A 72,089-nucleotide genomic window follows, 5' to 3' on the forward strand; every position below is an offset into this window, starting at 1 on the left:
TCCATGGTCTTGGCACCCTTGTCAAAAATTACTTGACCATATATGTGAGGGTTTGTTTCTGGGCTCGCTATTCTATGCCATTGGTCTCTATGTCTGTCTTTATGACAATACCATACTATTGATTACTGTGGCTTTGTAGTAAGTTTTGAAATCAGAAAGTGTGAGTCCTCCAGTTTTGTTCTTCTTTTGCAAGATTCTTTTGGCTATTCTGAGTCCCTTGAGATTCCATGTGAATTTTAGGACGGGTTTTTCTATTTCTGCAAAAAACATCCTTAGGATTTGACTAGGGAATACATTGAATCTATAGATTGTTTTGGGTAATACTGACTCTTTAACAATAGTAAGCCTTCCAATCCATGAACATGGGATGTGTGTCCATTTATGAATGTCTTCTTTAATTTCTTTCTGAAATGTTTTGTAGTTTTTATGGTGTAAGCCTTTCATCTCCTTGGTTAAGTTAATTCCTAAGCCTGTTATTCTTTCTGATACTATTATAAATGAATTGTTTTTGTAATTTCCTTTCCAGAGAACTCATGGTTCGTGTCTAGAAATGCTGCTGATTTTTGTGTGTTGATTTTGTATCCTGCTACTTTTCTGAATTCATTTGTTAGATCAAACGGCTTTTTTGTGGAGTCTTTTGGATTTTCTACATACGACATGATATCATCTTCAAACAGAGACCATTTTACTTATTTCTTTCCAATTTAGATGCCTTTTATTTATTTATTTTTATTGCCTCATGGGTCTGGCTTGAACTTTCAATACTGTGTTGAATAGAAGTGGTGAAAGTGGGCATCCTTGCCTTGTTCCTGGTCTTAGAGGAAAAGCTTTCAGTCTTCCATCATTGAGTATTATGTTTGCTGTGTGTTTTTCATATATGGATTTTGTTATGTTGAGGCACTCTCCTTCTATTCCTAGTTTGTTGAGTTTTTTATCATGAAAGGGCATTGAATTTTGTCAAATGGTTTTCTGCATCAATTGAGTTGGTCATTTTTTCCCCTTCATTTTCTTGATGTGGCTTATTACATTGATCAATTTTTGTATATCGAACTCCCCTTGTATACCAGGAATAAATTTCACTTGGTGGTAGAGTATAATTCTTTTAACATGCTGTTGAATTCAGTTTGCTAGTATTTTGTTGAGGATTTTTGCATCCATGTTCATCAGGGATAATGGTCTGTAATTTTATTTTCTTTTAGTGTCCTTGTCTAGTGTTGGTATCAGGGTAATGCTGGCCTCGTAAAGTGAGCTTGGAAGTGTTCCCTCTTTTTCAATATTTGACAGAGTGTAAGAAGTCTTGTTTTTAATACTTATTTATATGTTTGGTAGAATTCACCAGTGCAGTCATCTGGTCCTGGGTTTTACTTTGTTGAGAGATTTTTTTTTTTAGATTTCTTTAAATATTGGTGACATATAACATAGGTAAGTTTTAGGTGTTCAAGATGATGATTTGTGAAAGGATTACCACAATACGGTGAGTTAACACCTCCATTCCCTCACATAATTAACTTGGTTTTTCTAGTGATCACTTTCAAGATCTACTCTCTTAACAACTTTCAAGTCTATAAGAATATAATATTGTTAATTATGGTCACCATGCTGTACATTAGATCCCCAAAACTTGTTCATTTTACAGCTAGAAATTTGTGCAATTTGACTCACATCTCCCCATTTCCCCCAACCCCGCGACCCTGGGAAACCCATTTTTGTCTCTATTCCTTTGAGTTGGGCTTTTTTAGATTTCACATATGAGTGAGAATATATAGTATTTGTCTTTCTCCGTCTGACTTATATCATTTAGCGCAATGCCTCAAGGTCCATCCATGTTGTCGCAAAATGCAGGATTTCATTCTCCTGCATGGCTGAATAATATTCCATTATATATTACATGTATACATATATCTCACATTTTCTTTATCTATTTATCCATTGATGGACACCTGGATTGTGTCCATGTTCTCTGTGAATAATGTTGAAATGAACATGGGGGTGCAGATATCTCTTCAGAATAGTGACTTCAATTCCTTTGGGTATACAGCCAGAAGTGGAATTGCTCATTTATATATATTTCTATTTTTATTTTTTTGAGAAAATTCCATATTTTTTCCATAGTGACTGTAGCAATTTACATTCATACCATCGGTGCACAGGGTTCTCTTTTCTACACAGCCTCGCCAACACTTGTTGTCTGTTGTCTCTTTGAGAATAACCATTCTAGCAGGTGTGAGGTGATATCTCATTGTAGTTTTGATTTCATTTCCCTGATGGTGAGTGATTACGAGCATCTTCTCAGGTACCTGTTGACCATTTTTATGTCTTCTTTGAAAAAGTATCTATTCAGGTCCTTTGACCATTTTCATATTGTTTTGTTGGTTTCTTTGCTGTTGAGTTGTAACAGTTTCTTATATACTGTGGATATTAGCCCCTTTAGTTTGCCAATTGTTTCATTTGCTATGCAGAAGCTTTTTAGATTGAAGTCATCACACTTGTTAAGTTTTGCATTTGTTGCTTGCACTTTTGATATTATATCCAAAAAAATCTTTGTCAAGACCAGTTTCATGGGGCTTTTTTCTCTATATTTTCTTCTAGTTGTTTTATATTTGGTGTCTTACATTTAAGTCTTTAATTCAATTTGGGATCATTTATAGAGTGGTGTAAAATAGGAGTCCAATTTCAGTTTTCTGCATGTGGTTATCCAGTTTTCCCAGCACCATTTGTTGTAGAAACTATCCATTCCCCATGGAGTCTTCTTAGCTGACTTGTCAACTGTTAGCAAACTGTATGTGTGTGGTTTTATTTCTGGATCCTTGATTCTGTTCCATTGGTCTAGGTGTCTCTTTTTATACCTGTATCATACTGTTTTTATTACTATAGATTTGTAATAAAGTTTGAAATCAGAAATTGTGATGCCTTCAGCTTTTTCTTTCTCGGGGTTCCTTTGGTTATTGGAGGTCTTTTGTGGATCCACATGAGTATTAGGATTATTTGTCCTATTTCTCTGAAAAATGCCATGGGAATTTTAATAGGAATTGCATTGAATCTTGAGATGGCATTGAGTAGCATGAACATTTTCAAAATATTAATTCTTCTGATCCATGATCATAAGATATCTTTTCATTTCTTTGTGTCTTTAAGTTCTTTCATCTGTGTCTTATAGTTGTCAGTTTCTAGATCTTTCACCTTCTTGGTTAAATTTATTCATGAGTATTTTACTGTTTTTGATGGTATTGTAACTAGGATTTTTTTCTTTATATCATTTTTAGATAGTTCATTGTTAGTGTAGAGAAAGGCAACCGATGTCTATATGTTGATTTTGTCTCCTGCAGCTTGAGTGAATTTGTTTATTAGTCCTAACAGTTTGGGGAGGAGTCTTTAGGTATTTCTCTACATAAAATCATATCTGCAAACAGAGACCACTTTGTTCCTTCATTTCCAATTTAGATGCTTTATATTTCTTTCTCTGGCCAAATGTCTCTGGGTGAGACTTACAGCAGTGTGTTGAAGAGTGGTGTTGAGACTGGGCACCCTTGTCTTGTTCTTTGTCTTAGCAAGAAAGCTTTCAACCTTTCACTGTTCAATATGATGTTAGCTGTGGGTTTGTTATGTAAACCTTTTATTATGTTCAGGTATGTTCCTTCTGTAACCCTTTCTTGAGAGTTTTTATCATGAGGTGGCGTTGAATTTTGTCAAACTGCTTTTTCTGCATTGAAAGATTATTTTAGGATTTTTATCTTTCCTTCTATCAATGCGGTGTATCACATTCATTGATTTGCATCATGTTGAACTTGATCATGTTGTTTGATCCTTTTTTTTGAGTTTAGATAGTTTTGTTCTAATGTGTCTTGGAGAAGAAAGTTTTAGTTTGAAATTTTAGGGTGACCAATCGGCATCAGGACCTTGGATGTCTACATCTCTCCCCAGATTTGGGAAGGTGTCAGCTGCTACTTTTTTAAGTCAACTTTCTTTTCCTTTCTCCCTGTCTTCTCCTCTGGTACTTTAATAATGCTTATCTATTTCTTTTCAAGGTATCCCATAATTCACACTACCTTTCCCCAATCCTATCCGTTCCTTTTTTTCTTTTTGCTCCTTTGACTGGATGATTTCAAATGACACATCTTCTAGTGCACTAATTATTTCTTGTACATGGTTGAATCTGATTTAGAAGGTCTCTATTGAATTCTTCAGTTCAGTCATTGTGTTCTTCAACTCTAGGATTTCTGTTTGTTTTTCCTTAATGCTTTCTGTTTCTATGTTGAACTTCTCACTTGTTCATGCACTATTTCCTTATTTCATTTAGTAGTCTGTCTGTGTTTCCTTAGAGTTTTATGAATTTCTCAAAGAGCATTGTTCTGAAGTCTTTGTCACATAGTTCCTATATCTCCATTTCTTGGTCGGTCATTGGAGTTTTATTCTTTTTCTTTGGTGGTGTCATGGATCTTTGATTATTCATGATCCTTGTGGCCTTCCGTTGGTGTCTGCAAATTTGAGGAAGTAGACACCTCTTCCACTCATTACAGACTGGCTTTAGTAAACCAAAGCCTTCACATTCAGCCCATCTAGGGGTCCTGGGTGGGCCATCTGGTGGTGTCCAGGGGCAGGCTTGCTGCTGGAGCCCTTGAGCAACCTGGTACTGGGGTGAGTGGAAAGCTTGCGTCCACAGTATTGTGTCTGGCCCTGGGCAAAACTGGGACCCTGAGATCATGAGTAGCCCCACTGGAGCCTGTTTTGGCAGGTCCTCATTGAGATCCTGTGACCACAGTAGTCATCCAGGGCCATGAGAGTTGGCCAGTGCTGGGATGATCTGAGAGTCTTGGCTCACGGGAGCCTGCCAGGAGCCTGTGCCATGAAAGACAGTTTGTGCTGGTGTAGGCCAGAAGTCTAGATTCCTGGGAACCTGGGGCCACAGGAGCTACCTGAGATTGCAGGAGCCAGCAGGCGCTGGGTCAAGATGGAAGCCTGGGTTCATGGGAACCTGCCGGTGCCTGGTGCCATGGGAGCTGCCTGGGGCCGCCTGAGTCAGCAAGCACCTGGGTGGGCTGGGGGTTTGGTTCTGTAGAAGCCTGTCGGAAGCCTGGTTCCATGAGAGCTGTCTACGGCTGCTGGAACTGGCAGGTGGTGTGGTGAGCCATGGGCCTGTGTTCCTAGTAGCCCCCGGGGAGCATGGAGCCATGGAATCTACCTGGGGTTGTTGGAGCCAGTAAATGCTAGAGTGACCTGGGGTCCTGGGTTTGTGAGAGCCCAATGGGTGCCCTGTTATGGAAGCAGCCTGTGGCTGTGGGTGCTGCCTGTGGCTGCCTGGAGTAGGCAGAAACTTGGGGAAGCCAGGGTCTGAATTCATCAGAGTCCACCAGGAGCCTGGTGCCAATGACACCACTTGTGGTCACAGGAGCCACCTTGGGCTGCTGAAGATCGCAGCCCCTAGGCTGATATGGGGGCCTGGGTTTCCAGGAGCCTGATGGGAACCTGGTGTCAAGGATGCTGCTTGGGGCCGCCAGAGCTGGCATGCTCCAGGGTGAGCCAGGGGCCCGGATTTGCAGAAGCCTGCAGGGAGCCAGCTAGGTCCACAGGAGTCAGCCTGGGGCTGGGGCAGGCTGGCTCAAGGATCTGTGGTGAAGTCGAGCATTCACTTTACTCTCCTTTCGTTGGGAGGTTTTTGATTACTGATTCAGTCTGCTTGTTTGTTACTGGTCTGTTCAAGATTTCTGTTTCTTCATGATTCAGCCTTCATAGGTTGTTTCTAGGAATTTATCTATTTTGTCTAGGTTACCCAATTTGTGAATGTACAGTAGTTCAGAATAGTCTCTTCTGGTCTTTTTCTTTCTGAAGCATCAGTTGTAATGCCTCCTCTTTCATTTCTGATTTACTTTATTTGAGTCATCTCTCTTTTTTTCCCTAGATATTGTATCTAAGGGTTTGTCAATTTTATTTTTTCAAAAAATCAACTCTTACTTTTATTGATATTTCATACTGTCTTTCATTTTTTCCCACTCTCCTCTTGGTGACTTCCATCCTTCTGCTAACTTTGTGTTTCATTTTTTCTTTTTCTAATGCTGTGTGTTGTAAATCAGGTTGTTTCTTTGACATCCTTCTTCTCTTATAATGTACAAGTTTATCACTACAAAGTTTCCTCTTAGTACTACTTTTGCTGCATCCTATAAGATTTGGTGTTTTTATTTTTTCTTTTTGTATGTCTTGAGCTATTTTCTAATTTCCCTTTTGATTTCTTCTTTGATCTAGTGGCTGTTTAAGAGTTTGTTGTTGAACTTCCATGTATTATGAATATCCCAGTTTTCCATCTGTTATTGACTTTTGGTTTCATGCCATTGTCTTTGGAAAAGATACTTGGTATGATTTCAGTCTTCTTAATTTACTTAAGACTTGTTTTGTGACCTAACACATGATCTGTTCTGGAAAATAATGTGTGCCCTTGAGAAAAGACTGCATTTTGTTGCTGTTCAGTAAAATGTTCTGTGTATGTCTGATAAGTCCATTAATGTTTTCATGTCTGCTGTTTCCTAATTTTCTATCTGGATATTCTATCCATTGTTAAAAGTGGGGTACAGAAGTCCCCTACTATTTGCAAGTTATATAACTGAGAATGCTCTAATATTGAGACTATATAAAGATCTCTTAGAACTCAATTATAAAAAACAAAGAAGTTTGAAATGAAACTTCATTCAAAGAAGTTTGAAATGAAACCATTTTCATTGGTTACCCAATGAAAATGGGTAACTAGCTGCAATGGACATGTCTCCAGGAGAAACATAGATGGCCAATAAGCACTAGATAGATGTTCAGTATCATAAATTATTAGGAAAATGTAAATTCAAAGCATAGTGTAATACTATTTCACACTCAAAATGAAGGCTATACTCAACATAATGGAAAGTAACAAGTGTTAGTAAAGATATGGAGAATGGGAAACCCACATACATTACTGGTGGGAAAGTAAAATGATGCAGCCACTGCAGAAAACAGTTTGCCATTTTTAAAAATCTTAAACCTAGAATTCCCATGGACCAGGAGAGTCACAAGGTAGGTATGTCCAAAAGACCATTGGAAACATATGTTCAAAGAAAAACTTTTCCATGGATATTCAAAGCAACATTATTCACAATGGTCCAAAAGTGGAACAAACCCAAATTTCTATCCAGTTATGACTGCATAAACCAAATGTGCTCTATTCATAATACAGGACATTATAGAGCCATAAAAAGGAATAAGCTACTGCTACATGCTCGGCCATGGATGAACCTTGAAACATGTGTGCTCACTGAAGTCGCCCACAAAGGCCACAGATAGCATGATGCCATTTGAATGAACTGTCCAGAATAGGCAAATCAATAGGGAGAGAAAACAGATGAGTTGTTTTCATGGGCTTGGGTTAGGAGAAAATAGTGTGAATGAGTATGGGTTTGTTTGGGGGTGTTGAAAATGTTCTGGAATTAGATAGTGGTGATAACCACACGACATAATCATTGTACTAAATGGCACTGAACTGTATACTTTAAATGCTTACAACAGTGTATTCTGTGTTAAGCAGATTCTCCATAAAATTTTTGAATTTTTTAAATTAATCAGGGTAATGATTAATTTTAATTTAGTTAATTTAAAGTTGGTTGGGATAGTTAATAAGGGTAATTAATAGAGTTATTAGGGGTAGGGCACATTGTAGCCAAGAGAGTAAATATCCGATGATGGCTATAGTAACAGATCCTATAATTGTACAAGCAACAGTCTAAAATCCAGTCTGTTTCCATTGTCCCCAACTTGGAGAGACCAGCCATGAAAATATGTCAGTGATCTCGTGGGCCTTGGGTATCTTTTAAAAGATTTAGGTAACATTACGCAATATTTTAACCTCTTGGGCCATCTGGTGGAGGTAGGTTTGAACTTGTGAGTTGATGTACATTCAGCAAGTGGTTCTAAGAAAGGCAAAAACCCCTCCTTCGTTGGTTGGTATAGACAGTCTAGGGACAGGCCATTCTCTAAAACCATTTAGGCAAGAGACTCATGAGACTGTTCCACAAGGGCTAGGATAGGGTCTTATGGAGTTGTTGTCGATGTTGGGTTAAGGTTTTCGATACTTCTTGGTTGCCTCAGTTACCTGATTTTGTGTGGGTAGGGCCACCGCACCTGTGCCCAGTCCAGTCAGTCAGTCCTAGTAGAAATCAACACCCAGTCCTATAGGACTGACAGTGTCTCTATGGGTTGGTGGTAGCCAGTCAGGGCAGGAACCTCGGGGGACCCGCAACCTGAGGGAAGCAGGCTGAGATAGACACAATGATGCATTGCAGAATATAGCCTGGAGAAATCTGCTCAGAGGGCTGGGGAAGAGAGAGCCTCACTGGGTGAGAACCTTGTGATATCAGCCTACAGTAAAACCCAAAAGTGGATGCTCCTGGTGTGAAATATTCATTAGGGCCCTTGGAAGTAAAACCAGTAATTTGCACCCATTCACTAGTTACCTATGCTATATGATTTCAGGGGGTATGGTTAAAGTGTTTGTTGGCCAAGAGCTGTTTGGGCCTGGGCACAAAATCACCAAGGTGGCCTCGAAGGCTACCCCAAAATGACCCCTCCAGGAGCAGTTGGGGCAGAAAGTGGGGGGAGCATTTTGAAGGAAGCCTGGGGCAAAGATGTTGTGCGATTGAGTTGGGTACAACTGAGTGTCTCCGCAGGGTAAGCCCTTCAGCTGGGGTACAATAGATGATTGGAGGCCAAATGACAGACCCTGTGACTCCTGATTCCCAGTGCACGGGCAGGCCTCTCAGCCCATTGGACATAAATGGTGGTGGTGTTGTGAAGCATCTTGATGGCAGTGTGGAAAGTATAGGGGACATGTGGTGGGAGACGTCATGATAGTGTCGGGAGGAGCTGTATGTGAGATTACGGTGTTGAAGGGAAAGGACTGGAAGCAGGTGCAGTGGGTGTGTGACCAACAATGGTCAGTGAAGGGACAGCCGGGGTGTAACTGGGGAAAGCAGGGACCAGCAGAAGTCATGTGTTTAAAACAAGACACCAGGCCCAAATGGAGCCGCTTAGGCTATGCCTCACATAAACAAGTCGAGACTTAATTAGACTTTTGGCCCTCCCAGGAATAGAATCTTAAAGCAGTCAATCAGGAATCACCTGATGCGCAGCAGGTAGCTCATCTTCCTGATAGAGCCCTGCCATCCTCTAAGGAAGGTAACCTTGCAGTAACCAACCCGCTTTTTTATCTAGTGTAACTTCCTTGTTCTTGCTCCCTTCTGCCTATAAAATCCTTCATTTTGTAGAACTCCTTGGAGTGCCTTTCTCTCTGCTAGACTGGATGCTGCCTGATTCATGAACTGTTGAATAAAGCCAATAAGATGTTTAAAATTTGCTCAATTTTATTTTGTTTTGTACCAGTTTGGTGGCAGCAGTGGGATCCAAAGGAGACACCTGATGGCTTCGAGGATGAGAAACACAGTCATTGGTACCCTCAAAACCTTTGAGTTCTCCATCTTTTTCACTGTTTCTGAGGGCTGTGGGTAAGTTCCTCTTGGATATGAGATCCACTCTGTTTGCCGTGAGCTCCTGATCTAACTGGCTTTCCAGTCCAGGGTGAGTGGGTCAGTCTAGACTGACAGGATGCTCTAAGAGAGCATCAGTCTTAGCATTTGGTTAGTCAGCAGTGCCAGGCAAAGGCTTAGCGGTTCAGCTTGAGCTGCCAGATGGTTCTGCCAGGAACCCGAGTCCCTGGCCCTTAATTAGTCCACAGTCCCCATTTGTTGGGGTCTGCTGGTTGAGTCTGCAGTCTCCATGTGTTAGGGTCTGCTGCTTCAGTCTGTGGTTCTTGCTAATGGAGAGGAGTGGAAGAAATGTGTGCTCCATGCACACCCAGTCTTTGAAAACTTCCCACGTGCATTTTACATGCATTTTACCCTCTGTTGACTGTAGATGCGTTCTAAGGAAATGGTGAAGGCACAGTGAGGAGGAACTGTGGGTTTCTGCAAGACTACCTCGAGGAGTGCCGCCCCCTCAACCTGAACAGCCACCTGGCACTAGTAGAAATGAAAGACATCCCATCACCGTGGATAGGAAGACTCCTTATTGTGCCGGTGTCAACATTATCCAAAGAGATCAACAAATGCAGTGTAGTCCTTATCAAAATTCCAAGGGCGTTTTGTGCTGAAATAGAAAAAAACCTAACCTAAGATTCTTATGGAGTCTCAAATAAGCCCAGATACCAAAAATAATCTTGAAAGGAGATACTAAGTTGGAGGACTGATTCTTCCTGATTGAAAACTTACTATAAATCTACAGTATCAAAACAGCATTGTCATGGCATAAAGACAGACATATTGACCAATGGAAACAGAATTGAGAGCCCGGAAATTAACCCTCACCCATGTGATCAAATGATGTTTGACAAGGGTGCCAAGATTATTCAATGGGGAAAAGTCTTTTCAACAAGTTGTGCTGGAAAAAGTGGATATCTACATGCAAAAGAATCAACTTGGACATTTACCTAACACTGTACGCAAAACTTGATTCCCAGTGAATCAAATACCTAAGTGTAAGAGCTAATGCTATAATACCCTTAGAAGAAAACATAAGGCAAAACTTGACAAGATAGGATTTGGTAATGATTTCATGGTTCTGACACCCAAGAGCAGCCAATAAAATAGGAAAATACATATGCTGGACTTCATGGATATTAAAAAGTTTTGTGCCTCAAAAGTCATTATCAACAGAGTAAAAGCACAGCCCACAGGATGGGCGACCATATTTGCAAACCATGTATCTGACAAAGGCTTAATATCCAGAATAGATAGAGAACTCCTAAATTCGACAACAAAAAACAAACAACTCAAATCAAAATTGAACAAAGTATATGAGTAGACATTTGCTCAAAGAAGATCTGCAAATAACCAATAAGCATATGAAAAGATGCTCATCATCAGTAATCATTAGGGAAATGCAAATCAGAAACACAGTGAGAGACCACCTCACATTCATTAGGATGGCATCTATCAAAAAAAAAAAAAAAAAGAAGAAGAAAAAGAATAGAATCACTGTTGGCCAAGATGTGGAGAAGTTGGAACCCTTGTGTACTGTGGTGGGAATATATAGTTGCTGTAGAAACCAGTATAACAATTCCTAAAAAAAAATAAAAATATAATTATATAGGACCCAGCAATTCCTCTTCTGGGTGTATACCCCACCAAGGAGTTGAAAGCATGTTCTCAAAGACACATTGCAACACCCATGTTCATGGCATCATTATTCATAATAGCTAAAACATGGAAGCCACCCAAGTATTGTAATCGAGGAAGGGCTCACAGCCCAATGCACCCCTTAGCCAAACGGGATACCCACTCTTGTAGAAGGGAAAAAAGCTTTATTATGAGGTTGGCCAGCAAGGAGACAAAGGTTAAATCTTTCTCCCCAATGGGCTGTTGAAAAGGGCTTTTCAAGGGCAAAGGAGTGGGTGCAGTAAGTTTGGGAGCAGTCCTAGGTATTTTGTGCAAGCACAGATTTTCATGTTCTGTCACACATCCCACGTTCAAAAGGCAGTGTCCTTAACATGATTGGCTGGGGAGTTCTTGGTCCCCCAGTTCATCCTCCAGTCACTTATGCAGTTGCAGTTTGAGTCTTGCAAGCCATCTTGTTGTCTCATTGGCTCAAAGTAGTTGAAACTTGCTTAAGGAAGAGAAATGGAGTTTCTGAAAAGCAACTCACGGCCCAAGGTTAGATCCTTAGTAAATATCATATGGGATATGGCTTAAGAAAGTAGTCTGCAAGGTACTGTTGAGAAAAATCTGGCTGGAGCCCCATTTTATTTTGGGCTTGGTTGTGGGCCTTGCTATGGTATCTGTCCAGGGATGTATGGATGAGCAAAATGTGCTATATACATACAATGGCATATTATTCATCCTTGAAAAATGAAGGAAAGTCTAAGATACGGCACACCATGGATGAAACTTCAAGATATTACTCTAAATGAAATAAGCTAGTCACAAAAATACAACCCTGTGTGATTTCCCTTCTATGAGGTTCCTGAAATCACCAGATTCAGAGAGACAGAAAGTAGAATGGTGTTTGCCAGTGGCTGGGAGGAGGGGGAATGGGGAGTAATTCATGAATGGGTATAGAGTTTCAGTTTTGCAAGATGAGAAGTGTGAAGATGGATCGTGGTGATGATTGCACAGCAATATTAATGTCTTCAATACACTTAAAACATACTTAATGTATCTATGGGGCCTGATGACTTGTCCTGGCTGAGCACATGCTTGTGCTGTTGCACATCTTACCCCTCACTGTACATTTGGGAAACTGGCCTAGAAAGAAGCAGATACCGTCCCAGACCACAGGAGGTCGTCAGAGTCCTGAAGACTAGAGAGAGCTCCAGCTTACTTGGCCGAGGCTCCACCCCTTCCCTCAGGTTTCCTTTGGTAATGAGAGGCGTTAAGATCCTAGAGGATTGCTGCCCACCCCTTTCCATATGGGGTCATTTTCCTCTCCTCATCATCACATGTGCACAGGCACACTCACTCACACTTGAATTCTCATATGGAGAACTCGGAGGTGCAGTCAAAAAAGAGCCAACACTGGGCAAGTGACAAGAGGCATGAGGGAGAAAGGTTGGAGGCAGCTCTCCCACGGGGCAGTAGCATCCATTCTCCTCGATTCGTGCGCAGGGGCCCAGAGATGGGAAGAGGAATCCCTAAGGTTCCTAGGTGTCTACCTATTCCAGATCCATCCCTGGCCCAGCCTGGGGATCACAGGACTGGGATCCTGCAGTCCACCTCTGTGGGCACTCAGAACTGTCATGAGCCCATCCTCCCCTTGTGTAGGCATTGGGAACAGGAGAGAATACTTCAGTGAGGGTCCTCCTGTATAAAGTGGAGTGCATCCAGCGAGTGACTCCAAGTGTTCCATGCACTCACAACATGTCTGTTGGACTAGGTTCTCTGTTGATGACCTACTGTGCTCTGAAACCCTGAGAAAATGATTTCCAGCCCCTGGAGATCCTTTAGAACTGAGGATGCTAGGGGGCTTGGGTGGATGAGAACTGAGGATAAGGAAGAAGATGCCAGAGCACTGGACACCAAGTCTAGAGTCCAGGGAGAAGACTAATCCTTGTTGGACCCTTGCGGTCCTCATCTGGAGGTAAGGGGAACCATTGTCATGGCAGCAGTTAGGATGCGTTAGGAGTGAAGAGGACACCTGGTGGGGAACAGCAAGAGGGGGGCACGGTAGGCTCCCAAGACTCCTCCCACTCCCTCGAAGCTGACAGGTCCTGCTGCTTTACCCCTGGGATCCTGGAGAGCCTCTGCCTTGAGGACACCTGAAGAAAGGTTGCTTTCTGTTTGGAGTTCCTGCCTGGGCAACAGTGCTAGTGCTGGCCACGAGGGGGCGGGCAGCCTCTTGTGTCAGTGGTGGCCAGTGAGTTTTTGTTTTTATTTTTTTTCAGTTGTATTGAGATATACTTGATATACAACACTAAGTTAACATTGCTGTGTGGTATATTTGAAACTTGCTAAGAGATAGATCCTAAAACTTCTCATCATCAGGAAACAATCTTTTATTTCTGTTTGGTGATTGATGTTAACTAAACTTATTTTGGTAACCATTACATAATATATATATATCAAGTCATTCTGCTGTAAACCTGGAATTTACTCGGTGTCCACTGAACTTTTCTTGAGCTCCTGGAGCAGCGAAGAGTCAACCAGAGGTCTTTCTGGCTGTCCCCCTGCCTCAGAAACAACTTGTACCTCCTATTAATAGTGTTCATCTCCAAAATGAAAGTTGGTCAAAAGCAGGGGGCGAGGTGCAAGATCTACCCATGTACTCATTCAGCAGCTGTGCCCTGAGCGCTCATCCTGTGCCAGGTGCCCTGGTGGGCTGAAGTGAAGGATGAAAATGACCAAGTGGTCCCTGCCTGCTGGGAGCTCACAGTCTAGATGGGAAATGGACAAAAGCAAAGACATGAGAAAGAAAAGAGCAAATGCTGTAGAGAAACACATCAGGGGGCTGTGAGGGAGGGCTGGGCATCACTGGGTAGGAGGGTCTGAAAGACCTCACTAGGGTGACTATTTCTGGTACCAGAATGAAAAGAAGGAGCCTGCCCTGCACAAGTCTGGGAGCAGTGTGTCAGGGAAATGGCACCTGAGCTCACAGGCAGAAGTGAGTTTGGCCAGAGGAGGTTAGAAAGGTGGCCAGTGCAGCTGGAGGGAGGCTGGGAGGAGAGAACAGGAGCTGGGGTGGAAGGTAGGGCCAGGGCCTGGTAGGCTGTGTTCGTTACTTTTCCCTCTCTGACTTCATTGCCCCTAACCTTGCATTTCAAAACATCAAATGTTGACAATCTCACAATTTTTGTGGATCAGCAATCAGGCATGTTTTAGCTGGGTGCCTCTGTCTCAGTGAGTTGAACAGATTGGGGCTGTGGCCTCAACTGAGGCTCGACTGGGGGAGGACTGGCCCACAAGGTCACTCTCAGCCTTCAGGATTCATTTTGGATTGAGAGCCTGAGTTCCTTTCTGTCTGTTGGCTCAGGCACTCCCTTGCTTCTCTCCTCAATGTGCCTCACACATTGGGCAGCCCCAATACACCGGTATTTGATTCCTCACTTCCAGGGATTTGACAGAATGAGAGAGAGAGAGATGGCACATGAGAGAGGGAGCAAGAGGAAGTGAGAGACATTTTTAGTTAAAATTTAGACAAGACATCCCATCACTTTGGCTCTTATTATGTTCAGAAGCCAGTTACTAACCACTTTGTGGTTCCACGGGGATGTGTATAATATGGGTGGGGCTTACTGAGTACCACTGTGTAGGCTGCCCACCTCATAGACCAAGATGAGACACTTGGGTCTCATTCTCCATAAAACAGGAAACAATCGAATGGTTTTATGTCACACGATGGCAATATCTGAATTTCCATTAGTTGCAACCCCCTCATGGTGCTGACCTGAAAATGAGGCCAAGTTGGAAATGACTGTCCCAATATCACATTCTTGGAGCCCAGGCCTGTTTTGAGTGGTGTTCTGTACTACATCCCACCCCTCCTTGTTATTCTTCCATCTCTAAGTTTGTGCCTTAGGTACATGTGACACCAGCCCACAGGGGTAATAGATATTATCTCATATACACCGGGTGATGTCCCTAGGAAGTAGATTCTAGGCTGATCCCCATGGTGCAGGTTTAGAGACTGGGGAGGACCTGAGAGGCACAGGGACTATCCCAGGATGAAGAACTAGTAAGGAAAAGGAGGTCTGCATTCATCTCTGTCTCCTTAAAGCTAGGTCCCTAGTTAGGTTTCCAGGGAGCTGTGGGTAGGGCTGTGTAGGCTCATTGTGTACAGTTCAGGAGATGACGTGGGGTCATAGACCTCAACAGATCTTAGAACTCAGGTAACCACGCACCCACAGCACCCCATCCAGCTCACTTGATTGGAGACAGTCAGCAGGCAAAGATGTTTTGTTGTTGTTTCCCAAATTTGGAGGATCTGGGCTCAAAAAATCCCAGAAAGAGAATCTTTTTGGTAGTTGGCAATGTTGGCTCAGCCCTCATTCTTGACGCCTCTGGGTGTCTGGCAGGAGGCAGTGAAAGGTAACACGCGACAGCCCAGGAAAGGCTAGTGCAGGCCAGGACACAGCTGTGATCCCACCTGATCAGCCCCACACCCCTTGCCCCTCTTTGTGTGTGTGTGTGTGTCTGCATGTGTCTGTGAGGAGGGGAGAAGTCAGGACATAAGGGTCGGGTCATTCCTGAGCAGGAGCTGGTTGTTAGGTGTCGGAAACCTGGTGAGTCTGTCATGTTCATACCCCAGGCCATGCCTGGCAGCATGAGAAGGTGAGCTCCTCTAATCATGATACCGAGCATTAGAGGATTCATCTCCTTCCCTCCCTGACCACAGTTCTTTGCAGGGATGCCCCTCTGTGCGTGAACTGAGCAGCAGACTTTCTCTTGGGGGTCGGCCCCAGTGGCAGTGTGCATGCAGCCCCTGATTCCTTCTGGCCCAGCTCCCAGGCAGTCTTTGCAGAACTCCACTCAAGAGGTTGTCGAGTAGTTGCCCAGTGGTTTCAACTCCACCTACTCACTAGACAAGGGGCAGGTACATGAGGCCACCCACACTTTCCAGTGTTGCTCTGAGATGAGAGCAGGAGCAGAGGGTCTCCACACTCAGAAGCTTGAGATGACGGGGTTGGACTAGAACTAGGGCGGAACCAGACTGGGGCTGTCCCTTTTTCAAGCTAAAGCGGATGTACATGAATGTCACCTTGCCTGGTTAGGAGAGGAGCTGCCGTGACCCTCTTACCCTTGTCCAGTGTGAGCTTCTGGAGGCCACTGAGGCAGAGCCAGAGGGTAAGGGGGACTGCAGGCTGGGTATTCCTGGAAGGGAGGGGGATCTTTCCTGTGTTTAGAAGGACACATGGAAAGTCAGCTATGTGGGTGAACCTTTCTCTTTATCCCGCTCCAGCGTCAGCTGCAGAGCTCCAGCCAGCGGCAGAAGCAGAGCAGTGGGCAGTGGTGGAGGTAGAGCTGGCTCCAGCTCCGTTGACACCTCCTCCTCTAGCGCTGGAGTCAGCGTCCCCTCCATCAGCAGTGGTGGAGCTGGAGCAAGGGCCAACATGGGCTCCAGCAGGAGTGGGAGCTGCTGAGCTGGAGTCACCTGGACCATCATTTCTAGTGAGAAGTCCATCTCCACCTGTGGCTCTTAAGGAGGGTGAGAAGCTTAATCTCACGGCCTTCCCTCTTAAGCTGGTGATGGAGCTGTTGACCGTGATGGATCCGGTGAGCAGCTGGGCTTTCAGGGCGGGATGGGGCAGGCCTTCCCTCTGCCATCGTTGCCCCAGACCTGATCCAGACTGCTATGATCTGGGCCCAAATCCAGGCTCCACCCTTTACCAACCATAAGACCTGGGCAACTTTCTGAACACCCAAGCCTTTGCTGTCCACCTGCAGACCGTGGAGGTGGACATTAAGAGGACCTGCTGCACAGAGTGACTGTGCCAACTCCATGAGGTAGAAGAGATGGAAAGCTGGGTGGGCCCTGGCTCATCTGTGCAGGGAGAGGCTCACTGTGTACAGCCCGGTCCCTGGTGGCCCAACCGGCTGCTCAGGAGGCTCAACAGCCTCAGGACTTATTAGACATCTGATGTGTATTTCACTACAAGGGAGACAGACAAGGCCTGTGGTTGTAGCTGCCACAGGGGGATGTGCATCAGAATGTGGAGTGGGACCAGAGAGGGGATCAGGGTATTGGAAGATGCCCCCTTGGGATGAGCCGAGTTGAGCCACCGTCTGGAGCTTGGAGTTAGCCAGGACGGGCTGGGTCAAAAGCCCCTCTCCCTTCCCTGCCAGTATTGGGTCCTGGGTCATCCTGTGCTGGGTGTCCTCGGGGGACAGAGAAGAAAAGCCAGGGACTGTCACAAGGCTCAGGCCACATCCTGAGCTTTCTGAGCTCCAGCTCTAAACTGTGACTCCTGTGTGGGACTTTGGGGGCTGTGGACACAGACCTGGGGTGTGGCAGGGCTGGGTGACACTCCCCCTGTTCTCCAGGACCTCTTCCGGAAGGTGGTGCCCTCTCCGTGCCTGGGCTCCACCTGGGGCAAGAGGAGCAAGCCCGAAATGAACACCAGACACCTACCGTCCAGGCCACCATCGACCACGTCAGAAGGGTGGCCAGCTTCGTCATCACCCCCTGCCTCAGGGACCCGAGCATGACAGCCCAGGACAGGGCGAGGGTGGTGGAGCGCTGGATCCAGGTGGCCCAGGTGTGCTGTGGGAGGCCCAGTGGAGCCCCTCTCTGAAGCCTTGGGAACTGCCTCTCCACCTTTATCAGCTCCCAGGATTGCAGTGTGTGGTCTAAGCCCTTGCACAGTCCCTAGGCCCTTCCTGCTAGGGGCCCGCTGACTTTGACTCCAGGTCCCAGTGAGAGGATGCTCACTTCCTACCTGGCTCCTTCCCTGGGTTGAGCTAAAATCCTGTTCCCTGTCAGTGTTACTCTTTGGGTCCTAAATGTGCCCTTCTGGGACTCCCTGAGCATCTGTCTCATCCAGGAGGGGAGATTTAAATAGAAGGGGACTGAAGCTAGAGCAAGTGGGGCTACAGTGCCCCACCTCACAGCTCATTCTCTTCCCTTCCCCAGGAGTGCGAGAACCTGAAGAACTTCTCCTCGCCCTGCACTGTCATCTCTGCTCTGCAGAAAACCTCCACAAGCCACCTGAAGAACACACGGGGGAAGTTTCCCGGTGGGTAGGCCTCTCTCCATAGGAGGACCAGGGTGGATGGGGGATCTCCTGTATGTCTGCCATTGGCCCCTCAGTCAGCTGGGAACTCCTGGGAGGTAGCAAATGCTGGGGACCGGGCCTGGGCCTCGGCAGGGGGTCTCTAAACCTCCCGGGGTCCTTAGTGCACCAGTTCTGCTTCAGGACTCGGTTTCCCTAAGTGTCAGGTACTAAGTTGAGCCAAATTGGGGATTTTCAGGTGTTTATAGCAACAAAACTCTATGCCCATTTGAAACTCAAAGCAGTCAAAACAGAGCTGCTCAGTAGATCTGGGGAGTGGAGACCCCAGTGACCAACAGGAGAGCCCCCTCCCAGTACCATGAGACCTTAGCGCTCAGAGGAGCCCAGTGAGAACACTTCTCCAGGCCATTTGAATCTCGGGTTTGCAAAGAAAAGGGATTTGCATTTAGACCCCTCACATTATTCCTAAATTTATCCCTCGTTCTTTCCCCTCCCCTGAGAAAGAGTCCTGAAAATCTTCAGGAACTCAATAGTCAAGACAAGTCCTTGAGCAGAGACCTGATGATCAAGGTAGAGTGGAGGCTGGGGGTCTGGAAAGAGAGGAGGGGTGCGGAGGAGGGACACTGGGCAGGCTGTGGTTTTGATAGTTTCTCACTTGAACTTTCTCTGAAACATTCCCGTTTATTTCATCCAGGTTAACAAGCAGAGGGATCTGTTCTGCCCATGAGCAGGTGGGGTGCCGTTTGTGGGCAGGAGGCCCTGGTCATGAGACACAATGGTGTTGGCTGGGCTGTTCCAGGAGGAGTTGCCGAGCTGGCGCCATCAACAGGTCTCTGGCTTCCATGTATGTCCATCCTGCAGGATGTAGCTTCTTCCATGCTGTTGGGTGATTGGTGTGGGTTTAGCCCTCAGCCTAAAACTATCCTCAGGAAGCCAGGACCCCGCTGCTCCTTCTATCTTCACCACATCTCCAAGGGGCTGCAGCCTGCCTGCCCCAGGGATGCGCATGGCAGAGGATTCCCATGGCCCAGGTGGACAAACAGGCTGCTCATCCTTAGGTGAGAGATGTGTGTGCATTCTGGGACTCCCCCCTGGACCCCTAGAGCAGTCACTTGAGTGAACCACAGGAGTCTAACCTGAGTGCCTGGTTGGCAATGACATATGCCCCCGGTGGCTTATGAGAAGCGTCTAGGCAACTGATGGATTCTTAGTGGATCCTGCTGAAAGGAAGTTAGGAGTCTCATGTAAACAGGGAATCAAAATGTCCTGTCATCCCCTTCCCTGTTGATCAGAGGTGGCACCTTGGGGGTCCAGTTCCTGAGTGGATAAAGAAAGAGTTCAGGGGCCTGCCCAGTGGCGCAAGTGGTTAATTGCGCGCACTCCGCTGCAGCGGCTGAGGGTTCACCGGTTCGGGTCCCATGCGCGCACCGACGCACCGTTTGTCGACCTATGATGTGGCAGCGTCCCATATAAAGTGGAGGAAGATGGGCATGGATGTTAGCCCAGGGCCAGTCTTCCTCAGCAAAAAAAGAGGAGGATTGGCAGATGTTAGCACAAGGCTGATCTCCTCACAAAAAAAAAAAAAAGGATTCAGTGCAGGGGAATGTCCTGAGGCGTTCCTTGGGGAGGAGAAGGCTTTGGCTTGGCCTCTGGCCCAGCCTGGGTGCCAGACACTCCACGGGACTGGGGCAGGCAGGAGCCACTCTACCAGACTCCCAAGACACCACATCCTCTCCATCCATGACTCGGCCCAGGACCAAGCTTTGAGAGGTCAGGGGACAGGACTGTTTTCAGTGGTGGGGCTGGGGGTTAGGCGAGGATGTTGGAACAGGGCCTCTGGCTGAGAGGGGCAAGCGGCCTCTCCTCTGTGGGCCCCTGAGCAACTCTCTGCCCATGTTTGGGCCTTTGTCTCCTATTGAGGGAAATGGAGGGATGGTGATTGTGTGGTGCAGGCCTCACAGGGTGGTGTTGAGATAAGAGGGAGGAAAGAAATGTGGGAGCTTTCTGCCTGCTCCACCTGGAGGGGTGAGGGCCAGAACAAGGATGACAGTCTTGTGACACTGAGTCCTCATGAGAACCTGTGTGGTAGCTGGAGTTCTCACACTTTCCAGATGAGGAAACAGGCTCAAGGAGGCCAGGCCACGAGCCCAAGCTCACACCCAGAATGAAAGTTGGAGCTGGGCTTGTTCTGGAATCACAAGACCTTGGAGGATGGAATGACATTGGTACCAGTTGACTCAAGTCAGATGTCTAGTGTCGGAGGCCAGTGGTGCTGGAGAGAAATGGGGTGAGGGGAGTATCGCCTCGCTGACACTGTCCTCGACCCTGACAGGAGGGGCCCTTCACGTTTGCCCCCCCAGAGAGCAACCCCCAGAGAGTGCAGGAGAAGCAGCAGCAGCAGCAGGTGAGTGTGCCTGTGGGGGAGGGGCTCTGCGCTCCCAGCTGGAGGCCTCAAATCAAGAGAGGAGGGTCCTTTCTCTTGGTGCCACAGTGCCCAAATCCCCTAGTAGAAGTGACCAAGAGGAGGGCCTGGAAGAGCTGGTGCAGGATGGGTTGTTTTGGGGAGGGCCAGGGAAGGCACACCCTGTGATTTGCCAGAAGCCGGCCCTGGGAGGTGAGGAGGAGGACTGTGGTGTTCTTGGGGTGTGAAGGGAGTAGGAATTGACGGGAGGCTGCTGAGGGTCCTAGGCTGCTCCTCATGGGAACCCTGTGGTGGGCCAGGAGGCTGAGGGTGGGGACTTTTCAGGAGAGGGTCTACATGGGGTCTACTTGAGAGCAAGGGCTCATCCCACCTGCACCCCGATGTCACAGGGTGTCTTCCCCTATCTTGGCAATCTGCTCAGTGACCTGCTGATGCTGCACCTGGCGATGGGTGACTATCTCGAGGTGGGTGAACCTGAGGACTAGGCAGGAAGGACCAGGATTCTGAGCCTTGGGATGTGGGAGCCCCCAAACTGAGCTCTGAGTTCTCAGCACTTGGCACATCTACTCTCATGAGAGCCTCGCAGCTGCTCCTGGGAGCTGGGGCATCAGGCCCATCTTAGGGATGAGTGTAAAGAGGCTCTGCCAGAGACACCCGTTCCAGTTCCCCAGGCTGGGGAAGCTCAGAGCTGCCTGATGGCACAGCTGCGTGAGGTTTTATCTGAGCTGGACTCAGCCTCTAACTCCTATGCTGCCCATGGAGGGACAGAGAAGTCGGGCGCCCCCAACTCAGGCAGCACATAAGTTGCTGAGCAGTCCCCTCTGCCTGAGGCCTCAGCCTCCAAGTCTGTCATCAGAGAGAGTTGTGCTGCCAGGTACCTCAGTCTCACTCCCATGTCCTCCTAATCTGGAGCCCAGAGCCCGGCCTAGGTACAAGTCCTGTTTTCTCTGCATGCCTGGCCCCCTCTGGGGACCTGGCAATAGTGCAACACGAGAAGGGGTGGGCATAGGGGGTAGTCAGGCTAGGGGGCTTTGTCTGATGGACTCTGGCTGTCTACCTTCCAGGGGAATGAGATCAACCTTGAGAAGAGGACTGAGGAGCAGCTGTGGCACTCCCTGCAGGGGAGGAGAAGGAGGTGGAAATCAGAGACCTTCTGGGCAGAACAGTGCCTGGCTTCACCTCCTGTATCTTACATTGTGTGGAAGAGTTTGATAACAGAGCAGTGGGAGACCCATCCAATTGGCGGGTGGGTTGAGGGGAGGATGGCATCAAGGATATCTTCCTGGAGGAGGGGCTGATTATTCCCATTCTGAGAACTGGTAGATCCTGGATGGAACTGGAGGGAAGGATGGTTTCCAGGACTGGTCCCCTGCCCCACTCCTCACCTCCAACAAGGCCCCTGCAGCATCCCCCACCCAGGCCCTGTGTGCATCCTCTCCTTCCCTCTGGTCCCAGGAATACCGAGTCATGAGGAAGATCCTGCTGCTCCAGGAGGCTGCCAAGAATTACAACCTAGAACCCGAGGGAGCGATTTGCGGCCTGGTTCCAAGACATGGAGTTGCTCAACGAGAATGATAGGTGAGGCTGGGCAGGAGTTGGGTGAGGGCAGGGGTGGACTCTCCCTGTTGGCCAGTCCAGAGAGCCTGTCTCCATGGTCCCCCACTCATCCCCCGGCCTTATTACATGGCAACATCTGGGACACCCAGACTCCAGCTGCTGGGCAGGCAGTGGGGCGACACCTGAGGTGTGGTTCCTGGTAGGCTCACAGATGCCTCTCTGTCCTGTAGCTACAACCTGTCCTGCCAGCCAGAACCCTAGACCTAGTTGGCCTGCAAAATACGCAAGGCCAAGAAGAACCGGCCATCATCAAGGTCTGGGGTGAGTGAGTGTCTGGGCCGGGGTGACTGACTCCTGGGGGTTCAGTAAGGCTTCGGGCTAAGCGTGGCCTTGGGGAGTTGGATAGCTGGCACTGGGATCCCAGCTCCACTATTGACCAGTCCTGCGACTGGGGTGACTCTCTTCAGCTTCCTGAGACTCCGTTTCCCCCTCTGTGAAATAGGTGATACTAAATGATCGCTCACGTGGCAGGGACGAATGGGGTACTGGTGGCTGACAGCACTGAGCACAGGGTCTGAAGCACCCAGTGCAGTGGGGACAGGGTGGGGGGCCATGATTCAGAGGGAGGCCGCAGAAGATAACCCGACTCTTCTACTCAGCCCCCAGGCCCCAACGCCGAACCCCGTACCAGTGGCTGATCACAGCCCCATCCTCAGCAGCAGGGACACAGTTGGGATGCTTGCGATGCACCAGGCCAGCTCCTCCCACTTGATGGGAAGGGGAGCATTGTAAGCTGATTCCTGGGGTTCCCCTGAAGCCCAAGAGAGAAGGGACGACCCCATCCCAGCTCCCTGACATCTCTACCTCAGCACCTACTCACCCATTGGGGAGGGCCAGTGGTTATTTGTTGTAAATAATAAATGACATATTTGAATATTATATTAAAGTCCTGTTCCCTTTATAGCTTGGGAGTTGTGGTGTGGTTCTGTCGCTTTCTGTAGGCATGTGAGTGAGACACAGAATCTCACATTTCTCCTTGAATCAAGAACTCTTCTGGGTCATCAGCTTATTTTATGTGGGAGAAGGGAGAAGGGCAGCCCCTTTTTTGGCTAGTGACATCACTCCCAATTCCCCCTAACTCCCAGGACAAGTCATTTCAGTATCATTCAGCTGCTCCAGGGGCAGACACGGCCCCCCGCCCGTTCTCTTGGGATTTAAAGGTTGATGGTACTTTCAAAGGCAAAGCAACAACCACTGAAATGTGGGTGTCTTGAAAACAGCACTACCCAGGACCAGGTCGTGCCATAGGCAGGGGGTGCCTTTCTACATTCTGGAGGAAGAGGGAATGTTTTCTGCTTCTCTTGTTGAGGTTTCTTTTGACCAAATTTTAGGAACTTGTAGTTTTCTAGTTCAATCTCTGGAATTGCATCAGCTCTAAGCTGGGAAAACAATGTAAAAAGATCAAAACATGCACTTGGAGAGGACAAGGCCCGAAAAGGTGATTTGCAAATGGACTAAAGGCAGACAGGACTTTCCCTCCTGAGACCCCTCTAGTGCCTCCGTGTTCACTACTGACCTAGAATTGAATCCTGCTGGGATCCTTGTCCAGGACTCTGAATTCTGTTTCCTGCTTGTTTTGTATCCAATGGGAAAGATTTGTGATGCAGCTTTAAGGCTACCACTGGGCCTCATTCCATAAACACGACCGCTTTCTGTGAACCAGGATTTCCAGCACACCTGCCTTCCGTATGCCATTCACTTTAGGGCAGAAATTCCCTAGAAGGCTCCTCCCTGGCTTGGCCTGATGGATCCCGGGTGAGCTCTACTTTACCAGGATAAGGGACCATAATCCTGACCAGTGAGTGACCCCACACTGTCCCTTGCTGTCCAAGGTGAGATTTGAGGCCGTGTCATTCTGAGGTCCACGGTCTTGGACAGTCCTCCAGTTTACACCACTCAGTGTTGATGTTGCCAACTTGTCCAAATGGGGCAATTGGGCCCGAGCCATTAAAGTGTGTCACTCCTGGGTGGTTGTGTTTTTTTTCCCCAGTCTTGTGCTGTGGTTACATTACAACCACCCGATGGGGTGTGAACCTGTTTGGAGCTTTGAAAGATGAGGCATGACAAGGGTGTGGGGTGGTCCAGCAGGAAATGCCACAGAACTGATGATCCATGGTCATGTATGAACACAGCCTTACCAATTAAAATACTGAAATGCTTCCCATCTGGTGGTGAATAGATACTGCTCTGAGCTCACACTGAGAACCCACCCCACGACAAGGGCTTTCAAAGGGTTACCAAGTGGCATTTTGAACCTCATCCCTTGGAAACACCATGTAAGACAAGGGCCAGATGAATCACTTGGCACTTGTGAGTTATCGCCTCCTGTCTGATGGCTGCAAGTGTCACCCAGACACACAGGCTGGACTCTGCCAGGGAAGCCTTCTTAGGACAGCTAGAAACTGAGGATGACTCCTGGTTCCCGGCATCCCAGGCCCTTCCTGACATGGCACAGCCACCCAGGAAAGTGGTTTGGTAATGGAAAGACTGGGAAGGCAATACTTCGCCTCCAAAGAGAAAGAGAAGTGCCAATAGCGAAAGCTTGATCCCTCAACTAGTCAATTAAATCTCAACAAGCAGTGAGTTCTTGTCAGATTACTGATGTCGAAATGGTCTCTTTTGATAATAGCATGATCCCCCAGCTGCCATGTCCATCTTCATGAATCAAATTTCCAACACATATGGATCTAAAAAACTGAGGGACATCTGGTATTTCCTTAGATGCAACTCTGAAGTAGCATGCAAGAAGGAACACAAAAATGGAGACCAAAAGTAAATATCTAATTTGAGAACATAGACATCGAAGTGCTTTTGAAATAATATTTTGGAATCTATTGGAATATTACACAAAAAGAATAATCCACTTTAAGTAGGTTTTACTGTGACTGTATGGGGCAAAACTGAATCATCCCGTGACGTTGATAACTCGCTGCTGACTTGAAAGTACAAATAAATAACATACATAGTAAAGGAAAATGAGAGAACAGCATGAAAAAGGAAGATCTTTCTCTCCTCACTTGAAACTCAACCTCTCACCTCAGAAAGAAATCACTGTGTATATTTTCTGTCACGCAGCAGAGTTTAATAAAAGAACATATAGGTATATTTCAAAGTTTCAGGAGCTCAAAGCAAGGAAACATTAGGACGCTGCCAAGAGACCTCACTGAGGTGCCTGCTCCATTTTGTCTGCTGTCAAGACGGCCTTCTTGGCCCCTCACTTTCTCTCCCTCGCTAGCAAGTCTGTCCGCCATCAGTGCTATCACCAGTCTCTCTCCTGTTCTCTTCACTGCCCTTTCCTCCTTCCTGATACCTTCCTCAGTCGCCAGAAATTGTTGGCAGTGGAACTGTGGAATGCCCAGATCAGCTCCTGGAATCATCTCTGCCAAATCTGAAGACCGGCAGGAGTGGGCATGGAACCTAGAGTGTAGACCACCTGCGAGCACACCTGGCAGGGATTCACCTGTATGACTAGGTGCAAGTGTTTCCAACGCTTTGGCAAGATTGAAAGGATTTACTAGTTGTCCTGCACTTCTGCAGGCCTTGAGTCTTTGTGGTCTCTTGGGCCAGCAGACCTGGTGGGGCTCATCCAAGGTGTCCTCCCAGAGACCCTTCATTGCCAGGATGGGATGGAATTCTAGTAACTGGCCTCTTGAATATGTCACTAGACATCCTCAAAGGGATGGAGATGTTTAAACCAGGCTTTGGTTTGGACTGGTTCCCACAGTTATGCTGCTTCCTCTGTGAAGACTTGGCTATCATCTTTCTTTTCCTCTTACCCTACAAAAATAAATCATGAAATTGGGTCAAATGATAAAGGAAGCCTGCCTTTTTAGGACAATTATCCTGGCTGTTTTGTACTTCCACCCTCCCTCGATCCCCTGGGGATAGATCTGACCTGTGTCCTGGGATGTCATCAGGCAGATTTGCATCAAGAACAGAAAGCTCAAGGTCAAAACTCAAGGCTACTCCAGATCATTTCTCCCCCTCCATCCTGTTTAAAACCCCCTCCTTGTTTGAGTGTGTTTCTATTCTCTTCTTGTCCTTGTCACTCTCAACCTCATAAGTCCTGGCACTCCCTCTCAGGACAATCGGTCCCCAGTCCTTTACTAGTTCCCAAATCCTACCATTTCTGTGTTTTCTGACTACTCATTTGCTTAATCCATTGACCACTTGGTGTTCATAGAAGTTAAAATCAATAGTGACATTATCAACCACCCCCTGTTAGCGACTTACTCCCATATCCCAGATGTTCACATAATCCTAATGGTTACGTTCAAAAGTAAATAATTCAGAAAACATATTCACCCACCACAAATTCCTGATCTCTGATATTTTTATTCAAACACTCATACAGTAGATACCTGTGCCTCATGATCAGAAGTAATGCTAGATCACCGATCCTCACCTTAATTTCCTCCTACACCTATCAATCTTGGATTCCATGGACTATGATCTCAATAATTTCCTTGGAATAATAAAAAAATTCATTACCACTCATTTATGTTGTAAACCTCCAAACCCAGAAGATCCCAATTATCTGCCATGCCGCAGCTACTGCTGGTGTTATAACAAGCTGAATAAAAAGCATGAAACATGATCTTTTGGCTACCACTGTAAATATAAAACCATCTGCATCAACTGGGAAACATCCATAATGCCTGGAAATTTTGTTCTCTTTTTTTGTGTTGGCTCAATAACAAGAAGACAAATCAATTTAAAAAACGGGCAAGGGACCCGAGTAGGACTTTTCTAATGAAGACATACAAGTGGCCAACAGGTGTATGAAAAGTGTTCAGCATCACTAATTATCAGGGAATGCAAATCAAAACCACAATGAGCTATCACTTCACACCTGTTAAGATGGCCACTATCAAAAAAACTAAAGATGGCAAATGTTGGTGAGGATGTGGAGAAAAGGAACCCTTGTGGGAATGTAAACCAGTACAGCCATTATGGAAAACAGTATGGAGGTTCCTCCAAAAATGAAAACTAACATATGATCCAGCAATCCCACTTCTGGTATATGCCCCACAGGATTGAACTCAAGGTCTCAAGAAATACCTGCACTCTAATGTTTCATTGTAGCTAATTCACAATAGCTAAGATATGGAAGTAATCTAAGTGTCACTGATGGATGAATGGATAAAGAATGGAATATTAGTCAACCTTGAAAAAAGAAGGAGATCCTACCACTTTTGACAACATTGATGGACCTAGAAGACATTATGCTAAGCGAAAATAAGGCAGACAGAGAAAGGCAAATACTCACTTATATGTGGAATCTTAAATAGTCACACTCATACAAGCAGAGGTTAGAATGGTGGTTGCCAGGGGTTGAGGGGATGGAGAAATGGGGAGCTGATGGTCAAAGGATACAGAGTTTCAGTAATCAAGATAAATAAGTTCTGGAGATCTAGGATATGGCATAGTGCTTACAGCTAACAAGACTGTGTTGCATACATCACATTTGCTAATAGTGTAGATATTAAGAGTTCTTACCACACAATAATAGTAATAAAGGAGGTGAGAGAAAACTTTGGGAGGTGATGGATATGTTTGTGACCTTGATGATGGTGACAGTCTCAAGGGTGTATACTTATGTCCATATTCATCAAGCTGTATATGGAAAAGTATGACACCATCGTTGATTCTTCTGCACCTTGAAATAGGCCGTGTCCTCATCACAAGAGAAAAAAATTTGTAACTATGTATGGGGATAGATGTTAACTGGACTTATTGTGGTGATCATTTTCAACATTTATACAAACATTGAATCATTATGTTATACCGCTGAAACTAATTTAATGTTGTATGTTAACTTTACCTCAATAAAAAAAAAAAACACACACACACACAACAGAAAAAACCATTTTAATATTGTAAATGAGTTCAGTTGAATCCCTGAAACTGCCCCATTCCCATAGGGGAGTTACAGGAAGCAGAGAGGATGAAGTAAGATGGAAGAAAGTTGTACAAAACAGAATTCAAATTAAAATCATTTAAGTTGATATCAACTCCTTGTGGCAAAGTTCTGTGAGAACCGATCTTTCACATTTTTCCTGGAAAAGCATACCTTCAGATCCAACCCATAATAGTTTCCTCATTTGCTCTAATAAGAAAATTTTAACTTAATAAATAAAACCAAAAGCATCCCTTATGTATGAATAAAGTTAGTGAACTTTACAGAGAAAAGAGCATATTTGCACAATCTCAATAAAGGTAACAGAAGAACAGAATGATGATGAAGTCTCATTCAAGCTTGTCTTTGAAAAGCCAGTAAAACCAGGTTATCTTTTCAAGAATGTGTGTAGAGCTGACAACCTTGGAAGATAGAAAATAGTGGCCTCCTCTGAGCAAAGGGCAGGCTTGCTTACTCCCCAGTATAATAAAAATAACACCCCTCCCCAGGCCAAAGGTCAGCAGACTTCCTGCCTGTTATTGAAGATTTGAGTTCCTTAAGCTCTGAGTTCTTGCAACCCTCTGCATGTTTCCTGGCCCACTGTGTATCATCCTGTAGGAAGTGGGATTTAGTGAACCAGTGCAAATGTTGATACTCTGGCCACTGCCATTGCTGTGTCATTAAGTCTTGTGTCTCTGACCCATGGGTCTCGTGTCTTTTGCCAGCATCTGTAAGACCATGGTAGCTAACTTATTCGTTTGCAGGTAAGGTAAAATATCAGACCATTCACAGTTCCTGACAAGCCTTAAAGTAACTAGTAGTCTTAGGAACAGAGAGCTATCCAGAACAATATGCATGGATAGGTCCCTCATAGAAGACTTCATGCAACCAAAACTTTAATAAGTGTCTCTGACCTCTTTTATTTCTACCTCAATTAGAAGGAGAGGCACCAAGCTTTATAGACCTAGGGCTTGTGCAAGCCACCTGGAGACCTAGTGACCAGAAACTTCCCATGGGGAGCAAAGACAGATGGGCATATTTCCAAAATGGACCCATATGCCTCCCGATCATCCAAAAGACAATACATTATCTTAATTTATGATGATTTGAATCATTAAAATCTTGTGATGGGCCAAAGATACACTTCTCAGAGGACTGGGGCACATGGCAGTTGTAAGAAGATTAACACATTTGGTGAATATCAAACTCTGAACTAACTTTAGTGTTCTAATCAATCAAAGGTACAACAAATTTAATTAGGTAGATTAAATGATATTTAATGGTATGCCTGAATTATTACTCTGCAATAATGAACAAGCAGCTCATGTAAATAACTACAATTGGCCTTTAAAATATGATAGGACTGTTTGAGATAAGCTGGAGAGAAGGAAAGGGAGAAATAGATAAAAGCTAGCTGCTCTGACACCACTCTCAAGACCCCATGGATCTACATGTAACCCAGGAGATCGAGGCAGATGGCTGTGTGCCTAGATCCTCCAGCACTGTGGTTCTCAGGGATGTCACAGGGCTGAAGCAGCTTCCTGAATCGTGTTTACACGTCCACGTGTACAATACCCTTGACCATGGGGGATGAACCACCATTCAATCATCCCTTACACCCCTCTAATTAACAATTAGATTTCGGAATCATTGTACCATTAAATGATAATTTATTCCTCAAACCCTGTAGGATGGCGAGCTAAAAGAAAATGAAATTTCAATGGCTTCTTTTCTTTGAAGGACCAAGATGTTCTTTCACACTTAGAATCCGGATTAGAGGATAAATCCATCAAGTCAATGGAACAACTTAAGAAATGGACAGAGGGATATTTCATTCATATATACACAGTTTGCACTGTGGCAAAAATAGAGTTATATTTAAAAAAATTAGAATCTTTTGAAATTTTACAGATATTACAGACTTTGTTCTGCTTATACTCCCTTTGGTTTACCAAATCAAACTCACTCTTTAATGGGCATTTCTAGCATTGAGTGTTAATAACAGCAGCTTTTTTATTTTATTTTATTTTTTTTTTAGATTTTATTTATTTATTTTTTTCTCCTTAAAGCCCCAGTAGGTAGTTGTATGTCCTAGCTGCACATCCTTCCAGTTGCTGTATGTGGCACGCAGCCTCAGCATGGCCGGAGAAGCGGTGCGTCGGTGCGCGCGCCGGGATGCGAACCCGGGCCGCCAGCAGCGGAGCGCGTGCACCTTAACCGCTAGGCCACAGGGCCGGCCCACAGCAGCTTTTTTAAATTCTTATTTTTCCAAGGTCAAAGACCAAGGGAAGAGGTTCGTCAAGAGGTCAAGTCTAATCTATCTACGGATGTGGCAGCCTAACTATGGATGTTCAAGCCAGACATTGCCAGGAGAACCACATCTCTTCACCCATAGGTGAGTTTTTTACTAGTAATCACAGAGACTTGAGAATATCAAAGGAAATTCTTTATTAAGAACCAAAGTTTGGATTCCTATCTTGGGTTCATTACTTTGAATTTTTGACCCAAATCATATACATTTATTGGACCATGTTCAAGTCTATGATCTTTAGAAGATGCAGCCTACAGCTGAAGAGAAACAGATACAACACCAAAATCTTACCCTCTCTGAAGCACAACTGAGAGCCCCTGGAGTAAGAAGTTTTCTAGACAAGCAAAAGTCATTCTTCTTCTGAACAAAGAGAGTAGAGGCTATTCAAACATTCAACTTTAAATTGTTAACATGACTTGTTAGATTGTGATGGAGCAAGCCTCATACCTTCGAAGTTTCATGATTTTTCTCCAGAATACTGAGATGGATGTCCTTAAAGTCCAGTTTCCCCATAAATGTCTATATTCAGTGATAAAATTAAATTCCCTATAAAATAATTCTCCGTGGCTTAGTGGTTAATGCTCCACTACTGTGGGCCCGGGTTCATATCTGGCACTAACACCCCGCTTCTTCCGGCCATGGTGAGGCCACATCCCACATACAGCAACTAGAAGGATGTGCAATTATGACGTACAACTATTTACTGGGGCTTGGGGGAAAAAAAGGAGCAGGATTGGCAACAGATGTTAACTCAGAGCCTGTCTGCCTAGGCAAAAAGAGGAGGATTGGCATGGATGTTACCTCAGGGCTGATCTTCCTCACACACACACAAAAATAATAATAATAACAATAATAATTCCCATAAAATTGTTAAAAATATATCATAGTCTCTGACCAAGTGGAAACAAGGCAAATTGAGAAGTTGAATAGCAGTGTAATAAACTCCATACAAGGATCTTACTGCATCATTTCATTAGTGAAACTGGACGTAAATCCCATCTCTATCAAAGAAGAAATAAACAGATCATGGTATTCCTGTTCTTTGGAGTACCTCTAAAACTTCTAAAACGCTAAGTTAGAGTGGCGAGCACTGATAAGGAGAGACGTCTATGATATACGATTTGGGAAACAGCAAATTGCAAAATGATGTAGTTATGTCATTTATGTTAAAAAAAAACTTTATGTGTATTTATAAATTCATAGGAAATGTCCAGAAGAATAAGCTGCAACCTCTTAACAATAGTTCCTTCTGAGTAGGGGAGTGAGTTAGCAGGGAAAGGGATGGATGGGGTAGGTTTCACTTTACTCTACATACATCTGGGTAATTTGACTTTTTTTTACAGTATGTATTTCTTTCATAATTAGAAAAATGAGTAATGTGACCGTTTGGTGCAGGGCAATACTATTATGTTCACCAGTCTCTGTACTGTATGTTACTGCACAGCACGGACTGTAGGAGAAAGCCCAGAGGAGCAATGAAGACAAAGAAGACATGACACCTGCAAAAAGTCAGTGGAGTATTTCTCCATAACAAACCTTTCAGGTGAGTGATGGTCAGTATCTTCCACTGCTCCAGCTCTCGCAATAAACCTAGAACCTGCCCAGGGTAAGCTGGAGGACCATGCCCGACTAGTCCACTCCCCGCATGGGGCCGATTTGTGCAGGGTGACTGCCATCAAGCAGACAATGGACTCAGGATGGGGCGTGTGCCTTTGGAGAGGCTGGCAGAGAGGCGCAAAGTGGAACACCAGCTAAGTGCACACACCTGAGAGGCCGAGTTCCAGGTGGACACTCAAAATGTACCAAGAAATTGTGTGAAGTGAAGGAAGCTACTCAACCTCTCTGAGCCTCAGTGTCCCCCCCTGTAAAATGGGGATCACAAGCCTACTTCACAGAGCTGTTGGGGAAGATACATAAAAGTGTCTGTGACAGTCAGTGTCACATTATTAACAAAGTCATCTCCGACTTCAGAAAATCGATGAAAAGAATAATGTTAATGACCAAAGACGAGATGCCCAGCTTCGTAAGCAGCCCCAGCAGCATGAGAATGAGAGGAGCTCCGACTAAGCAGGGCTCTTCACAGCTCCACTGGAGACGATGAACACGGGCTACACCAGGATAAGGGGCTGTTGTACAGTGACTCGTGTAGTGAGGGTGGATCCCTAAAGACACTGTGAAACAGAGTTACACACAGTGGCTCCTAGGGAACAACTACAAAGCAATCAATGCAGCAGATAAGAGTGGGAATGGGGCAAGCAGAGGAGGGTCAGAGTGACAAAATCTGATGGAAGACATTGAACCACGACGAAAGCCCAGCTCTGTCAACAGCTGCTGTGGTTGTGCCAGGAGATCAAACGTCTGAGACAGCCATTGTGGGGACTGCTGGGAGCACAGTTGTCACTGCGGCCACACCCCAACAGCAGTGCATCAGAGCACACACACCCTGAGACTTTCCTCTCCATTAATGTTTGTTTTAAGATGATGAATATCCTCATGTTACAATGTCTCCTTCCAACACTTGTGGACCAGTGTCATCAGAACCCCCTGAAGAGGGCACAGGCCAGAGTAGGATGGAACACTGGGGCCTGGGGGAGCGGCACTGCACCTGACTACACGGACTATCACCTGGGCCTATTGAACACGAGAGAAGCACCCGAGGATGTGGTCTAACGAGACTTCTCTATCTTGCCACATTCAGAGACACTACACACTTTCTCATTCTTTCTTTACAAAAATGTTAAAGAATTCATGTGTCATTAATTCATACAGAGGCAAATTCTTGACAAAGTGACACGGTCCAGTTTCCATGACCAGGTTTTTCAGTTGTTTTGATAATATCCCACATTCAGGCATCGGAAATGTAACCTATTGGGATGTGTAATATAACTGGGACTTTTTTTCGTGTAGATCAACGCCCAGATTTTTAGGGACGACATAAATCATGAAAGCTGCTAACCATTCCTCCACAGGTTTCAATAAGACTTTTAAGTTAATTTACCAATCTCAGGAAAAGAGAATTTGGCAATTCAAGGTTATTTTTCTGCATTCAAACGTACAGTACAGGCAAGAGAATGAGCAGAAAAAAATTAACAGGCAGGTCTTGCTTGCATTTTATCTTTTGCAAATAAGCAGGATATTTTATGCTCTGTTCCTTTCACTGCTGTAATCAATTTTTAAAGAATACGGTACATCTGACTATCCCTAGGCGTGTTTATCTGGGAACCTTGCCTGAATCCAAAGCAGAGATGTTAAAGCTGACGGGTTTCAAATGCTGCCCAGGTGCTGTCTACCATGAACATCCCTCTCCCAAAGCTGGACCACCGGTCTCTTCCTGAGGGATCAGAGTCACCACCCCTGTCCCTGAGAGACTGGCCACTCAGGCCTGAGCTGAGATTAGGTGATCAATCTAAAGGGCAAAATGCTTAAGCTTTTCTCATCTTAAGGTTGCTGTTTTGGAGGCCACTGCACTGGAATGTGTTGGTGAAAATAGCCTAATAGATACTTACCTGGGAATTGGGTTGTTCTCCTCTGCTCTTAGCGGATCCTGGGGAAACCAGTGATTAACCTCACAGATACCTTAACTTCCACACCTGCGAAAAAGACAAGCAACAGCCAATGTTACCACCCAGCCAAGCTCTTAAGTTGTACTTGCAAGAGGGGCCACAAGGGGGAATCTCTCTCAAAAGCTGATGAAAGGATGGCACTTTGGCTAGAGAAGGCAGAGGGCAGCAGGCAAAGTGGAAAGTTTCTGGGATGTCAAACCAGTTCCCATAAGCATTTTAGAGAAGCACCTGGCCCTGGACTTGGTAGGAGGCTGTGGAAAGACCCACAGACATGCAGGTGGGAGGAGGAATCAAGCAACGGAGGGAGGCGGTGTGGAAGAGGCACGAGTCCAACTTCTATTTTGGACAAAACCAGTTGCACGCTGCAGAACCTCGGCTGCCCATGCAGCCGCCACATCCTCCTAACTCCCTGGTCCCGCTCATCCCGTGGCATCCCTCCGGGATTCAGTCCACATGCAGCGGGTGCAGGACCAGAGTCCTGAGTCAAGGGCAGTTTGGCCCTCGGCCAAGCGCACACCACCCTGCTCCTCCCCCCAGGGTTAGGCACCGCCCCATGCCCACAGCCTTCTGGGATTTGTAGTCTGGCCGTCCTGCAAGCTCCCAGCCGGTAGCGGTTAAGAGACAAAAGCTCCCAGCATACACAGCTAGGGGCCCCAACTCCCACCTTGTCCCCTCGCCCCTGGTCTCCATCCCTCTGCTTCTCCACCCCACTCTCTACCCCTCCTCTTCTCTATACCATGACCACTCTCCATGCCCTGCCCACCCCCCAGAGTATGCGCAGTGTGGTTGGGCTGCATCCCTTGAGGCCGGCACTCAGGTAGGGGTGGGGCTCACCAGCCTGGCTATTGCTGAAGATGCTTGCAGCCCTCGTGGAAATTTCCTGGCCAGTATTTGAAGCGTAAATTCTATATCTAAAATGGAAATACTGAGTGCCTGGGATTCTGGAATTTGCCTTTTTAAGGCCACCTGTCCTACCATCCCCTCCATCCCTCCAGGTTGCCATGGTCCTCCCTCTGGTTCCCGTGGTCAAGGTCGCTGCAGAGATCCTTCCCTTTGACCTCGCACACCCTAAGGGCCCATACCCATCATAAAAACTCAAAGCCATGACACTTGCCAAATTGAGGCAAAAATGGAAAGACCCAGGGGGACACGCAAGGATGAGGGCATTAATAGATACTTGAAAGTATTAAAATCCATCTGATGATGTCATGAGTGAACGTGTTCCACTTTAAAACAAAACACTGCTGTTGTTCTGAGATATTGAGTTAGGATCTTTGCGCAAATATGCAGGATTTAAAATGTTTATTGATGTATAACATGAGTACAGAAATATATGCAGAAGTCATCCATGTAAACCTCAAAGAATTATTACAAAGTGAACACACTTGTGTGACCAAGAACTAGCACCAGCTTCACTCAGGCGCCAACAATCCGTTTCTCCCTCCTTCCTCCCAAAAGGTAACTGATATCTTACCAGCAAACACTGTATATCGAGTTTGTCTTCTTATATAAGTGTTTTATTACAGAACAATTTAAACAATATACAAAATAAACAAAATAGCATAGTAGGCCCCTCACCCAGCTTCAACAACTACTAATTGTCTGCCAATTTTGTTTCATCCACATTCCATCCCAGTCCCACCTCACTTTATTATTCTTTTAGTCCTTTGTGTGTGTGTGTGGGGGGGGTAAGATGTACGCACACTGAAAGGCACAACTCTCAACTGTACAGTTTTGGCAAATAAACATGTCCATATAACCTTCACCCCTTTAAGAATAAAATAGTTCCATCACCCCCAGAAAACGCCTTCCTGTTCCTTCCCAGGCAATTTTATCTTTCCCCCGAGGCAACCAATGTTCTGGTTTTTTCATCATAGGTTCATCTTGGCTGAAATCATCCCAAGTGTTTTGTTTTCTGTCCAACTTGCCTCCCTCAGCACGAGGTTGATGAGACTCACCCAGCATGTGTGTGTCAGCATTTGCTCCTTGGCATGGCTGAGGGCATTCCGCTCTGTTGTTGCCCCGCAGTGCGCTCGTCTTGCAGGTCATCTCCTGTGAACATTCTTGTACAAACCCTTTTTTTTTGCTGCTTAATTCCTTTATTAGCATTTAAGTGACACACCTTTGCCTTTTTAGTGGTTGGTCCAGATTACAATATGCATCTTTAACATATCACAGCCTACCTAGACTTAATAGTGCACCAGTTTAATCAATGTAAAATATAGAAGCCTTGCTACAGAACAGTTCCATTTACCTATGTCTGTCCATTATGTTATTGTTGTCATAAATTTTACATCTACCCATGTTATAAATCCCACAATACAGTGTTATGATTTTTGCTTTAAATAGTCATAGGTCTTTTAAAGAAATTAAGAGAAAAAAGTTAAGTATTTGGAGGGAGATCCTTTGAGGCTCTGCAAATGTACTGTCTCTTCTTTAAGGTTCACCCACAGTTTTTGCATTCATCAGTCAGTCTTGCCCACAGTAATTATTACTGTGGTGTTCTAGTGGCAATTTTCTATTTCATGCTATCCAGCCACGTTTATTATTTGGAATTCTGTGAGGAAGATTTCCCCCCCTCCCTCTCCCTTCCTTCTTTCTCTCCTTCTCTCATTCTTTTTTTTTTTCTCTTTCTTTCTTCCTTTCTTATTTAATCTATTTTATATCAGTATAGACTCATGCATATTTATTTTGTTCTCTGGGTAGTAATCCAATGCTACCATTATTTATTTTGTTGCTCACAATTTTCCAGCTTGAGCCATTGGGAAGTCTTTCAGATTGATTCCTTTTGACACATCTCATCATTTTCTGTGTTTTTTTTAAAGCACTTTCCTACATTCTGGCACTACAAGATGTTCCAGGTTCATCTTGTATTTTCCATCTCCAGCCCTAGAATTAGCCACTTCTCCAAGAAAACCTGGTTATTTTTATTGGAGAATGATATAAACGCAGATCTGGGAGCTAGGTGTGCTCATTGATACTAGAGTGTAACTGCTTCTAGACCCACTCAGCAGAGCTTGGAAATGCATATATGAATATAAACTCAGGTATACACATCTATCTATTGATCTATCAATCTATCTATCAATCTAACTATCTATCTGGATAGATATATTAAAAGAGACATGGATTCATACTGATACTTCCGACTCCAATCCAGCACCACAGATTTTATTCTAGCATTCTCCTTTTGTTTATATGTAACTTCTTTTACCAACAGTGAGAAACTTAACTCCAGTTATCTACAATATATTTACAAATGTGTCAACTATTTTCAGAATTGTTAATCCATACCCTTATGAAAAACACATTTATCATCTAGTGTACAGTGTTTGTGTCCAGTACTTTAGTTTTACAGTATCCCATCAAAACACTGTCTTCCAAAGTTACTTAGGTCAGGACCTTTCATCTCCACCCCTTCTGTGTGATTATGTCACGTGCTTGTAATACAGTGAGATTCATTTGTCACTGCATTCCATCTGAGTTCCCCAGCATCCTGATTGATTTTTAAAATTTGCAGAGTAAAATTCACTCTTTGCGGTGTACAGTTCTATGGGTTTTGACAACTTTATGGTCGTGTATCCATCTCCACAGTACCATACAGAGCTGTTTTATTCACTCCCAAAATTCTCTCATACTGTCTCTTTGTAGTCAACTGCTTCCCTCACTCCATCCCTTGGCAACCACTGATCACTTTCCATCCTTGTAATTCTGCCTTTTCTAGAGAGTAATATAAATGAAATCATATACCAGATAGCCTTTTGAATCTGGCTTCCTTCACTTAGAGAAATGCCTCCAAGATTCATCCATGTTGTTGTGCGAATCAAGAGTTTATCCTTTTTATTGCCAAGTACTATTCTAATGTCCCGATGCACCACAGCTTCTTTCTCCACTCACCTGATGAAAGACATTTAGTTTATTTCCAACTTTTGGCAATTATGAATAAAATGGCTATAAAGATTCACACAAAGGTTTTTGTTTACATATTAGTTTTCAATTTGCTTCGGTAAATCTCTAGGAGGGGGATATCTGAGTCATGTAATAAATGTATGTTTAACTTTATAAGAACCTGCTAAACTGTTTTCCGAATGCAACTATCATGTTGCATTCCCAGTTCTAGTTGCTCCTAGTCCTCACCAGCACTTGGTATTTGCAATTTTATTTTTTATTTTGGCCATCTAATAGGTGTGCGGTCTCTTATTGTGACTTCTGCTTCCTTTATGAAAGTGAGCTCTGCTAAATATAGAATCCTGTGTTAACTTTTGGGTTTTCATTCTGCACTTGAAAGATGTCATTTTGTTATTGATTTGTCTCTTTTGTTTTTGATAATGTATCATCCATCATTCACATTATTTCTCCCTGTATGTAACGTCTTCCCATGTATATATGTATTTCCTTGACTGCTTTCAAGATTTTCCTTTTATCTTTGGATTTTAGCAGCTTGACTATCACATGCCTAGGTATGTTTTTAATTTGTATTTTATTTTTTAGGTTTCCTGACCCTCTTGGATCTAAAATTTTAGATTTTCCACCAAATTTTGAAAGTTATGTTATTACTGGTTGATTTGCCTTTCTGCCTCATTTAATTTTTCTGTCCTTCCCCTCTCTGCTGGGGACTCAATCATCTCACAAGTTGTAAGGCTCTCTTCATTTTTCTTCAAAATTTTTACATTCTTTTCTTCAGGCTAGATAATTTCTATTGCTCTATCTTCATGTTTCTTCTACTGTTTCTCATCTACCGGTAAACTCGAAAGTATTTTTTTATTTCATCTTCTGATTTGGTTCTTTTTTGTAATTTCCATTTCTCTGCTGAGTTTCAACATCTGTTCATTCATTATGAGAATATTTTCCTTTACCACCTTGATCATCTTTATAATAGCTATTTTCTTATCCTTGTTTGCTAATTGCAACAACTGGGGGATAGCTTCTACTGCCTGTTTTTGCTCATATATGGATTACATTTTCCTATTTCTTCAAGTCTCATGATTTTTCAAAATTGTGTACTGGAAACCATGAATGATAGTTAAAGAGCCTCTGGATTCTATTGTATTCCTTTGAAGAGTGTTGTTGTTTTTCTAGCAGAGAGTTAACTTGGCTGGACTGAAACTCCAATCCTATCTCCTTTACAGTGAGCATAGCTGAAATCCTCATTCAGTTCTTTCATCTTCCAACTGTTGTTTTTACTCTAGGCCCTCTGGAGCCTACCCTGCATGTGTGTTGTTCAAAGATCTGCCAATTTGGTGTGTGTGGGGGTGAGACATTCATATATATTTTGAGATTTTCCTCTTTGTGGGTCCCTCTCTTCCAGAATTTCTCCCCTAACTTTCCAGCTACTCTGACAGCCCCAAAATACATCCTGTAACATTACAAGTAAGACTGTAGTTTTTCCCCTGTCTGGACCATGTACAGATTTTGGAATGCTTTGAGGCAAAAGACTCAAGCTTGCAAATATCTCCTGGTGCAATTCCCATCATTTAAGGGAAGACTCCCTCTCAGTTCTGCTTGCTTTTGGAAGAGATTTATACATACACACATATACACATTTATTATATGTGTATTACATATAGATACATGATTCTCTATAAATATATATAATAATTTATGCAGATTTTATCATTGTTATCTGTGACAGTGTTAGTTCAACATGCTACTCCACCATTACTGGAAGCCAGACCTCGGTTTTGTTTCTTTTTTGGATTTTATATAAATGGAATTATGAAATATATAGCCTTTTGAATATAATTTCTTTTATGCCACATTATGGTTTTGATATTTATCCATGCTATTGCATGTAGCTAGTGTTTGTTTATTTGTTAAAAATAATTAATTTTTTTAAATGGTCATAAAATATGCATAACATAAAATCCACCATTTTAACCATTTTTAAGTGTCCAGCTCAGTGACACTCAGTACATTCACATTATTGTGTACTTATAACCTCCAACCATCCACAGACCTACTTTCACCTTGCACTGAAACTTTGTGCCCATTAAGCAACAACTCTCTGTTGTCTCTCCCTCTTGCCCCTGGGAACCACCATTCTCCTTTCTATTCCTATGAATTTGACTACTCTAAGTACCTTATATGAGTGGAATCATACAGTATTTTTCCTTTTGTGGCTGGCTTTATTTCACTTAGCATAAAGTCCTTAAGGTTCATCCATGTCATAGCATGTGTCAGAATTCCTTCCTTTTTAAGGGTGAATGGTATTCCACTGTGTGTATCCACCACATTTTTTTTGTCAATTCATGCGTTGATGGACACCTGGCTTGCTTCCAGCTTCTGGCTATTTTGAATAACACTGTTAACAACACGGGTGTACCTATATGTGTTTATACCTCTGCATTGAGTTCTTTTGAGTGTATACCTATAAATAGTGTTCTGAGATTCATTTCCTCCCATGTGGGAGGGTTCCCCAGACCTCCAACAAGCAATTCTTAGGATGTCAGCTGGTCGTCAGATAATTCAACTCAATTTGATTCTGTCAACCCAGAGATACATCAGATTCCACAGGTTGAGGGCTCAATCCTATAGGACTGCACACCCACCCTACCTCACCTCAACTTCAGATGCCAGTTAGAAGCCCAGGCTGTTACCTGTACTTCTGACTGACTGGCTATAAACCAGAGGTTCCCACAACCTCCTCCTTGGGTTTGATTAATTTTCTAGAGTGGCTCACAATACTCAGAGAAACATTTACTAGATCACTAGTTTATTATAAAAGGATATAATTCAAGAACAGCCTGATGGAAGTGGCTCATAGGGAAAGGTATGTGAGAAAGGGCACAGAGCTTTTATGCCATCTCCAGGTGCACCACTCTCCAGGCACTCCTTGTCATTGGCAACCTGGAAGCTCTGTGAACCTCCTTCTATTGGGATTCTTATGGAGGATCCCACATGTAGGCATGATCAATTATTAACTCAGTGTCCAGCCCCTCTCCCCTCTCTGGAGGATAAGGAGTAGGGCTAAATATTCCAAGCTTCTAATCAGGGCTTGGTCTGTCTGGTGACCAGCCCCCATCCAGGAGCCATCCAGGAGCCCACCCAGAGTTGCCTCAATAGAACAAAAGATTCTCCTAGTGTTGTTATCACTTAGGAAATTACAAGGGTTTTAGGAGATCTGTGTCAGGGATGGAGTCAAAGACAAACATTAGAACAAGAGATGCTACTAGTGTTCTTTTCATATAGGAAATTACAAGGGTTTTAGGAGTTCTGTGCCAGGAACTGGAGGAAGAGACCAATAAATATATTTTCTATTATTTCAGAACCCATAAGTGGAATTGCTAGATCATATGGTAATTCTATTTTTAATTTTTGAAGGAACTACCATACTGTTTTCCACAGTTTTATATTCTCACCATCAGAGCACAAGGCTTCCAATTTCTCAACATTCTTGCCAACATGTTATTTTCTGATAGTAACTATCCTAATGGGTGTGAAGATGTATCTCATTGTGGTTTTATTTTGCATTTTCCTGATACTTGGTGACGTTAAGCATCTTTTCATGTGTGTACTGGCCATTTTTTTTTCTTCTTTGGAGGAATGTTTATTCAAGTCCTTTGTGCATTTTTAAATTGGGTTGTTTTTTTATTGTTGAGTTGTGGGAGTTCTTTATATATTCTAGATATTAATCCCTTATCAGATATGTGATTTGCAAATATTCTCAACCATTCTGTGGGTGGCCTTTTACTCTGTTGATAGTATCTTATGATACAGAAAACTTTTGCATTTTGATGAAGTCCAATTTGTTATTTTTTTTGTTGCTTATGTCTTTGGTGTCATATTAGAGAAATCACTGTTGGCAATGGCATTTGGATACAATGACACAAAGATTTTACCCTGTGTTTTCTTCTAAGGATTTTATAGCTTCAACTCTAACATTCAAATCTTTGATCTATTTTGACTTAATTTTTGTATATGGTGTAAGGTAAGCATCCAACCTCATTCTTTTGCATGTGGGTATCCAGTTTTCCCAGCACCATTTGTTGAAAAACTTATCCTTTCTCCAATGAATGGTCTTTGCATCCTTTTCAAAAATCATTTGACCGTATATGCAAAGGTTTATTTCTGGGCTCTCTATACTATTTCATTAGTATATTGTGTGTATTTATGCCAGTACCCCACTGTTTTGATTACTTTGTAGTAAGTTTTGAAATCAGGAAGTATGAGTTCTCTAACTTTCTTCTTCTTTTTCTAGATTGTTTTGGCTATTCAGAGTGCCTTGAGAGTCCATAGACATCTTAGGACAGATTTTTCTATTTTTGCAAAATCATCATTGAAACTTTTATCTTTTTGAATAAGTTGATTCTTAAGTATTCTACTCTTTTTGATGATATTGTAAATAAAAATGTAAAGTTTGTAGATTTCTTTTTCAGATTGCTTATTATTAATGTATAGACGGACAACTAATTTTTGCATGTTGATTTTGTATCCCAGTACTCTGCAGAATTTATTAGTTCTAACAATTTTTTTGTGGAATTTTTAGGGGTTTCAACATATAAGATAATATTTGTAAACAAATATAATATTAATTCTTCCTTTCCAATTTGGATGCTATTTCTTTCTTTTTCTTGCCTAATTGCTTTGTCTGGAACTTCTAATACCATGTTGAATAGAAGTGGTGAATGTGGGCTTTCTTGCCATGTTCCTGATCTTAGAGGAAAAGCTTTCAGTCTTTCACCCTTGAATATGATGTTCTGTGTGAATTTCTATATATGGCTTTTATTATGTTGAAGTAGCTTCCTTTAACCCTGAAGGATTTTTAGTGTTTTAACATGAAAGCATGTTTAGTTTTGTCAAACGCTTTTTCTGCACCCATCGAGATGATCTTTTTATTTTTTCCTTCATTTTGTTAATGTGGTTTACTACATTGATTCATTTTCATATATTGAAACATCCTTGCATTCTACGAATAAATCTCACCTAAAAATGATGTATAATCCTTTTAATATGCTGCTGAATTTGATTTGTTACTATTTTATTGAGGATTTTTGTATCAATATTCATCAAAGATATTGTAGTTTTCTACAATAGAAATTGTACTTTTCTCTTCTATTGTATTCTATTGTAGTTTTCCATTTCTGTAGTTTCAAAGACCTGTCATTTTATTTTCTCTTAGCATCTTTGGCTCTGCTATCAGGATAATGCTAACCCCACAGGATGACTTTAGAAGTAGTCTCTCCTCTTCAACTTTTTGAAAGAGTTTTAAAAGAATTGGTGTTATTTAATTTAAAAAAATGCTTTGTGCCCAGGAATAAATTCAGCATAAAATAAATACAAATAAATATTTTTTAAAAATGTGAAAAAGTTGTTTTCCTAAAATAACTTAAAAATTAAGCAAGTAAATCACTTACCACTTTATTTCTTAAAATTTTTAACCTAATAATAGGCATGAACAAATTGTTAGAATTAAAATGACTCAAGTGTTCATTTTCTTCATTGCAAATTTTCTGAGAGAAGTATATGGTGCCATCATGTATGACATCTTTTATGAAAAAATGGTCATTTTTTGTAGTATTTGAGAACATTATGAATTTTCCCAGTGGCCTCTGATATGCAAAGTTATCTTTTCAACATATATGTCTTATCATCATCCTTACCAAATTAACAAACTCTGTCAGGTGCTAATTAATCAACTACTTTTCATATGATTCAGGTTCTCCACTATTAATTTCCCTAACCATCAGGAAATTCTACAACTTCTCAAGATTAAGAATTTTACCTTACACTGTATTTCTCTCATGTGTTTTAAAACATCCAAAAATCATTGATAAACTGACCCTGCCCAAACTAAAGCATGGTGAATTATAAAAGATCGTCTCCGTTAAGTGGGGAAGGATTTCAGGTTGAACTTAATTTTATAAGTGGTCAATTTATTACAGTGTATTTTTCTCTTATGTATTTCAATTCTTTTTTTAAAAAAGTGATAGTTGAGGGCACTTAGATAATAAAAAGTTGAGAAAATAAGGAACTGATATACTTTGTAAGCTTCAAATGTTTTCAAGCATAAGATACAATAAGAACTAAAACTAAGAAATGGCAGAGGAAATAGAGATAAGAGGATGAAATTGCAAAACTGAATCTATAATAATATCTCAATGGATAGCGTTGTGGTGCCAAGAAGGTGGTGAAGTCAAAGAATTCGTAAAGATGATAATAAACAGACTGCAAAGAAAAAAGATCGAAATTTTTATAGAGAGAATTTTTACAGCGATATTACAAATAGAGAACAGGGAAGAGAGGTTGGAGTGAGAGACTATCTGCTTGTTAAATTACTCCCACTGTAGAGAACAAAAAACCAATTTGCTGAAATCTTTGTTTCCCTCTATGACCCTATCTTTATCTGTAAAATCTCAGCTCTGAATCAAAGTCACAATCCAGCTTTTCCATCACTGGGGAACAGAGCATTTACGCTCATCTGAAACCTCATCTGCCCTGCCTGTGAAATAAGGCTGGCCATCCATTCTCACAGAGGAGCCAACTGGAGGTAGGATTTTTGGTTCTGAATTCAGCTAAACATCTTCAAAGAATTGTATCTGGCCTTCCTCATCCAAGGCTATCAGTGAAGGGCTGGCTGGCTTTCAGAGAAGACCAATTCACAGTCAGCTGAGACATTTTCTGTTGAGCTTTCTAGAGAAGGCTGCGGGGCTTGTCAGTAAGAGTTGAATCTGTACGGGTTATATTTTTTAAATTTTATTCATAAATTTATAAAGAAATTTATATGGTATTACTTATTATCAAGAAAAAATGTTGTCTATTCTCTGGTCATTTAAGCAAAATCCTCCTCTCAGGGCCCACCCATGGACAAAGCCCAGATTTAATCTCCAAGCATCTGCCAGGCACACTGTGGTCAGTGGGAAGGCCTCAAGTTGGCAGCCTGTTCCCTTGTGTCCTGTGCTGGTACTTAATCTTGCATCTCTTCAGTGTACAACTAGACAGAGGCTCAAAGGACTTGACATTGGAGAAATGTACTTTTCATTGTCTTTAGACTTCTACGCTTTTCAAAAAGACTTTCAGCATTTCCAGTAATTGTGCAGCAGTTTACCCAACACTAAGGTTCTCACTTTAAAAATTAAAATAAACTTTGAAAAGGAAAAAAGTGATCTCTGCAATTTTGTACAGAATCTATATAATGGGTGTATCCTTATAAATGGAGGAAAGATAACAAATTTAACTCTTTTGGTTAGTTAACAAAGTATTATATTTTATATATTACCAATTTTGAGATTATTTGTATTTAAAAATACGGTTTCAAACCTCTAAATCATTGTAAGTGGTAGAGTCTGCCATCTGCTTTGGCTGAACAATTATATACAATAAGTCAGCCAAAACTCTTCCATTCCTGTATAATCATATATGTGGGTGGTATTGGTTGGTTCTTATAGATTGTTTGAACACATGCATATCACAAAATACAAGTGGCCATTAAAAATTAAAATGTTCACCAAATACAAGATTATCTGATTCCTAGAAAAAGAAAACAATACTGTAACATTAAGGCTAAAACTGTCAAAAAGGATGCCAAGATACACTCAAGTCAAGCTTTTGCTGAAAAGTTAATTGGCTCATCTTTGAAACTTTGTCATGTTTATTGTGTAAGCAAGATACTTTCAGAGCCGAGAATATAGAAAGTGCTTATTGGTAAGTTAACATTGTGATCATTTATTTTGTAAATGTTAATATGTTAATATGTTAATATTCATTTTCTACTATATTCAGATTTTGAAGTTCTGCTAAATCTAAGGCCACATTACTGGCAAGTTGGGATACCTCTAGACATCTGAAAAATATGAGTCCTACACAGAAGCATATAAATTCTCTCTTCATCATGTTCTAAATTCTAAAACATTCTAAGGTTTTGGAACAAACCAATGGCATTCCACATTTACAGTAAGGCTGCATGTGCCATACATGATCCTATAGGAAGAGAAATCCAGATTTTAAATAAAAGAGATTGTGAACAAAAAATAAAGTATATTTTCACGTCTGAAAGGGGATTTCAAGAAAGAAGGGACTCTCAGAACATGTGGTAAGTGGTAACTAAGTTACCAAAGGGTCTCTAAAAGAGAACATATTGTGGAAAAAAGAGCCTAAACGCAGAGAGCTAAAATGGCATCTCTGGAATCCTTATGATGAAACAGACGCTGAACTACTTTTTCCTAAAATTTAAAATGCATCTTATCCTCTAAACAAATACCACCACGCTGCCAGGGAGCTTACCTGGGCATGGTGACGTGTTGGAATCATTTTTCTAATTCATTGGTTCTTAAACTTGATGGGCACTAGAAGCACCTGGAGGCCGTGTTGAAACCCAGATTGTCGGGCCCCACCGCAGAGTTTCCAGTTCAGCAGGTCTGCACCAGCACCTGAGAATTTGCATTTCTACCCAGTTCCCAGGTGATGCTGATGCTGCAGGTCCAGGGACCCCACTTTGAGAACCACAGCCTAACTTACACCCTATATATGGTTACCAAATCCATTATTTCATCCTTTGGCTGCTACTTTTCCTTTATCACATCAGCACCTTAGCTCCGAATCTCCTCACCTATCAATGGGAATACTTGGAGAATTTAACAGCTGGTCCTCCTTTCCAGCTCAGTTCTCCTTTTTCCTCTCAATACTACAATCTCTTGTCAGGTAATTGTTCCTTAAACGTCAGTTCATCATAGATCTTCCTTGCTGAAAATCTCATGGCTCTTATGCTGAGCACAAGACATTTTAAATTCTCTACTTGGCTCATACGGTTTGTAATAGCCTGTAGAATGTGGACACCCTGTTCCCTACACTACCTACTATAAAGAAGTACGTGAGGATTACATAAGATACAGTCAGTTCTCGTTATGCACAGTGTGACATTCTATAAAGTCGCTGTGAGCACTGAATCGGTGAATATGATCCACTGCTCCTATGGGAAATGCAGGGTTAGGTTGCTGCAAGCCTTAGTCACAATTTATTCAACTGATCAATACATAACCTTGTTCTCTGTGTGTTTCTCTTTAAAGTCACCTTATTTAATATATATTGTTGATATATTAACTTTGAACTCACACCAACAGCACTGTAACTCGTCTGAAAGAAGATTGTCCAACACACATACTTTCTCTGTAAAGGTACGTCACAGCCTCCTGCCCTGAGGAACACCAGGCAATATTGCAGCACTACACATGGGGGACATATTAAACAGCAAAATCATCAACACAAGGCACAAAAAGATAAGAAATGAGGCACTAAATAGATTGCAAGAGGGACACTTGTTTACAGTGTGGGATGAAACGAGGGCAGAGCGTCACCTGGTTCCCCCTCAGCTGGGAATGTGCACGTCCAGTGAATCAAATGTTTCCCCACTTTGTGCATATCTGCAAATGGACATGAAAGCCCTGTGGGTGTTTATTAGGAGGCTGCCAGTACATTTTAGCTAGTGGGCAAGTGTGCAATACGGAATCCACAAATAATGAGGATCACCTATATTATGAAAACATCTTTTCAAAACCAGAGTATTGCTCAGATATAAGAGCAATAATGATAACTTAAGGTAGCTAACATTTTAGTGCCTACTATGTCCCAGGAGCTCTTCTAAGTACTTTACATAAGTTAATGCATTTAAATCTCACTAAAACCCTATGAGACAAGAGTTATCAGTAGCCGCATTTTATAGATGAGGAAACTAAGGCTCAGAGAGTAAATACTTTGCACCTGTTCCCCAGTTAAAAGTGGAATAACTGGGATTTGTGCCCAGACAAACTGGTCCAAAGCCCACAGCCTCAACCACTATGGTAGGAATGTGAGTGGATTTTCTACCACTCCCTGAAAAGCCCCTTCTGCTCCAGTCAGTGTGGTCTCCCACATACTTATTCACTCATCAAACATTTTCTGAGTGCCCCAAAAGTGTCAGGTACTGTGTTTAGATACTGGAAGGACTAATAGAATGTCGACGCAAATAATCCAACCAATATATAAATCAAAATTGGGTTGAGTTTATGATGAGCCAAACTTTGAGGGTCATAAAGCCCAGGAGAGTCCTTTCACAAAAAAATGGAGGCCCAAAGAAGTGAGGTGTACAGAGTGGTTATATACCATCAAAGACCATGTATCACATGTGATTGCAATGTCCCTTTTACAGTAGTCATGATGTTGACCTGTCAGCACGTCGATTGATGGACACAGTGGGCATCAGGTCTGCTGTCTCCATGGGCGGGGCTGTTGTCTCGAGTTGGGTGGTCACAGGATGAGCACAGCAATCAAATCCTAGCCTAGGGAGAAATGCTTATCCTTAAGGAAATGCCAATGTGGGGGAAGTTGCATTTACAACTTAAGGACATTGCTTTTGTCTTTGGGACATGTTAATTGCTTAAAGCGGATATACAAAGGATGAACAGAGGCTACAGGCCCCTTTTAGGAAAAAAAAAAAAAGGTTCAGGCCCAATTAGTTTTACACCAAATAGCTTCCTCATGTGCCCCAATATATCCTATTGCTTGCCATTTATTCATCAAGAAGAAGGATAGTCTCAGCTTTAAGGAGCTCACTGTCTATGAGACATGAATAAAACTACAGTTATGGAAAAGTAGATAAGTACAGGGTCCCAGAGTGGGTACATCAAAAGGGGTCTCTAGATGGAGACCTCTCAGGAAAAGTGTCCAAGAGGAAGGAACATTTGACATGAGTTTAGATTAAGAAATAGGAATTAAGTTGATCAAAAAAGGGAGTAGGAGGACAGAAGAAACACATATAAAAAGACAGATATAAAGGATGCTAAAGCTTTCAGAAAATGGGGGTATTTTTAAGGCTGGAACAAAGCGAACATGTAAGACACAGTGGGTGATGAGGCTAAAGATGAGGACAGCAAGGCAAAGCCTGCGTGTCCAGCTCAGGAGTCTGAATGATCTCACGGATGCTCTGAGCAGTCATTGAAAGAGTCTAAGCAGATGTCAGATTTAAGCAAATTTGGATTCTAGAAGGTAACTCTGGAGGCATTGTGGAGGAAAGATTAGAAAAAATTAAGACTGGAAGTAAAGGGACCTGTTGGGAGACTGGGCAGCGATCCAGATAAGATAGGCCTTGGCTCAGGCGGGGGGTCTGCAGGTGGAGGAGGCTAGGAGGTGGGAAGCAGTGCTGGGCTCCTGGAGGAGGAAACTGAGCTGCCTCTCAGTCAGGGGAAGACTGTGCCTGTCATGGCCTCCCCACCTCCATGCCCAAATGCCATGTTCCTTTCTACGTCTGTACCTTTCCCCTCTTCCCCCATCTGAAATCCTCACTCTTTCTTCCCTCTACCTGCCCAAAAGTGGTCCCTTTGAGGGCTTGATCTAGTCCACCTCTCCTAAGAGGCTGTCCTTAATTACAATTTCTCAATAACATTCTCATTTTTTTAATTTCTATAATACAACATACACTAAATACCTTGGCAGAATCTAAATACATCTTGCAAACCATTTCATGTATGTGGACAAGCTTGGAACCTTATAATTCTTTGTATTTCCTTCAATAACTACCACAAATACCTTGCACATATAGGTCAACGGATGTCCAGTAAAGTTCAATAAAGAAGAAGCACCTTTTATTAGCTAAGAACTTTTATGAGCTCAGTTATTCCTTTAGATCAGCTGCTTGAACCATTTGTGTTTCTCCACAGGTCAACAGTGTTGCCCAGAACAAATGAATTTTACACCTTCTCAAACTCAATAGAGCAAAGATGGAACTTCATTCCCCCTGCAAGCCTTACTGCCCTACAGAAAAGCAAAAACAACGTGTGACATCTAATTCTTTCTCCACATTCTCATCCTAAATTGCAACTGTTTTCCAGATGCTAACTGGTTTTCATTCTTAAAACTGACAGAAAAGTTTCTCATTATTTCCTTTTCTTTCTTTTTTTGTGAGGAAGATCAGCCTTGAGCTAACTTCCGATGTCAATCTTCCTCTTTTTGCTGAGGAAGATTGGCCCTGGATTAACATCTGCGCCTATCTTCCCCTACTTTGTATGGGATGCTACCACAGCATGGTTTGACAAGCGGTGCATCGGTGCGCGCCAGGATCCGAACCTGTGAACCCGGGGCCGCTGCAGCGGGGCATGTGCATTTAACTGCTGTGCCACAGGGCTGGCCTCTCTCTTTATTTCTAAAGCTGAAATGTTTAAATTGTTCTCTGGGCTAGTTGGAGTTTCCACAAAATGAAAACGCACATTCCAGAAAAATCCTTATCTTTCCAGGATAATCCTTAATATATTATGGTAAACACCTTGGCAGAATGTCACTGATTTTCAATGTCAGTGCCTCCACAAGGGTATCTTCGCATTGTCTCCCCTCCCAACCACCTCTCACTTTGCCCCTCCCCAGGCTCATGGGCTCAAAGTGTTTACTGAGCACTAAGAATGAGCAGAGTCTGAGGGAGACTTCAAGGATGACTAAGCCATGGTTTCTGACCCCAACAATCTCTCTCCATCTCTCCTTTAACCTCTAATTTTTTTTACTCTGGTTTCTACTTTAGTTGTTTACTTGTCTTGTGAATTTTTGTTTTGTGGTTTATAATTACCATGTAAATCCATATTACTTTTTGCCTTAGAGTTTAGAAAGAACTTACATTAAACAAGGTTTTTTTTCCCAGCCCTTTGATGTGTCTAATACCTTCCAATGCAATTCAGGTGGCTTCTTGCTTTTACGTCTCCATCATTATTCCTTCAGAATTATGTTCACCCCACACTTGTGATCTGACCGATGCTGCTTTACACTTTAAACTTTTCTATGCCAAGATTCACCTGAGGAATCCCTCAAGCACCATCAGCTAGGCGACCGCACATTCCTGACATCTGTTTCCTTGATTTGTTCCTAAATAAAGATGTTACTTTTTTTGTTTTGTTTTGTGAGGAAGATCAGCCCTGAGCTAACATCTATGCTAATCCTCCTCTTTTTGCTGAGGAAGACCGGCTCTGAGCTAACATCTATTGCCAATTCACCTCCATTTTTTTACCCCCAAAGCACCATTAGATAGTTGTATGTCATAGTTGCACATCCTTCTAGGTGCTGTATGTGGGACACGGCCTCAGAATGGCCAGAGAAGCGGTGTCTCAGTGCGCACCCGGGATCCAAACCTAGGCTACCAGTAGCGGAGTGCGTGCACTTAACCGCTAAGCCACGAGGCCAGCCCAAGGTGTTTCTGAAACTAATAAAAAATTGTACCAAGTGGTCATTGTATAAAAAGCACTACCACAGATACCTTCAAGAGAACAAATGGAAAAGAATATTCAATTCCTCAGATAGGTTTGCAACCAAATGAGGCATTGAGGGGACCAGGGGGCACTGATAAGAGCAGTGATCCTAAGAGAAGAGTTTTAAGTCAATTTCAAATGAGGTTAAAACTGGAATGAGATAATATTTTACCAGTTATCTGAAATCATAAACATTTTTCTGACCTTTGAGAGTTTATTTGCATATAAACTGTACATGTGGGGTAAGAGAGTGCTGATATTGTTTAATTTCTTGTTATTATTCAGCACTTTGTAACAGATGTGGCTATTCACAATTAATAAATATCATAATGTGGAGAGACCCAACTTTCAACTGCCTGATATTATCAATTCTTACACAAAGCTAGAGTTTTAAAGATCAAATTTCATTCTAGTTACCTGTCAACTAGTCCATTTATCAGAAAGATGCTGAGTTTTAGGAAAATACTTCAAAACACAAATTTTGTATGTAATTTCAAAAGCAAAAAATGAGTTAAAAACTGGGTGGTAACCAGTTTTGCTACAATATATTAACCTTTAACATGGGAGCAAACATTTTTAGAGAATATAATTGAAATTTGCCTATTTGTATATTGTAGAATGTTAAAGGATTTACAGTTTTAATAGTATTTCAAATACCAGAGAATAAAAAACAGAATTGATTCAGTTTTGTAAAATAGTTTTTTAGACATAGCAGATTTTCACAGCATATTACTTGAAAATAAAATAATCAATTAGTGATGTTTAAGCAATGTGGTTTTATTTTAAACTTGCTCATTCCATAGGAGCATCAATAAAAGCCCTCCAGGGGAGGCTGACGCTCTTTCCCTCCACATGAGCACCAGCTGCGTTTGCTTTAAGCATCAGACTCTCAGGCAACACCATAGCCCTCAACTCCGTTTAGTTGAGAAAAGGCTTTATGAGTCGTGTGTTTTTTTCTAGGGGTATGGAGCTCCCAGACTTATTAACTACAGGGAGAAAGTAAGAGTTAGAACACATTCAATAAACTCCAGTGTGCTCAGGTGAGAGGATAGGTGCCTGAACTCACATCTGAAAAAGAACTTAGAGGATGCTTTCTGACTCTGCTTCGTGCCTTTGACTAAGTAATCCTGGACATCGCCGTTACGGCCACAGAATAACACAGGCAGCCTTGATGGACCAGAAATCCTCCTTTGTCCATCATTTGTACAGAGCAAACTGGCTTAAGACCTCTCGTTTCCTGCTGCAGTGGTAATTTACAGAGATACAGAACTGCCATCTAGTGACTAAGAAGAAAACAGCAAGGTGCTTTACATGGAAAATGAAATTGTAAGTTTTTTAAAAAAGAACAGTGCAGCACTAAAGTTGGTAAAGTTGACACAATGTGACACATGAAAGTTATAGTAAAACTGAAAAATGTGTAGGTGAAGTAATCAGTTGTTCTCTCTGCCTCTAAAACATGTCTTGACATCTGACTCATAAATAGTTTAAATATAATAGAATAACTTTGGAAATAAACTTCTCATCTCATCTCATTCAATGATGCTGGCAGGAACTGGTATTAAATAGCCAGATGGTGAATACCAATGTTGAAGCACCATTTTTATCACCGTGGAGAGAATAGAGGCATAAATCCAAGAGACTGATGTTCAGTTCTTCCCTCTTACCCTTGATCAATTTTGTAAACATGGTCTTATTTTGTTTGTGAGGAAGATCAGCCCTGTGCTAACATCTGCCAATCCTCATCTTTTTTTGCTGAGGAAGACTGGCCCTGGGGTAACATCCATGCCCATCTTCCTCTACTTTATACGGGATGCCACCACAGCATGCCTTGCCAAGCAGTGCATCGGCACGCGCCCAGGATCCGAACCAGTGAACCTCTGGCCGGCGCAGCGGACCGCGCACACTTAACCGCTTGCGCCACCGAGCAGGCCCCTAAACATGGTTTTCTTTATCAGTTAAATATGAATTATAATAGTTACTTTAAAGGATTACTGTAAGAATTGCATGAGGTAATACAGTAAAGGAACCGGTGTAGAGTGATAGTTAATTCTCCTGCTCTGTCTCTCTTCTATGAAACATGCACAAATCATCTAAGAAGAGAACTCGTCTATACAATAAATATATGACAAAGAGTCAATGGCTCCAGAAGTAAGGGCCACCATTGTTGAGGGCTTAACCTCAAGTGCTTCCAAATACTGTTAACTCTCAATTAATTTTATGTCTTCCAGACACTTCACTGGCTAGAAGGAAAGAAGGTGAGAAATTTAAATTGATGTATTTCACCCTTGAATGGCCAAGCTGTAACATCAGGTGTTTTAAATCACCTAGTTCATCAGGTTTTCTGCTTATTATTATATATTTTACCATGGTTCACAGCCCGAGAAAAATAGAAAATCATTATAATTTTGCACACATGAATATATATCTTGACTATTACAGCTGGAATCTTAATGTATAGAGCAATGTTGTGCATGTTTTGTCCTTGTTGATAGTACAGAATATTTTTGTCCAGGTTTTCTTTGGCATTATCATATATAATGAAGAACTCAGTAACATATGCCCTGGAGATAAGGATTTAGAAAAATCTAACATACTATCCTAGTCATGCCTCAAAAAAAAAAAATATATAAAAATAATGAGAGAATATTTTGAAGGCATTATTTTTCTTAATTATTTCCAACTTTATGTCCATTTACTTGTTTTTAATCATTCTGCATCCTATTCGTTATTGGCTAATCATCTCAAGGTAATTAAGTAACCCTCAGCTGAGTCCACCATGCCTCTTCAAGTGCCCCAGTCTGATGTTGGTTTCAGCTCTGACAAAAGAAGCTGGGAAAACCTGTTTTGTGGCAATATTCTTAAGGATATCTTTACTCTTACAATAATAGCTATATTTTTGAAAGGCACCAGTGGATTATAAAATCAAGTACTCGACCAATGTCGTATCCTCATTTTCCCTCCAGGGGGAGCACAACTTTCATGTGTAATGCAGGGCTGCTGCTTTATTGTTTCCTTTCAAGATATTTTATTACTTGTAAAACATGTCGATGTAAATAATCCATAATCAATCTATAAATCAAAATTGGGGCGAGTTTATTATGAACTAACTTTTGAGGACCATGGCCCTGGGCCTTCCTTCCCTAAGGAAGGAGGGGCACCGAAGAAGTGGTGTGTACAGAGTGGTTATATACTGTGAAAGAGTATGTATCACCTGAGATTGCAATGTCCCTTTTACAATAACCACAAGATCGCCCTGCCAGGTTGCCCTGCCAGAATAGCTATTGATGGACACAGTGAGGAGCAGGTCCACTGTCTCGATGGGCATGGCTGGTGTCAGGTCTGTTGTCTAGAGCTGGGCGGTCACAGGATGACTGCAGCAGTCAAATCCCAGCCTAGGGAGAAATGCTTATCCTTAAGGAAATGCCAAGGAGGGGGAAATTGCATCCTTATCTTAAGGCCATTTACTCTTCTCTTTGGGACATGGCAAAGCAGATACACAATGCAGGCGACAGGCCCTTCTGGAAAAACAAACCCAGGCTGAATTAGTTTTACCCCAAACGGCTTCCTCATATGCCCCAATATATCCCATTGCTTGCCATTTATTTATCATTTTCCCCTTTTTGATCTATAATATTTTGATAGAAAGCATTGATGATCAAAATATTGTCCGTCAGCACCAGGGTGGTTGCCGCCTGCCCTGGGTCCATCACGTCCCTCGGTGCCAGGATTTTATCTCATTTATTTGCCCACTTGTCCCCGTTGGGGGGATTTAATTGAATACAGTGGACAAGCAAAAGGTATACATATATTAATAGAGGAAGCATTTCATGGGTTTTGGATTTATTTTAGGTTGTTGCACAAACATTGTGTATGTGCTTTTTATCACTCCTTGTATTTACGCTACGCACAATTATAAAACAAGTACAATAACAATGATAATAATTTAACATCTTTGAAAAGATTATTTTAAAATGAGTTCTTAGGCGTAGTCCTTATCAAAAAGGGAAGTTTGTCCTAGGTTATAAGATCAATCGACCACCTCAGCTTTCATTACTCCAGCTTACATGACATTCTTACAGCACTGAGTAAAGAAAACAGCAATTAGTTTAAATGTTATGGCTAGTACAAGAATTTCAAGAAGTAATAGAAATAGGAATTGCAATCCAGATCAAAAAAGGGAACCAATACCAGAAGGGAGCCAACCAAACAACTCAAGACTGAGCGCAGGATCGCTTAAGGCATTCACCTGCTTTTTCATGTGCTTTAGCAGAGATGACACATTGGAAGACTCGTCAGGTATGAAAACACAGCATTCAGTTTGAATGATTGTACATGTACCACCTTGGGATGTAGTTAAAATATCTAAGGCCATTCTATTTTGAAAGACAGTCTTTTTATTAAAGACATTTTAGTATTTAATAAGGCAATTCCTGCTTGACTGTCACTAAGGGCTTCTGTATGTGATGTGACATCCTTTAGTCCTAAAAAAGGAACAAATATAGCTAGCTGCTCGGTGGTCATACCAGGAGAACACTGAATGAGCCCGTCTGGCCTTAAGCAGAGAAAGGTTGGCAGCAGTTGTCACTGTGAATCCTTCCCTGCATTTAAGGGAAGATCGGGTGCAGTGTTTTAGCCATCAGGCCAGTAGTCAAGGCCAGAGATTTGTTCTATACAACCATTAAGTTATATTAGGAGCCACCCGATAAATGCCTGGACATTAAGACCAGTCTGTTGAAAATCAAGCACCTTCCTTAAGTATGATAGTATTCTGAAAATCTTAACTGTAACAATTATAAAATAAGTATACAGTTTAAGCATAACAAAGGTTTAAATGAGTGGATTTAAGGTTGGGAATACAGGCCTGGTCCGGAGTCTTGGGACAGCTGTCTACAAGTGATGTTGTCTTCTTCTCATCCTGGTTTGGAGATATTCGTATTGGCCAGTTGAAGTCAGCTTTCAGAAATAGGAACTGTAACGCACTCAGATACAAAAGCCTCTTTTTAAAACAAGAAATGTGAATCCATGAGTCTATGTCTTTTGATTCTGCAGCTCACGAACTGGTTAAAAGTACCTGGTATGCTCCTTTCCAATGGGGCTGTAGAGTCTTTTATTTGATGACTCTTCTGATAAATAAATTTTCTAGGTTATCATCCTTAAGGTCTGGGAGGGCTCTGTAAAAAGAATCGGCTACCGACTTCTCATATATATGTTATGTGTATATATATATATATTTTTTTTTTAAGTGTCTCAAGGAGACCTTGGCAGTAATTAAGATATTTTCTTTACGTGAAGTTGATTCATACATTTCTTTATCTAATTGCATAGGCTGTCCAGTTATTATCTCAAAAGGAGACAGCCAGTGTTTAGTAAAGGGCGTAGATGTAAGATTGAGGAGCAGTAGTGGAAGAGCTTTCAGCCATGAGATGAAATGTTCCTGAAAACTTTGCCAATTGAGTTTTGATTGTGCCGTTAGTTCTTTCCACCAATCGTGAGGATTGGGAATGTTAAGCGCAGTGGAAATGCTGTATCATTGGCCCAATATTAAAATAGACTAATTATTTGTCCAGTGAAATGAGTTCCCTGGTCACTATGTAACTCAGCAGGAATTCCCCAAACAGGAATTATTCTAATAGTAATTTACCTACTATTAGAGCCATTGCTCTTCTGCAAGGAAAGGCCTCAACCCAATGTGAGAACACGCAGTCATTACAAGATATATTTATCCTTGAGATGGTGGCATTTGGACACAGTCCGATTGCTATACCTCAAAGGGTCTCTTAGTAAAGGCAAAGTGGCCTTGTGATTCATGTAGTAGTTTCCCTAGATGATATTTTGGGCATATAACACAATCAGTATAGCTTTATGAGCCGCTGTGGGAGAAGGTTTTTAAAAGCATTGCTCTTCCCACAAAATTATCTTTTCAGGTGCCCAATGGGTTAATTGGTGTATATGCTGGAGCAGTGGCAATTGTGCTCCAATAGGTACTATGGGTTTTTTACTGGATGCAAACCACATCTGTGAGGGGGTGTCAAAAACTCCCCCTTTTGACTCCTATATGTGTTTCTCTTCTTCGGTGGTGATTTCTTTCAAGCCTGTGGAAAGAAGTCTTTTATTGGGTTAGCAGAGTTAATAGGAATAAGCAGGTGTGGGAGGTCAAGATTTGGCCACCCTGAAATGTATCTCTTTACCTCGATTGTTTTCTCTGACGGACATTTGACCTCCCCCACTAACTGCCTAAAGAATTTGACATAGTAACTCTTTCCCGTAACAGATCTTCTATCTGATGGTTGTAATATAATGTAAAATAGATGTTACAATAGGAAAGACACCAACAAGCCCATCTTATCAGAAGTTCTGTCTCTCTCTGGCCACATTATCTGGATGGCCCTGTGAGGAGTTGCCAGACAAACATTTACATTTATAAGGGAAATCTCCATTTGTAAAGCTCTCTCTCTCTCTGTATTGGGAAGGGGGGGGATGTCATCATTTCTAGAAACTTATCAATGTGGAAGGTGAGGCCTTAAATCTGCATAATAACCTCACTCTTGTTTACAGAGCTTTAGTGGCCATCTCCTGTAACTGACACCCCCCACCCCCAACATCCTCCTCTGTCTTTACATAAAGACGGTATTTAAGATGAGAATTTCTGCTGTTGTGTTGAGAAACACAGTGTCCCTGGTTTCTCCCATGTATACATGTTATTATAGTTGGTATTATTTTCTCCTGCTAACCTCTCTTGTTATTTATTTGGCCAGCCATAAGAACCTTAAGGGAAAGGGCAGAGGGTGATTCTCCCTCTTCCCCCACATAGGCATTCTCGAGGCTGGACAGCATATCCAGCTTGGTAATATCTTGTTTATCACTTAAGTAAGACCCATCTGTAAACCAAATTAAATAGAATGCAGTCGTGGCCCTTCCTCTTGTAATGTTGGAAGCAAGATAACAGGGTTAAAATAGTGAGTAATATTTACCTACGCAGTATAACCTAAGAAGTTTTCTCATTTACTTGACAATGCTGCCCGTGCAATTTAGCATACTTAACAAGGCTAGTTAGTTTAGTATCTCCCTCTTTATAGGAAGAGATAAAATTTTCTTGAGAATTGCCAGGGCCCTTTGAAAATTCGCAAAGAAAAAGGTTATTAGACAGACTTTATTTAGGATATGAGTTTTGGGGAGATTGTCAAAAATATAGAAGGGTTTCAAACACTTGGTCCGACAAGATCAAGGAGTTGCTGCTCTTCTCGCAGTGAAACCATGCTTAGTTAACAAACAGCAGTTAAACAGTCAAAAAGACCTTAATAGAGAGACCTCAGTCTTTTGAACTTAGGAAATTACCTTAACAAAAGAGATCTCTGTTATTTAGATAAACTTAACTCAAAGGTGAAGAAAAATCTTTTTATGTAATAACTTCTATCAAGAGTAGATTAAGAGTAGAATAGGGCCAGCCTCGTGGTTTACCGGTTGAGTGAGCACGCTCCACTGCTGGTGGCCCTGGTTCGGATCCCAGGCGTGCATCAACGCACCGCTTCTCCAGCCATGCTGAGGCCACGTCCCACATACAGCAACTAGAAGGATGTGCAACTATGATGTACAAGTATCTACTGGGGCTTTGGGGGAAGAAAAAAAAGAGTAGAATAAAATTATCCTTTTAAAAGGAAGAAGACCAAATTTGAATTTGTACCAGCTTACTTTTGATATTAAAAATCATTTACTTAATTGGATTTAGTTTAATCTTAGCCAACTTGACCATATATAAAACTCCTCAGGGTTTCTCTTCAACAAACCTTCTATAACTTTTTGTTTACATTCAGAATTTGTGCCATGCGCTCCTTTTTTTCCTTCTAGTACTTTTCAGGGCAAATTTATCTTTCGTAACCAAACAAAAATATTTCCATTTTTCATATCTTCTTAATGAAAACACACTTCTTACTCTCCTTGAATACAAACATATTTTTCTTAATTTTTTAGTAGCTTAATCACATCTTAGAAATTTTTAACCCTTAGAAACCTTAATTTTTAAGTAAAAACTAAGTAAGCAATTATAAAATTTCTTTTACCATAACATTTCATGTCTTGACAAATTTATATGGACACTTTTTATAATTTTGGGAAACGTTACTTTATAGTACAATCTTTTAAATAAAACACAAGTCATGTTTACCAATACACCCAAAACACTTTTTAGTATTTCTGTAATAAGCCAAACGTAGATAAACCTATATTTAGCAATCAATGTCTAATATTTTATCTTATTTGGAAATGATCTAGATACTCAATGAATATTTTTTTTTTCCTGAGGAAGATCAGCCCTGAGCTAACATCCACGCTAATCCTCCTCTTTTTGCTGAGGAAGACTGGCCCTGGGCTAACATTTGTGCCCATCTTCCTCCACTTTATATGGGACACCGCCACAGCATGGCCTGACAAGTGGTGCATTGCTGTGCACCCAGGATCCGAACCCGAGTCACCAGCAGCGGAGCATGCGCACTTAACCACCAAGCCACGCGGCCCGCCCCTCAATAATTATTTAGATTGCCTACAAGACTTTATGAGACATTAGATAATATTAGGCATCATTTACTATTTTTGAGACCAGTTTTGTAATAGAAATAACATCAGTTTATCTGACGAATAAAGGCTGCATATCTGCATTATATCCAATGCTGAAAACTAACAAGCTTAAATAAGCTTTTATTTACCAAAGATTATTTCATATCACGTTAACTGGAAAAACATTTGGATTTAGAAACAACTTTTGTAAGTGCTTACTTCAAGTTAATTGAATAGACCTCTTGATTTTGACCAAACCCTCCGGAGCTAAAATATCACGCACATATAACATACATGAAAAGACACACACATAAAGAACAGACAGATGCAAAAAAGATTTTATAGCCGCTGTTTTAGAAAATTTAGCAGTTTCTATCTGCAGAAATCTTCTTAACCATTTTTTTTCTTTCAGTCTTAGGCCCCCTGCTGTCTTAGCACTTGCGAAAGTCTCCTGGGTTTAGAGGCCAGGCGGCCCAGCCGGGAATGGTCCAGCAAACTCAATTTCCCACTTCTCTTTTCTTTTATTTTGCTACAAAGTCTGAACCATTTCTAGGGACTGTGTAGCGGGTCAGGAGTGTACTGCTTGTGAGTGTTACTCGCTAAAGAAAGGTCGTAATCACTCTCTTACGTGCCTCTGTTTCTCCCGCCTGCAGTCTAGGTACTGCCGTGGAGGTTTGGAGCTCGGGTGACCAACCCTCCTGTGCGGGTCCCCGGACGAACCTGTGATTAATTAACATGAATGGTAGTGGAGCTCCCTATAGGAAGGACCGTTACACGTCATGGGGTTCCCCTCTGACACCCCTGATGAGATTCTCAGTTGCCTGAGAATGCCCGAAAGGCCGGGAGGAGCAATGTCCCTTTTCTACGGAGCTGAACAGATTCAGTCTCTCATTTCTCTATCAAGCAGTTTTGTTCATACTTTATAAACATAATTCTTCCCAATTTTAAGCCATATTAATAAGTCACCCTGCCCCATTCACTCCAAAATTGCCCCCTAGTCTCCCCAGGCCTATGAAATTCCCTTTACATTTCTCTTTCCTAGGAATTCCTCTTTAGGTTCCTCTGACCTAGGGAATGTACCAGTACCCCCTTAAGACACCTAGCCTTAAGCCTTGAAAACAGCTCAAATAAATTATTCTTAAAATAAAGAGGTCTAGGTTTCAGGAGAACTCACTGGTATCACCTGAAGAATGCAGTGATCTGGGGGGCACAATGGGCCCCTATTGGTACCCAATGCCAGTTCAGTGTAGATTCCAGGTGGTCTCTGGTGGGTTTCTCTGAAATCCTGCCATGACTACACCAACAAATGTCTACGTAAATAATCCGTAACCAATGTATAAATCAAACTTGGGGTGAATTTATTATGAGCCAACTTTTGAGGACCATGGCCCTGGGCCTTCCTTCCATAAGGAAGGAAGGGCACTGAAGAAGTGGGATGTACAGAGTGGTTATATACCATCAAAGAGCATGTATCACATAGGATTGTAATGTCCCTTTTACAATAGCCACAAGGTCACCCTGCCAGGTTGCCATGCCAAGATAGCTATTGATGGACACAGCAGGGAGCAGGTCTGCTGTCTCCATGGGTGTGGCTGGTGTCAGGTCTGTTGTCTGGAGCTGGGGGGTCACAGGATGACTGCAGCAGTAAAATCCCAGCCTAGGGAGAAATGCTTATCCTTAAGGCAATGCCAATGAGGGGGAAGCTGCATTCTTATCTTAAGGGCATATACTCTTCTCTTTGAGACATGGAAAAGCAGATACACAATGCAGGCGACAAGACCTTTTGAAAAAACAAACTCAGGCCGAATTAGATTTACCCCAAATGGCTTCCTCATATGCTCCAATATATCTTATTGCTTGCCACTTATTTATCAAGCTCAGGGCGTGTCTTTCAAACAAATCATGGAGAATAGCATGAAGTAGTCACTTACCAACAGATGTCACTGTGGCAACAGAATATTAACAAGTAGCCTTCAAATATAACCATTTTCCCAAATATTGTATTTCACTGAGTTAATCAAAAAGAGATTCTTCTTTCTTATACTCACAAATCTCAACTCTGAACTTAATACTAGAGGTAGCCAATTTTGAATAAAGACCTTTAACATCAAAGCCAGCCAATAGATCTTGTTAAAGCAAATCCAAACTTGGGAACACTTTTGTTTTCAGTCACATGCAAATCCTCTCAAACTCAAGATAAGGTCCCGGCTTTGTGAAGATGGAGAAAAGCTTCTCTTCCTCTTTTTCTATTCAGATAGTGCAGGGAAGAGCCCAAAAGATCTCCTGGTGGAACACGAACAGTTCTTTACATTAGAAACCCAGGCAGTGTTTCCTAGCTTCTTTTCTCTAGACTGAGACCTGCTGACCTGCCCAGAGGAGCAAACTTCTGGGCTCCAACAGTAAATAAGACCATGTGCAGTTTACCACAACAATGAACTACAAAGATGTATCAGGAAATATTTTGAACACCCACACCTAAGCTCTCAGTTTCCCTCTGTCTAATTCCATGGCTGCCTGAACTGAATTCATTCTCCATCCCCATCCCTTTTGTGATAGTTTTTATCTCCTTGAATCAGCATGTTATAACATCTAAGAGAAATTTATCAAAACACTTTCTTCAAAATAGCTAGCTGAAGTATAAGAGTGGTAGAGGGTCAAGATTTTAAGATGAATGTGATGTACAGAGTAACTGTACTACAAAATAAAAAGAAAATGAATGAGAACAATAAGAGAAGGAAGAAAAAATTGATAAGGAGAAGGAATATAATAGAGAGTAAAAGTAAGAAAGAGAGAAAAAAGAAGAAAGAAGGTGTAGGAAAGAGAAAGAGTCAGGAGAAGCATGAGAAATGGCAAAAAGGGGCACTAGCAGAGGGAAGACACCATGTTCAGAGAGAATGACAAGTCAACTGGCTTCTGATCAGGGCTCAGGTCTAGAGTCACTGGGCTTCATTTGAGAACTCCACTCAGTTCTAACATCCAGAGAATGATCACGCCTCATGCAAACTCTGATGACACTGATTACCAGCGCTCTCCTCTCCCGGGACCTGCTGGAGCTTTGGGAACTGCCTCTGTCAGCAGCTCTGGGACTGACAGAGTCCCCATTAAATACTCATCAACTAGGAGGGTGGGTTTTTTTTGAATTACTTTTTTTAAAAATTTTATTTATTTATTTTTTCCCTCAAAGCCCCAGTAGATAGTTGTATGTCATAGCTGCACATACTTCTAGTTGCTGTATGTGGGACACGGCCTCAGCATGGCCGGAGAAGCGGGGCATCGGTTCACGCCTGGGATCCGAACCAGGGCCACCAATAGCGGAGTGCGTGCACCTAACTGTTAAGCCACGGGGTTGGCCCACGACTATTGTTTTGAAAGAGTAACCCAGAAAGAGCTCTCTCAAGGGTACATTTAATCCTGCCAACTCCTTCACTCAGTCATCTGAAGAATTAAGAAACTAAACTTTTTTTTTTTTTTAATTACTGTGAAGAAAAGTAGGAGAAAACTTTTCTGGCAAAATTTTAAATGTTCCATCTCTTTGAAGTTACCTCACAAAATTCTGAGCATAATCTAAATTTCTGGGCTCCCTACAGTTCCAAACATGTTTCAGAAATGATCTCTTTATCATGACAACGTAAGCCTATGCCTTATAAAACAAAATAAACTTGGATGAGTTTTATCTTGTAGAGAGAAGGCAGCAAGAAAAAGAGTAGGATGTGCCCTTCTACTATGAAGGAAAATAAATAAAATCATAAAAATATACAAAATATGCCTCTAAAACTGAATGAAACGGTCTCTAAAGAGTTTTACATTTTAAGTAAAAATCCACCTATTCGAAATTATACATAAGTGTGTCTAAAATCTAGTCCACTTAATAGAAGAAGAATTCATTAAGTTTCATTTAAATAGCATGACTTATGATTAGCTGCATAATAAGTGGTAGATATTTTAATTCAGGTATACCATGTCCTTCCACCAATGAAGGTGGGCTTAAACCTATAATTTTCCTAAAAGGGGCCAACCGGATGTTCTGCTTATTTGATTACTTAATAGTATGGATCTGCTCCTCATTGCCAACGAAGGATGTCTACACACAGGCTTTACTTGCATATGTAATGGGAAATGCAGACTGAGTTTACAAAAAGAAAAATTGAAAATGGAGCATTGTCTTTAGGAGATGTGGTCAATCTGTTCAAGAACATTTTCTCCCTTGGTCAAGTGAGAAGCTGAGAGAGAATGCTGTCGGCCTCTTCCTTGGCCCTTCATAAAATTCTGCATTACCTCAATTGAACGTGTCCTAAAGTGTTTGAACTAAACTCTGAAATGAGTTGATGATACTGTATTTGTATTACATCACACAGAATCTCTTTCATTAGGCACCATTCAAAACACTTTTTGGGACATTAGAGGCCAGAAAAGTTTTGCTTCTCTGAGAGACTGTTGCTTTTAATCTCATGGACAAGAGATGATAGAGAATTGTTCCCATTTCCCTTTCTACTTTAAACCTGAGGGATACATTTCCAACTACCTTTAAAAACTGCAGGTCCTTCTGAAACACATTTCAGTGCACTGGCTTACTTCAGCTTCATTTCATTGTTCCATCCTAAATTCCTTTCAGTTTGATCTATTTTCCTTTGTAATCCTTTTGTATACCTAGATATTTAAAAGCTGCTCAAATCTATATTGGAGAAAAGTTGGGTTACAGTTCTTTCAGACAGCATGTAAACCCAATTTTTAGGGTTTCTACACAAAAAGTTTCTGCCATGTTTCTACCAGCTCTCCTTCTATATTTTTTCCTCCAGAATTTCCTGTGACAAAATTGCCTTTCTAAAAGCCAGTCCTCTGTTCATTCTCTTGGCCAGTCACATTTCCATAGAAAGATAAAGGACTGGATTTTCCAAAGATGCAACAAGAATGATCAAGTCCTGATCCACACCTAGATATGCTGTTCCTGTTCTCCAAGAATTTTAAAACTAAAGTTAATTTTCTCTTTCACTTTGTCTATATCTATTAAGTAACCTTGGCACTGAGCCCCTAAACTGGTCCACAGACTACTTGAGGAGACACAAAACTCTCTCTCAAATGCTTGCATTCATGTGCTTAGTAGGTATTTTATTTATTTAGATCTTATTCCACAAAAGAGCTTCATTTATTCACTCAAATACTTAAGTATACACTATGTGCCCAAAGGTCTTGAAATGTTGGCAGTCTGCAAGGAGAACAGATATATATGAACAGATAAATTACACTACAGAAATAATTTGAATGAAAGAGATATGAATAAACTGCCGTGGGACTCCAGGAAAAGAACCACCATGGGGGGTGGACAGGGTTTGTACCATCTAAGCAAAGGAAAATGAAGTTAGAGAACATAAAAAGAAAACAAGATAAACGGAAAGATTTTCTTCTTATTAATGTTTCTGCCACCAACTTTTGGAGCACACTGCTTGCTGATGTCCTTTCTAGCCAATCTTATCCTTCAGCAGGCTTCTATAGACTTCAAAAATTCGATTGTACCAAACTGGGCTTCTCCGTGGAGTCAATGCCAACTACGTAGGGAGTCAGGAGGGGAGCAAAAGATTCACAGGACTCTGCAGGCCTTCTGCAGCTCACTGGTGGGAAGGGGCACCAAGGCTTCACCTTGGCCTCTGTCTCCAAGTTCACATAAAGGAGGGTCCGTTCCTTCCTCGATATATGAAGGTGGAGATAAGCATCTTTCTCAGACGGGATTATAGAAAAATTAAAGTGAGAACCATGAAAAAGGCAGAAGAGGTAGCACCATGAATCTGAAGAAACTGGACATGTGAATTAGTAAGCAGTAGGAAGAAGAGCTGAAGACAAAAAAAAGGCAAAAAGCAAGTTCTCAATTTTCTAAGATGGAAATGCAAGTCTTTCTTCTTCAAAAAGAAAAAAGTCATTGAACCCTTTCTTCTAAAATAAAATTGAAAGGGGTCACATGTTGCAAATACTGGTTTTAACCATGATGTCACTACACAATAACGTGCAGCAATCAGTTGTTAAGTGCACTGCAAATAGTTCATTACTTAATAATTATGTTATCAAAGTTTGCAATTGATATATATATTTTAGTAAATAGTAGACTGTGTGCAAAGTTGTCACTATATTATTGATAGTGTCACTCTTACAAATGAAAACATGACTAGGAGGGAAAAGATGGTGTGACCTCAGATTGCTAGAGTCACAGCAAGAAAAGTCAAGAAAGTGCCATCAGGTCATTTGGAAAAAATGACTCTATATAGCTGTTGGGTTTATAACAGATCAAGTTGAGAAAAACAAGTCACTACATTAAATTATTTTCTACTTACCTCCATCACCCTCTCCAAGAACACATATTTTAAAATGAGACAATATATTACATAAAAATTACTGGCTCTCTCATTTTGAAAACTACATCATATAATGAAGAAAAAACTAGGTTACAAACATCCTGTTATCAATTACAACTACCATCTTTTACCAAACTAAAACTCTAATTATCACTAATTAACTTTCAATCTAGAGCTCCTCCAGTATACTAAATCAGTAACTTAAAATGTTTGATAACTTTTTTTAAATTGCCCTAAAATTTTAGAGGATAATATAAATATATCTCTTGCAAAAGTTGAGAAAGATAAAGACACTAGGAAAGGAAATGATGAAAATATTACCCCAATCAATGATGTAAAACACAAGATATGAACAACTGTTAAAAAGAATTCTCTATGAAATTGATCAATTCTACTATCTCTACACCTGGTTATTTCCTATCAGTCATTTGATGCATAAACAAATAGAATAGTGTATTTAATGGGATCAATTCTTTTAGTTGTGTGCTTTTCCTTTTAAAACTTCATATGCTTTTATGTGCTTGCTTTATTTTCAGGTGGTGTCACATTAGAACACCCTCATCTCTGAATATCTTTGCATTATGGAACTCTACCTTGGCCCTTGATCAACTGTACTCAGAGTTATGATAAACTCAGAGACCTACATGAAACAATGTTTCCTACGTCTTATCTCCCATGAGTTGTTCATGTCAGGGAGTATAGTCCACCAAGTGAACACTAAGCAGTGTCTGAAAAGCATCGGATACTAAAAGGAGGACATGCAGGGTTGGGTGTGGGCCCCCATTCAGTGCCTTAGTGCAAAGAAGGAAGAGGTAAATGCATCCCTCCAGAGACTGGGATAAAAACAGGAGGTTATGAGCACGAGGCTCCCTCTGAAGGCCTTGAAGCAGGGACCTGGAATAAAACTGTTTACACTGTGGATCATTGTTGGTTTTACAGGGAACTCATGAGGAAGATAAGGAGATGAAATAATGATAATTATAATAACAGCAGCAAACACTTCTACTGAACCAGGCACTGCAATCTGAATGTTAATTCTGTGCTTGAACATACATTAACTCCCATAACCCTCAAAATATCCCGACGTAGTAGATGTTGTGCTTCTCATCATTTCATAGATGAAGAGACTGGGTACAGCGGCTAGAAAACTCAGCCAGGTTTACAAAGCGGATACATGGCCGAGACCAAGCTCAGTGCTCTTCTGTGATGCTCTTGGACTACAACTCCAAGTGAAGTCTCTAACGACTATCTTTCTCTCTATAATCCAATGGGGGAAACATCAAAATTCTTAACTCTAACACCCATGCTATCCTTTAGGAAAAGTTAGTGAGGAAGAGATTCATGAATAGTAACAATGCCCTTCTATTTACTCTTCACTTATAGATCAGACATCAATATTCCTGATCAGTCCAACAAGAAGAAACTGGGACTTTATTATGCCAAAAAGAAGAAGAAATAAGGAATAAAACAACGAAATTCCTTTAAACATCATTACACAAATGTGATTCTTAATTCCATATGACAAATATAAAGTGCTTTCCTGGTTTGGGGCTCAATATAAAGCTGATGTTAATATCACGCTATCTTCCCAGCCAATAACACAAAATACTTTAAGACAACAAAAGGGAGAAAGACAAAAAACAACCCAACAGAAAAATAAATATTACATCTGAACGCTGTAGAGTTTTTTAAAATATTACTTAAATGTTAGATTTAGTAAAATTTGTATCTCTATCTTACCTCTCCCAGTTATCTCTGAAGGTAAAGAAAAGGACTAAGAAAGGCACAAGGAAGCCAGTTGGGGAAGCAAGTCAGCGGGAAGAGGTGAGGTGGCCGCCCCTCTGCAGACAACAGACAGAAATCTCCCCTGGGAGCCGTCTCAGGCCTCACAAGATGTGGAGCTTTGACCTCTGGCAGTGGCTACAGCTGGACGCCAGCAGCAGTGCTTCTCAGACTTCAGTCTACACGATAATAACTGGACAAGTCCAGTGTCCCCTTCCCCGGAATTCTAACTCAGCAACTTTGAAGTTGGGACACGAGAATTTTCCATTTAACAAGCCTAAGAGTGATTTTCCTTGAGTTATTGGCAGATTATGACCAAAGGCATACCTTGAAGAGAAGCACAAACTCACTACCCAGTATGCACTGCACAGATACTTTGTGTCACACACTCTCAGAACATTCCCTGCCCCAGGGGTCCCACCTGCTTCAGCATCCTAGGGCCTGTGTTCTTCATCAGGAGGTTCCGAGGGTGGCAAAACAGACAGGACTCACCTGGGAAACTGCCCTTCTGTGTAATTCAGTGAGTGCGTGGGCTGCCTGCAGCCCAGGTGTAAAGTGGGTCTTGCTACATTTAAAAATAAATTTCTTTTTAATTTTATTGAGGTCATGTGGCTTATAAATGTGTAAATTTCAGGTGTACATTACTATATTTCAGTTCTGTATAGACTGGATCATGTTCACAGCCAATAGTCTTGTTTTCATCTGTCACCATACATATGTGCCCCTTTACACCTTTCCCTCTTTCCCTCTGGTAACTACAACCTGTACTCCTTATCTATGTGTTTGTTTATTTTCCAAATATGAGTGAAATCGATCAGTATTTTTCTTTCTCTAGCTGACTTGTTTCACTTAGTATAATACCGTCAATGTCCATCCATACTGTCACAAATGGCATGATGTTGTCTTCTTTATGGCTGAGTAGTATTTCATGGTATATATGTATATATATCACATCTTTATTCATTCATCCATTGATAAGTCCTTGAGTTGCTTCCCAGTGTTGGCTATTGTGAATAATGCTGTGAAGAACATAGGGGCGCATACATTTTTTTGAATTACTGACTTCATATTCTTCGGATAAATATCCAGAGGTAGAATAGCTGGATCTTATGGTATTTTTATTTTTAATTTTTTGAGTAATCTCCATCCTTTTTTCCATTGTGGCTGCAGCAGTTTGCATTCCCACCAGCAATGTATGAGGGTTCCCTTTTCTCCACATCCTTTCCAACACTTATTATTTTTTGCCTTTTTAATAATAGCCATTCTGATGGGTGTGAGGTGATATCTCATTGTAGTTTTGATTTGCATTGCCCTAATAATTAGTGATGTTGAACATCTTTCATGTGCCTGTTGGCCATCTGTATAACTTCTTTGGAAAAATGTCTTTTCATATCCTCTGCTCATGTTTTGATCAGGTCGTTCATTTTTTTGTTGTGGAGTTGTATGTGTTCTTTATATATTTTGGAAATTAACCGCTTGTCAGATATATGATTTGCAAATATTTTCTCCCAGTTGGTAGGTTGTCTTTTCATTTTGTTGACACTTTCCTTTGCTGTGCAGAAACTTTTTAGTCTGATGTAGTCCCACTTCCTTATTTTTTCTTTTGTTTCCCTTGCCTGACAAGAGACAAAGACAGACATTATATAAGGATAAAAGGGACATTCTGCCAAGAAGACATAATACATTAATATACATGCACCTAACACAGGAGCAACAAACTATATAAAGCAACTATTATCAGATTTAAAGGGAGAAATTGACAGCAACACAATAATTGTAGGGGACTTCAACACCCCACCCACATCAATGGATTGATCATCCACACAGAAAGTCAACAAGGAAACAGTGGCCTTATATGAAACATCAGACCAGATGGTCTTAATAGATATATATAGAACATTTCATCCTAAAACAGCAGAATACACATTCTTCTCAAGTTCACATGGAACATTCTCAAAGATAGACACACGTTGGGAAACAAAGCAAGCCTCAATAATTCTAAGAAGATTGAAATCATATCACGCATTTTTCTGACCACAAATGTATCAAACTAGAAATCAACTACAAGAAAAAATTGGAAAATTCACAAATATTTGGACAGTAAACAATATGCTACTGAACAACTATTGGATCAATGAATAAGTCAAAGGAGAAATCAAAATATACCTAGAGACAAATGAAAATGAAAAACAATACATGAAAACTTATGGGATGCAGCAAACATAGTACTAAGAGTGAAATTTACAGCAATACAAGCCTACCTCAAGGAATGAGAAAAAGTCCAAATAAACAATCTAACACAGTATCTAAAAGAACTAGAAAAAGAAGAATAAACAAAGCCTAAAGACAGTAAAAGGACAGAAATAAAAATCAGAGCAGAAATAGATGAAAGAGAGGCTAGAAAAGGAATAGAAACGTTCAATGAAACTAAGAGCTGATTCTTTGAGACAATAAGTCTCTTTCTTTAGAGGTAGAGATGGCTTGTGGGCCGAGATTATAAGATCAGAAAATCCAGACACTCAATCGGAGAACTCCCTGAACTTTAGTATTTTTTAAGCAATTTTTTAGCATCTTTAATACATTCAAATATGCTGTCCCTTTAACATCTGTTTGAATACGTGTGGCAAAGTCAAAGGACAGCGTATACTAGGCACCACAGGATGATAATATCTTCCCTGCCTTCAACAACAAAAGGTCCAGGAAACTGAGTTATCTTGGGTCCAAGTTGGGAAGTGTTTTGGAGAAATATAGTGAAAAAGTAAATAAACCAGACAAGAATAAAAGAATTGGACAGCGATCTGCTGGCAAAGAAAACTTTTCCCAGCTACAGGCCAATAGAATCTGTACAGAATGAGAAGGCTCATAACTACACGTGGCACCAGGGAATAAAGTGGAAATTTCACAAAGGAGGCCACTTTGAGGCCTATAAACACCTTGCAAAGCTACTCATTAGGGTTTCAGAACAACATGTTTAGGGGGTGTGTGCTCAATATCCGCATGTCCCGGGTTCTCCTCATGATATCTGCCTTACCTATATGTAGATTCCGCTAAACCTTTGTTGATTATAAAGCAAAGCGAAGAGAGTAAGAGTGTGGCAGAGGTAAAGAGCAAATTAAAAACAAAAAACATACTGTAGTCATCATGTTGAGACTATAAAGTAAACTGAATTAACTGATGGACAGGAGATGCTCTTTCTGTAATTTTTTTTAACAAATTAAGAAATTCATAAAATATTCTTCAGCATTGACGGTAATATACAATGCATAGACGAGTTAGTTCAAGCTTTACCTTCAGGGACAGTCATTGACCCTAATAGAGAATTCAGATTCCAGGGGTCAGCTAGCCTTGTATCAGAAAGTGTCACATTTCAGACCTGGCTGTGCGTTTCAGCTATTCACGTCTCTTTAAGCTAGTCATAGCTTGATAAGCACCAGAGGCTTTGCTACTTAGCTTACTGAATATCAGAAATAGCTTTTCATTGGTGAAATGAGTGGTTCGTTTAATTAGCATGAATTTAGAAATGAGATCTCATTGGTGAAACTGAAGGGATTCTGTATATGTGGATTGGCAAAAACATCAGAGAATATCCTCATACTTAGAGGAAGAAGGTAAGACTCGGGCAAGGGAGGATGTCAGGCGTGATGTCCTGACAGTGCTGCACCAGCTGCTGGTTTAGGAAAATGTCTCCCTGCCTGTTGCCAGCCATTAGGCACAGGATCCTGCCTCCTTCATATCTGTATCATGTGAACATTTCATGGAAGGTGTAGCTGGGCATCTATCTGGGTAGCAAGCTGCACATCCCCTGATGAAGGGACTCTTTCCTAGAGCACTTCATCATCCTAATACAATGATTCCATTCAGTCTTGGACATCGCTGGCTCCATATAAAACAAGCGGCACCAACAGGCAAAGTGATAAATGGTTTCACTTAGGATTCCACGTTCACCCCAATACAATGTATGCTATAAGCACTCTATACAACCCCATATAAACTATATATATATGGAAAGTTCAGTTGGTCCTCCAGGCTTTCAGCCACACCCCAGGACTCTCACACATTACAGTGATGTGATGTAATCTCAAAACATCTCCTTCACCGCATGGCTCCAGTAGCAGAAAATAAGGAAAACACAATTTCTTTCATGGCTTTTTAGTGTCTAGAGATGCCATCTCTTCAACCAGAC

General features: G+C 41.9%; 1 pseudogene; it reads right to left on the reverse strand.

Moving 5' to 3' along the window:
* Nucleotides 1–24,268: 24,268 nt before the first annotated feature.
* LOC131393851 (methyl-CpG-binding domain protein 3-like 1) lies at nt 24,269–35,124 on the reverse strand (annotated as a pseudogene).
* Between the last annotated feature and the right edge of the window lie 36,965 nt (nt 35,125–72,089).

This window comes from Diceros bicornis, chromosome 29, assembly GCF_020826845.1.
Source record: "Diceros bicornis minor isolate mBicDic1 chromosome 29, mDicBic1.mat.cur, whole genome shotgun sequence".
In the NCBI taxonomy this organism is placed as follows: domain Eukaryota; kingdom Metazoa; phylum Chordata; class Mammalia; order Perissodactyla; family Rhinocerotidae; genus Diceros; species Diceros bicornis.